This window comes from Myxine glutinosa, chromosome 7 (genome assembly GCF_964187855.1).
Source record: "Myxine glutinosa chromosome 7, kmMyxGlut1.1, whole genome shotgun sequence".
Taxonomy (NCBI): Eukaryota; Metazoa; Chordata; class Myxini; order Myxiniformes; family Myxinidae; genus Myxine; species Myxine glutinosa.
The window spans coordinates 92,235,594-92,307,682 of record NC_136267.1 but is presented as its reverse complement, the minus strand read 5'-3'; the positions used below and the strand labels follow the sequence as shown (position 1 = coordinate 92,307,682).

General features: G+C 43.8%; 1 protein-coding gene and 1 long non-coding RNA gene across 3 annotated transcripts; both read right to left on the bottom strand.

The window, feature by feature from the left end:
• Positions 1-15,489: 15,489 nt before the first annotated feature.
• LOC137431410 (uncharacterized) lies at positions 15,490-40,921 on the bottom strand. Of its 2 annotated transcripts, XM_068122708.2 has the most exons (3): positions 40,892-40,921; positions 32,814-33,007; positions 15,490-21,789 (listed from the first exon to the last, which is right to left on the bottom strand). In XM_068122708.2, the coding sequence occupies exon 3, from the start codon at positions 19,617-19,619 to the stop codon at positions 18,372-18,374; it is 1,248 nt and encodes a 415-aa protein (XP_067978809.2). In that variant the 5' UTR covers positions 19,620-21,789; positions 32,814-33,007; positions 40,892-40,921; the 3' UTR covers positions 15,490-18,371. The 2 variants fall into 2 exon arrangements, with proteins under 2 accessions (XP_067978809.2, XP_078638113.1); XM_078781987.1 differs by lacking the exon at positions 40,892-40,921 and having other exon boundaries at positions 32,814-33,382.
• A 1,861-nt stretch (positions 40,922-42,782) lies between these two features.
• LOC137431412 (uncharacterized) lies at positions 42,783-44,185 on the bottom strand. Its single transcript, XR_010985260.2, has 3 exons — positions 44,126-44,185; positions 43,679-43,722; positions 42,783-43,415 (listed from the first exon to the last, which is right to left on the bottom strand). It is a non-coding gene; the product is annotated as an uncharacterized LOC137431412 (long non-coding RNA).
• Positions 44,186-72,089: the final 27,904 nt, after the last annotated feature.

Below are 72,089 nucleotides of genomic sequence, written 5' to 3'. Positions count from 1 at the left end.
GGTCGCAATTCTGCACCGATCTCCACGAAACGTAACCACCTGGTAGAGATAGTGAAAAGCTCAAAGCCTATTGTTTTTGATATCAAAAGGTCAAAGGTCAAGGTCACATAAAAGTCAATTTTCATCCGATTAACTTGAAATTTGAACAGATATTTGAATGTTGGGTCATTGAATTGGTTCACCAAAGGCTAGAAGCCTATTGTTTTCAGGTCAAAAGGTCAAAGGTCATGGATTTTACAAGTATCATGCTATGTACACACCTCTCTTGTTTGTCTGAGCTCTAGGCAATAATTGTAAACCGTTTGACGGAATGAGTTGAAGATGAGTGATCATCCTAAGATTGTGCCCTTGATGGTTCTAGGTGATACAAAAAAACCTTTTAGGTGTTTAAAAAATAATAGTCATGGGGAGGGGGGGGGGTTGGTTCAGAGTGGCGGCAACGTGTGGGGGAGGGAAGGAACACAATTTTCTCGAAGTAAATGCATATCATATAGCACCCCCTAGTGTAAGCCAATATCACAAGGCATAACACAATGCGCAAGAAGAAAACGCCAAAGATTGCAACCCTCGTCAAGAAACTGCTTCGGTAGAACCGATGCTCTATATCGAACATGATGCATGAAATGAAAATACATAAGAGATCGGAAAAGTTGGGGAATTAACCCGTTACAATTTGATGTTAAAATGTTAGGGCTACATTCTTTGCTTTTTAAATGAAAAATGTTTATCTGCCAAGATCTTTCCTGGGAAAACCACATTTCGAAGCTGGCCTCCAAAGCCAGTCGCTGACTGGGCATCCTCCGTCGTGCGAAGTCCTTCCTTGGCACACCTGAGCTCCTCACCACATACAAGGCTTTCATCCGCAGCTCTATGGAATACTGTTCTCCCCTCTGGGCTGATGCTCCTGCCTCACACCTAGCTCGTCTTCACGCTGTTGAAACCAAAGCTTTCAGAATCATTGGAATCTCCCGTGATGAAGCTAACTCCGAAGGCCTTTCACTCACTCACCACAGGCAGGTTGGTGGTCTTTCTGTCTTCTACCGACTCCTCTCCGGCCTTGCTCCCCCAGCTCTCTCTGTGCTCTGTCCCCCAAATATTCCTACAGGTCGCACAAGATCTGCCAGCAACCCTCTTATGGTTAAACTGCCAAAATCAAGACTCTCTATTCACCTTCACTCTTTCATTCCTCTTTTCTCCCGCCTCTGGAACAAACTCCCTCACTCTCTTCAATCCCAATCCTCCCTCTAGGTCTTTAAAACAGCTGTTCACCACCATCTGTTATCTTCCCCCATCCAAAACCTTGATGTTTTCGACCCCCGTTAATTCACCCCAGATCCACTTTTTTGAAATACCAACTTCTTTCCTGGAAGTCCTAGCTGTGTCCATGTGTTTTATACCTCTCCCTCACCCAAACCCCCTTCACACGCCTACTCCCCCCAAGCCCTCTCCCTCCCACAGATCTCCCGATGTCCCTGCTCTCCATCTTGTCCCCCGCTCCCTTTATCGTATGTTTTATGTGTCAGTTTGTCTTTTCGTGATCAATGTTAGTTAGCTCTTACACGAGCCTCGATCTTTTATACAAAAAAAACAAAAAAAATCTAGGTTACATTACTGGGGATGTATGCCACCGTGACACTTAAAATGCTGTTTCGCACACCATCGGGGTTCGATCCATCGGGGTTTGTAGTCTTGGGAAAGTCAAATCAACGCGTGATTGTCATATTCTTGTAGCTGCTCTCGGATTTCAGCTCGTTAACACCAAAGCCAATTGGAGTTATTGTATTACGGTAGCTTCTTTACTCTTTGATACGTTGATTGAATTTGGATTAGTAGCGATTGTGTAATAGTGGCCAATCCCACAACAATGTGGGAATTAGTTGTGTCTGTAAAGAAGAACAAGAAGAATGATTGTGTAATACAGTCGTTGCCCAAAATATTGGCACCCTTGCACTTAAAAAAAAAAACTAACAATTTTCTCGAAAAATTAGTTGAAAATGACAAAAGTATTTGGTCTCCAAAATTCTTTATTTCACTTTTAATATTACAGAACCTTTGTTTTTGATTCAGAACTTAATATATCCTTTAAATTCCAGTGAAGTGAACATTTATCCTGGTGTGAAGACCAGCTAATATAATTTTTTCAATGATTCTTCACCATTGAGTGATATGGCCAACCAGGTGGAGGTATGCTCTCTACTGAGTGCTGGTCTAGTTCAGGTGTGTTTTAACAAACTCCAGCCGAGCTTTCTTATGTCTCTCTCGCTCTCAGCAGTGGGGTCTTCCTGGGTCTCCTACCATGGAACCCCCTTTCATTGAGTTGGCGATGGATGGTGCAAGTTGAAACTGTTGTACCTTGTGTCTGAAGGTCAGCTTGAATCTGTTTGTCAGTTAATCGAGGTGCTTTTTCCACCATTCAAACAATCCCTTGCTGCAATCTTTGATTAAGTTTTCTCCTGCGGCCACGTCCAGGGAGGATGGCTACAGTGCCATGGGCCTTAAACTTCCTGATAACATTGCGTACGGTGGACACAGGAACATCAAGTTCTCTCGAGATTGACTTGTAGCCTCGAGATTGTCCATGCTTGGCTACAATCTTGTGTCTGACCTCCTCAGACAATTTACTGGCTTTCTTCCTTTTCTCCAGGCTCATTGTGGTACACGCAATGACACAAAAAAGCAGAATGACTCTTTTTCTCTATTCAAACTGGTTGAATGAGTGATTTTTATATTGCAGGCACCTGCAACTCACCACAGGTGAGTTCCATTCCAAAGTAAAGGAGAATCACCTGCTTGAAATCTAATTATTTCGAACAACTTCTAAAAGGTGCCAATAATATTGTCTGGGCCATTTTAGGATTTCTTTTAGGATTCCACATTAGGTGTGGAATAAGCTAAGATTTAGTAATTTTTTCAGCTTTTTTTGTTTTATTCCACTGCAAACCAAAGAAATACAAATGTGGATGCCAAAATATTTTTTTATTTCAACAGTTTTCTGGAAGAAATGGTACATTATTTGAAAAAAGTGCAAGGGTGCCAATATTTTTAACCACGACTGCAGACTGCTCGAGATATCGTGATTCTGTGTCCCACCTTGGTTCAATTGCCGACTGCCCTCCTCCCCCCTTTGGAACCTGTTCTCACCCAGCTGAGTGTTTCCATCCCCTCTTCCATTTGAAGGCCAACGTTTAAATGAGGTTTGCTCAAGAAAGAAATTCGCTGATATTGAGTCCCTCCTCAAGTGGAGTTTCAATGACAACCTCCTCAAGAGGATAACTCAAGAGCATAATTAGTGATTAGAATCTTTTTTTTTTAATACAAGCTCTAACCTAAGGCTCGTTTTGGAGTGCGCACACACGCACACACTGAGCTTGGGGGAAATGACGTCACCACTTGACGGGATACTCTTGGACCAGTGACGTTATAACAATGGCGCCGCTTTTCTCACTCAGGAGGAATTTCCTCCTCCCCATGGATGACAACCAATGGGGATTGTCCGTGCTCTATTCTTTTAAAGGCTGATCGTCAAGTAAGGAAGCAGCACGTACCATTTTAAAAGTATTTGGTATGACTCGGCCAGGGTTTTGAACCGCCGACCTTCCAGACTCAGAGGACGCTCGAACCATTACAACCATAGAATGAGCTATTTATTTAAAAGTTTACAGCTATCGTAAATTTTAATGTAAATACGGCAAAAGAGCTAGATCAGCAACTTGTTTGAGCAAGGTGCAAGGAGTTAACAAGGAGTTAACATATAAAATCAAACTCAGGCGAGTTTGAGGACTTCATTTGGACTTGTCTTGAATAAACGTTACAATAAAAACCCTGCACCTGCACATCCTGCATTTGTGACCCTACCTTTTATATTTTGGTTTTTACACATATCCCCCCCCCCCCCCCTTCGACCTTTCCCTCTGTAGTCCCAAAACCTCCCCGGATCTCACCTGTGGTTTTGTTTGAACGGCCACACCTGACATTACAAAATATATTTTTTCCGAGCCTCGGTCTTTGTGAAATAAATCAATCGAAAAGACGAAAGAAATATTAAATATACGCAACAAACGAATGCAGACGTGTACTAAACGGTGGGAACTTTGAAGACGCTTGAACCTTTGAACTGTTGTGTGCAATGTGACCCGTAACGCACATGCGGGGACTCGTCCGAATGACTTTGTCGCTCGGGGATTGAAAGTATTTCAGAAATGCGTTCAAACAAGTCTTAACACAGAGTCCAAGTGCCAAAGGAGTCCTTTTGTTAAACTTTATATAAGGCAATGTAACGGTTAGGGTTCTCTCAGAATCAACATAAATAGAAGGGGTTTGTCCTTATAAATACACACCTTTTCACTAAGACAAAAGTTTTGTTTTATTTTTCACTTTGGACAGACACACCATGAGGGTTGCCAATGGCCATCACCATCATGATGGATTCATCATTGCGATCTGATGGACATCGGTGGTGTTAGTAGACAGCAATGATGACAAAGGAATAATTTCAGACGTAATAAATACTACAAATCCCAGACACCGACTGTCAGTATGCCCGATGAGGGTACCTTAGTAATCTATCTATAATTCCAGTAATCTCTGTACGTTTGTACGTTTGTTTGTCTGTGACCGCTGTTTCTCGACAACCACGGGTCCGATATACTTTTAACTTGCCAGGTATATTGCTGGGGACCCGAGGATGTGCCTTTTCAAGGTTTCATATTAATCGGACAATTACTTACCGAGCTATGTCCAAAAAACGATTCAACCAATCAGAGAGCAGCGAACGATCGCGTGTGCCGAACGTGGAGGACACACTCTGCCTCGGATGGCACATTTGAGAGCGTATTCATTTATTTCACGTTTGCAAACTATGTTGGCGTTAAACTATGTTTTAAAACTAATAAAACCGAATTTGCGATTCATTCGCTTTCCTGCGCGTTTGTGCACGCGATGGCGATTTCTTTACCAAACTCCGGAAGCCGTTCGCTTTGGACCAAACCATTGCATGTAAATAGAGGGGGGGGATTGTCACCGTACTCGCAAGCCGTTCGCTTTGGACCAAACCATTTCATGTAAATAGAGGGGGGGGGGGATATAATTTTAGATATAGATATAGTACGGGCAATGCCCTAGTTAATATAAAAATGCACCACGAGATGATCATGAACTCTCTTAACGATGGAACTTTAAAAAGACTGACGTGAACTTAATATAGCGCTAACTACCCTGACCCCTCTGCTTTCACCCACCTCTAACACTACATCCTCATATCTCTTATTTCGTGTACATGAATAACAAGCACAGCCATAAGCACCAAGTTTTCAAATTATGGAGGAATGTGTTTCAAATTATGGAGGAGTGTATTTCAAATTATGGAGGAATGTATTTCAAATTATGGAGGAGTGTATTTCAAATTATGGAGGAGAATATTTCAAATTAATGAGGAGTGTATTTCATATTATGGAGGAGTGTATTTTCAAATTATGGATTAGTGTATTTCAAATTATGGAGGAGTGTATTTCAAATTGTCCAGGAGTGTATTGCACATTATGGAGGAGTGTATTTCAAATTGGAGGAGTGTATTTCAAATTAGAGGAGTGTTTTTCAAATTATGGAGGAGTGTATTTAAAATTAGAGGACTGTATTTCAAATTATGGAGGAGTGTATTTCACATTATAGAGGAGTGGATTTCAAATTATGGAGGAGTGGATTTCAAATTATGGAGGAGAGTATTTCAAATTATGGAGGAGTGTATTTCAAATTATCCAGGAGTGTATTTCCCAATATGGAGGAGTGTATTTTCAAATGATGGAGGAGTCTATTTACAAATCATGGAGGAGTGGATTTCAAATTATGGAGGAGTGGATTTCATATGATGGAGGAGTGTATTTGAAATTATCCAGGAGTGTATTTCAAATTATTGAGGAGTGGATTTCAAATTATTGAGGAGAGGAATTGAGGAATTATTTTATGGACCTCAAACATCCGGGGCCTTCGCTCAAACTTGACTGATCTCTCCAAACAGGTTGCTTCTGACAAACCAGATGTGATCTGCTTAACAGAAACTTTCCTCCTTCATGATGTCTCTGATTCCTTGGTATCTCTCCCAGGTTACTCCCTCCTCCGGTATGATAGACCTGAGCCTCGTCCTGGAGGTGGGGTTGCCATCTTTATAAAAAAACTCTCTTCCTCACTCGCCCTGCACTGCCCTCTCTCCACCTCACCCCCAGGAATACCTTTGGCTATGGCTTCCCCTTCGCTCCCACCTTTTGTTCATATGTGTGTTGTACCGTCCACCAAACAGTAATGACTCCATCTACATCTCGCTGTCTGATAATATGGACCAACTTCTATCTACCCATCCCAACTCTCTCTTCCTCATATGTGGTGATTTCAATTGTCACCTTGCCAGTTGGCTGGGTGTGGGTACCTCTCTCACCAGCCATGGCTCTTCAGCAAAGGACTTCTGTGACTCACTGGGACTGACACAATCTGTCAATTTCCCGACCCGGATCTCAATCAACGGAGCATTTTCTCTTCTGGACTTGGTTATGACTAACTTCCCTGAAAATGTCTGCTGCTCTTCTTCTGCTCCAATCGGCTCATCTGATCATGTGCTTGCTAAAGTGGACATCTCTCTGACCATTCTCAGAGAGCCTCCTCAGCGTCGACGAGTCTGGCATTTCACTCAGGCCAACTGGCACGGTCTTCAAGCAGCCATCAATCATCTGGACTGGTCTCCCATCTCCTCCGCCTCTGACATCAACTCATCCTGGGAATTCTTCCAAAGTAAATTGCTCTCTCTCATGCACAGATTTATCCCATCTCGTCTTCAGTTGTCATACCCTAGCTCCCATCCATGGTACATGGAATCTTGTGGTGAGGCTATTGCCCAGAAATAACTTGCTTTCGTCTCCTGGAAAGCAAATCCAACGGAAGGAAATCTCATTTCCTTTCACAAAGCCCGAAACAAGTGTGTGTCCACCCTCAGGAGAGCCAGGAAACAATATCTTTCCGTTCTCAGGACCGAACTCTCTTATCTGTCTCCCTCTTCCAAATCCTGGTGGCATCTGGTCAAATCTGTTTCTGGTGTTTGTTCCCCCTCAATCCCCTCCCTCACCTCAAACGGCCACACGGCTGACTCCGCACGTGAAAAAGCTGAATGCCTCAACTCTGTGTTTGCCTCTAAATCTTGTGTCGCAAACCCATACCTCTCTGTACCCACTGTACCCAGTCGTACCAAGCTGCTCCTGGACTCTGTGTCCTTTCCTCCTGACAAGGTGGAAAAGTTTCTGTCAACCCTCGACTCTGATTCTGCAACTGGACCTGACGGCATCAGCCCACGGGTCCTAAAATCCTGTTCTTCCGCTCTTTCACTCCCTCTCTCTGTTCTCTTCACCCTCTCTTTTGCTCAAGGTCATCTGCCATCTGCTTGGAAATCTGCCAACATCACCGCTTTGCACAAAAAAGGTGCAAAAACAGATCCCAGCAACTACAGACCAATCAGCCTTCTCCCAATTATCAGCAAAGTCATGGAATCCATCATTGCTTCAGATATGAAATCTTTCCTCTTCTCCAATGGCTTGATATCTGATCATCAATTTGGTTTCAGACCTGGTCACTCTACTCTGGACATGCTGCTTCTGCTTTCTCAACAATGGATGGAGGTTCTCAATGCCAAACAGGAAATTAGAGCTGTCTCCCTTGACATATCACGTGCCTTCAATACGGTCTGGCACCCCGCTCTGCTCACCAAAATCTCCTCTTTTGGTATCCATGGAAATCTCCACGCATGGCTGGCGGACTTCCTCTCTAGTCGTAGTCAACGTGTGGCCCTGAATGGGTTTCTCTCATCTCCTCTTCCTGTTCAGGCTGGAGTTCCCCAAGGCAGTGTTCTGGGCCCTGTGCTTTTTCTGGTCTTCATCAATGATCTCTCTGACTCTCTTGAAAATCCCCTCTATCTCTTTGCTGATGATTCTACTCTCTGTCGCTCCATTCTTCATCCCTCAGATCGGCAGTCTGTAACCTCCTCACTCTCTGCAGACCTGGACAAATCACAGACTGGGCAAACAAGTGGAACATGTCTTTCAATCCTGACAAATCTCACACTCTTACGATGTCTCTCCGAAAAGACCGACTGGACAACCCTCCCATCCAATTTCTGAATAATCCTCTCCAAGAAGTTCTGTCACTCAAGATTTTGGGTCTCACTATCTGCCATGATCTTTCCTGGGAAAACCACATTTCAAATCTGGCCTGCAAAGCCAGTTGCCGACTGGGCATCCTCCGTCGTGCGAAGTCCTTCCTTGGCACACCTGAGCTCCTCACCACATACAAGGCTTTCATCCGCAGCTCAATGGAATACTGCTCTCTGCTCTGCTCTCTCCTCTCTCCCCTCTGGGCTGGTGCTCCTGCCTCACACCTAGCTCGTCTTCATGCTGTTGAAACCAAAGCATTCAGAATCATTGGAATCTCCCGCGATGAAGCTAACTCCAAGGGCCTCTCACTCACTCACCACAGGCAGGTTGGTGGTCTTTCCGTCTTCTACCGACTCCTCTCTAACCTTGCCCCCCCAGCTCTCTCTGGGCTCTGTCCCGCAAATATTCCTACAGGTCGCACAAGATCTGCCTGCAACCCTCTTATGGTTAAACTGCCAAAATCAAGAGTCTCTGCTCACCTTCACTCCTTCATTCCTCTTTTCTCCCGCCTCTGGAACAAACTCCCTCACTCTCTTCAATCCCACTCCACCCTCCAGGTCTTTAAAACAGTTGTTCACCACCATCTCTTATCTTCCCCCATCCAAAACCTTGATCTTTTCTACCCCCGCTAATTTCACCCCAATTCCACTTATTTGAAATACCAACTTCTGTCCCGGAAGTCCTTGTGTTTTATACTTCTCCCACCCCCCCCCCCCTCTTCCCACGCCTCCTCCCCCCAAGCCCTCTCCCTCCCACACGTCTCCCTGCTCTCAAATGTTGTGTTTGTGTGCTTCCCCTTCTCTCCCCATCTTGTCTTCCGCTCCCTCTTTTTGTATATTTTGTTTGTCTGGTTGATTTATTTGTAAAGTAAATGTTAGCTCTTTCACGAGCCTCGATTCAGTATACAAAAAAAAAAAAAAAATTAAGGAGGAGAGTATGTTTCAAATTAGGGAGGAGTGCATTTCAAATTATGGAGGAGTGTATTTCAAATTATGGAGGCGAGTATTTCAAATTAAGGAGGAGAGTGTGTTTCATATAATGGAGGAGTGTATTTCACATTATGGAGGAGTGTATTTCAAATTATGGAGGAGTGGGTTTCAAATTATGGAAGAGAATATTTAAAATTATTGAGGAGTGTATGTCATATTATGGAGGAGTGTATTTTCAAATCATTGAGGAGTATATTTCAAATTAAAGGAGTGTATTTCAAAATAGAGGAGTGTTTTTCACATTATGGAGGAGTGTATTAAAAATTAGAGAAGGTTATTTCAAATTATGGAGGAGTGTATTTCACATTATAGTGGAGTGCATTTCAAACTATGGAGGAGTGTATTTCAAATTATGGAGGAATGTATTTCAAATTATGGAGGAGTGTATTTCAAATCATGGAGGAGTGTCTTTCAAATTGTCCAGGAGTGTATTTCAAATTGTCCAGTTGTGTATTTCAAATTAGAGGAGTGTATTTCACATTATGGAGAAGTGTATTTCAAATTAGAGGAGTGTATTTCAAATTATGGAGGAGTGTATTTCACATTATGGAGGAGTGTGTTTCAAATTATGGAGGAGTGTATTTCACATTATAGTGGAGTGCATTTCAAACTATGGAGGAGTGTATTTCAAATTATGGAGGAGTGTATTTCAAATTATGGAGGAGTGTATTTCAAATCATGGAGGAGTGTCTTTCAAATTGTCCAGGAGTGTATTTCAAATTGTCCAGTTGTGTATTTCAAATTAGAGGAGTGTATTTCACATTATGGAGAAGTGTATTTCAAATTAGAGGAGTGTATTTCAAATTATGGAGGAGTGTATTTCACATTATGGAGGAGTGTATTTTCAAATGATGGAGGAGTATATTTAAAAATCATGGAGGAGTGGATTTCAAATTATGGAGGAGTGGATTTCAAATTATCCAGGAGTGTATTTCAAATTAAAGGAGTGTATTGCACCTTATGGAGGAGTGTATTTTCAAATGATGGAGGAGTGTATTTACAAATCATGGAGGAGTGGATTTCAAATTATGAACCGCCTTTTAGAGGCAATTTTTCCCCGCAGAGCGGGGGTTGGCCTTTTTTGGGCACCTTGGTCCCCTTTATGAAGCAATGTTTTATGGCCGGGTGCCCTTCCTGCTGCCAACTCTGTTGGCCGCCTCTTGCGACACACAGGGAATTACCAGTGGACTGGTACTCAAATTGACGACCTCGGAAGGATGACAGTCTAAGTCAACCCCCTGTGCGTTAATTCAGCGATCGACCGGGATTCAAACCCAGGATCCCAAGCCAGCACCCTAACCGCTAAGCCATCACCAGGCTTTGTATTTCAAATTATGGAGGAGTGTATTTCAAATTATGGAAGGGAGTATTTCAAATTATGGAGGAGTGTATTTCAAATTATGGAGGAGTGTATTTCAAATTATGGAGGAGTGTATTTCATATGATGGAGGAGTGTATTTAAAATTATGGAGGAGTGTATTTCAAATTATGGAAGGGAGTATTTCAAATTATGGAGGAGTGTATTTCAAATTAAGGAGTGTATTTTACATTATGGAGGAGTGTATTTCAAATTATGGAGGAGTGTATTTCAAATTATGGAGGAGTGTATTTTACATTATCGAGGAATGTATTTCAAATGATGAGTGAGTGTAGCTGATAGCTGGGTATAGTCATGGTGGTGATGGTGCTTGGAGTCCTCTACATATTTTCTGAAGGGGTGGGTGAGTGGAGGGGGGGGGGGTGTGGGGGGGTGAGGGGGGGTGGGGTGGACGAGGTTTCAAGCTACCGGGGACCTCCTCCTACTTCGTCGAGGTCAATCAGTAAGTACAACATAGCTGTATGTTTAATACCCATATAGATATTATAATAAATATTAACACTGCTTTGATTCCACTCCCTTTTGATATTAATTGTTCCGGATATTAATTTGCAACTGACAAGGTCTTGGTCTAACCCCCGGGTCGCTCTTCGAATGACCTGTAGGCAGAAACAGACTGCATTCCAGAAATGCGTTACAACCCGAGACAGGGTGGGAAAAGCGAAGGTTTCGAGTCATCCTCGATCTGCTTGAGTGGAACCTCGCAGTTGTAGTACAATAAGCTGCACCGGAATATTCTAGGTTTGAGTTAGGTTTATCAGATATATCAGGTGATATTTGGGTTAGATTTGTTGCATACATCAGGTGAGATTTGGGTGACGGTTTTAGGATACCAGAAAAGTATCGACCTGCCAGGTGGGTCGACCAGTTTACGCATTACTTACTGAACTAGAACGACACTCTTCGAGATCACAACGTCGACCGATATGCCACAAGCCACATTATTTCATCATTATACAAACTTGTACCAAGTTTGATTTAAATCCATTCAGCTGTTCTCAAGTATCACATTTGGTTTACATGAACAGAACCATGACCTTTGGCCTTTGACCTCAAAATCTAATCGGTTCATCTTTGCATCAAAATATGTACTTCTACCAAGTTTGGTTAAAATCCTAGCACTGGTTCACAAGTTAGCACAGTAGCAGAATTTTTAGACAAGTTAAGCTGGGTGTCCGGTCTGCCAGCATTCGTTGGTGGACGTTAAGTACACACGGTGTCTTACAGAAAGAGTAGGTGAGCAATCGTCGGCACCATGGACAAATTCCAAATCCTGCACCAACTACTGCTGAGAAGACAATGGCAAACCATCTGTATTTCGACATAAACAATAAATATTTATTTCCTCCCATCACTGTACTTTTGTGAAGCAGTAAATATTTATTTCCTCCTTATCACTGTACTTTTGTGAAACAGTAAATATTTATTTCCTCCTATCACTGTACTTTTGTGAAACAGTAAATATTTATTTCCTCCTATCACTGTACTTTTGTGAAACAGTAAATAATTATTTCCTCCTATCAATGTACTTTTGTGAAACAGTAAATATTTATTTCCTCCTATCACTGTACTTTTGTGAAACAGTAAATATTTATTTCCTCCTATGACTGTACTTTTGTGAAACAGTAAATAATTATTTCCTCCTATCAATGTACTTTTGTGAAACAGTAAATATTTATTTCCTCCTATCACTGTACTTTTGTGAAACAGTAAATATTTATTTCCTCCTATCACTGTACTTTTGTGAAACTAAATATTTATTTCCTCCTTATCACTGTACTTTTGTGAAACAGTAAATATTTATTTCCTCCTATCACTGTACTTTTGTGGAACAGTAAATATTTATTTCCTCCTGTCACTGTACTTTTGTGAAACAGTAAATATTTATTTCCTCCTTATCACTGTACTTTTGTGAAACAGTAAATATTTATTTCCTCCTTATCACTGTACTTTTGTGAAACAGTAAATATTTATTTCCTCCTTATCACTGTACTTTTGTGAAACAGTAAATATTTATTTCCTCCTTATCACTGTACTTTTGTGAAACAGTAAATATTTATTTCCTCCTTATCACTGTACTTTTGTGAAACAGTAAATATTTATTTCCTCCTTATCACTGTACTTTTGTGAAACAGTAAATATTTATTTCCTCCTTATCACTGTACTTTTGTGAAACAGTCAATATTTATTTCCTCCTATCACTGTACTTTTGTGAAACTAAATATTTATTTCCTCCTTATCACTGTACTTTTGTGAAACAGTAAATATTTATTTCCTCCTATCACTGTACTTTTGTGGAACAGTAAATATTTATTTCCTCCTGTCACTGTACTTTTGTGAAACAGTAAATATTTATTTCCTCCTTATCACTGTACTTTTGTGAAACAGTAAATATTTATTTCCTCCTTATCACTGTACTTTTGTGAAACAGTAAATATTTATTTCCTCCTTATCACTGTACTTTTGTGAAACAGTAAATATTTATTTCCTCCTTATCACTGTACTTTTGTGAAACAGTAAATATTTATTTCCTCCTATCACTGTACTTTTGTGAAACTAAATATTTATTTCCTCCTTATCACTGTACTTTTGTGAAACAGTAAATATTTATTTCCTCCTATCACTGTACTTTTGTGAAACTAAATATTTATTTCCTCCTTATCACTGTACTTTTGTGAAACAGTAAATATTTATTTCCTCCTATCACTGTACTTTTGTGGAACAGTAAATATTTATTTCCTCCTGTCACTGTACTTTTGTGAAACAGTAAATATTTATTTCCTCCTTATCACTGTACTTTTGTGAAACAGTAAATATTTATTTCCTCCTTATCACTGTACTTTTGTGAAACAGTAAATATTTATTTCCTCCTTATCACTGTACTTTTGTGAAACAGTAAATATTTATTTCCTCCTATCACTGTACTTTTGTGAAACTAAATATTTATTTCCTCCTTATCACTGTACTTTTGTGAAACAGTAAATATTTATTTCCTCCTATCACTGTACTTTTGTGAAACTAAATATTTATTTCCTCCTTATCACTGTACTTTTGTGAAACAGTAAATATTTATTTCCTCCTATCACTGTACTTTTGTGAAACAGTAAATATTTATTTCCTCCTGTCACCGTACTTTTGTGAAACAGTAAATATTTATTTCCTCCTTTCTCTGTACTTTTGTGAAACAGTAAGTATTTATTTCCTCCTATCATTGTACTTTTGTGAAACAGTAAATATTTATTTCCTCCTATCACTGTACTTTTGTGAAACTAAATATTTATTTCCTCCTTTCACTGTACTTTTGTGAAACAGTAAATATTTATTTCCTCCTTTCACTGTACTTTTGTGAAACAGTAAGTATTTATTTCCTCCTTTCACTGTACTTTTGTGAAACAGTAAATATTTATTTCCTCCTATCAATGTACTTTTGTGAAACAGTAAATATTTATTTCCTCCTTTCACTGTACTTTTGTGAAACAGTAAATATTTATTTCCTCCTATCATTGTACTTTTGTGAAACAGTAAATATTTATTTCCTCCTTTCACTGTACTTTTGTGAAACAGTAAATATTTATTTCCTCTTTCACTGTACTTTGTGAAACAGTAAATATTTATTTCCTCCTATCATTGTACTTTTGTGAAACAGTAAATATTTATTTCCTCCTATCACTGTACTTTTGTGAAACTAAATATTTATTTCCTCTATCATTGTACTTTTGTGAAACAGTAAATATTTATTTCCTCCTTTCACTGTACTTTTGTGAGACAGTAAATATTTATTTCCTCCTATCATTGTAATTTTGTAAAACAGTAAATATTTATTTCCTCTATCATTGTACTTTTGTGAAACTAAATATTTATTTCCTCCTATCACTGTACTTTTGTGAAACAGTAATTATTTATTTCCTCCTATCACTGTACTTTTGTGAAACAGTAAATATTTATTTCCTCCTTATCACTGTACTTTTGTGAAACAGTAAATATTTATTTCCTCCTATCACTGTACTTTTGTGAAACAGTAAATATTTATTTCCTCCTATCACTGTACTTTTGTGAAACAGTAAATATTTATTTCCTCCTTATCACTGTACTTTTGTGAAACAGTAAATATTTATTTCCTCCTATCACTGTACTTTTGTGAAACAGTAAATATTTATCGTTTACGGACCCTGCATTGCCCAGTGCTGTACTCATCCTGTTGGCATTTTGAAGAAATCAAATTTTGTTTTGTTTTTCTATTATTTTTGTGGGGGCCTGATATTGTTCTTCTGAGCGGACCGCCATTTAATCTATAAGATAAACATGTCACGGTCCACCTGTCACGGTCCAGATCATCAATTTACATTGAATTCCTGTTTCTACCAATAAACACTCCAAAAAAATGCCCAATTGAGGTGAAACGTCAACGAACCCGTCGGAGACAGGTAACTCGCTGGTCTCTTATAGTGAAGATAAAGGTGAGGTCTGCGTTGTGTTTATTGGATATAAAAGTGAAGCTCGTTTAGATGTTTGTAGGCTATATAGATATAAGGTGAGGTTTGGTTACCTTTATAAGATATATATGGGATGAGCTTTGTGTTCGTTTTATCCGACATATTGTGTGATGTTTGGTTTAAAGTTAATGTGGGAGACTAGTGTTGGGATAGGGTTGTTTTTTGGAGTAGTTTTGAGTTCAATCATACTACATTAGGTTTTGGGTTGGGTGTGGAATTAGGTTTGGGGCCAAGGTTGAGGTTATGGTTGGAGTTACCTTTAGTGTGAGTTTTAAGGTTGTCTGTTAGATTGCGGGGAGGAGGATGGGGGTGCGGAGGGTTTAGTTTTGGGTTAAGGTTGTGATTAACATTAGGTTTATCTGGCAATGCTGTGTTTCTACCCTAAAGTTATGCACGTTTGACATACCTGGTGTTTACTGGGTCATAAGAAATCAGGACCCGAGTGCATATATGTTGCGGTTTATTCCTCACCGTGAATAACAATACCTCATTAAATTATATCGAGTATGAAGCGCACCAAAGACATTTGCTGTAAGCTAACTGGCAAAGATAACATGATGATGTAGTTTTTATGCCTCCTGAGGGCTTGCTTAGACCTTCAATGAGGCAGTTTCTCTTTTTGGACTCTCTTGGCAGAACAAAGCACTGTTCATGGGATGTTTCATAAGTCGACACCAATTGTAACCTCTCCGGCTCCCCCAAGCTCCACTGAGGTCCAACCTTCTTCGGAAGCTCTCCACACAACTTGAGGATGGGATTATACATGCATATAGAGAGCACTCATCACATCCACACAATGAGAAGTTTTGACGTCAGAATTCAAATCCTGAGATGGCACACACGATACCATTACCAACATGGCTACTCCTACCTGGATATGCACTCGTTCAGCAGTGGTTGCTGTGATTACCATGCCAAGTGGTTTCACAAACCGAATTAACCGTGCAGCCCACACCTGCGTGAAACAAGAGCCATTCAATGTCGCACAAAGGACTTGTCCTTATCGGGGCCTCTCCGGCTCCACGGTGACCCCTCTCTCCGAGACCGAGCGCCCTGGCACGGCATCTTTGTTTTCGAGTGGTAATTGTCACTCAAAATTAGCTTCCATGTCGGCAAAAGGTCGGATCATCAACGAACCCAGTTTGTAAATGGGATTGCCGACAATGATGCGTAGCACGCATAAGTGTCTTAATGGTACACGCACAGTATCTACCACAGGTCAGATAAGTGTACTAATAGTACATCCACAGCACCACATCCACATATCAGATAATAATTGATGGTACGTGCAGAGTAAGTTTACACAAATCAGATAATTGTACTAATGGTACATCCACAGTACCAATGATCAGATAATAATTGATGGTACGTGCAGAGTAAGTCTACAAAGATCATTGCATTCATTGTACATGCAGATTGTGTTGGACAGGTTGGACAAAGGGCCATGTATTTATTGGAGTGAGGTAGCATCGGGGTGAAGTTGGAGTGTTAAAAATAAACAAGTGAAATTGAGAAAAATAAGATAAGGAAGGAAAGAAAGGTAGGAGAGTGGGGAGCATGGAAAGAAGGAAGGTAAGTTTGAGAAGAGAGAGGAGAGAGAGGAGAGAGGAGAGGCAAGTACGGAATATATGGGATGGGAGATCCAAAAAAATTAATACAGTAAATCGCCATTTGTGTGTACATAACAAATACCAGTCATAATGGTATGTGCACGATATGTGCCACTTTAAGTATCGTGTGAAAGTGTTTTAATACAGTGGTTCAGTCTACGTGTATTCTATATGCACAATGGGCGTAAGCATTGGGCCTACTAGTCTACATCTGCTCCATGAAAAGTGTAAAGTATCCATATAGTTACATCTGTGCATTGAAAGAGTAAAATTTTTGTACATGTGCAAACTAACTGTGTCTTTCTCTGTTGTCATGTAATCTCGTAGCCTAATTGCATTCTGTAGTCGGGTAACAGGTTGTGACAGTATATGAATCGGACTTCGACGGCCGACTGAAGCGTGCGGTCGGAATGTTGGCGCGTCTTGATGATGGATCTTAACAATGTATGCTGTAAGAGTAGCGAACGGGCTGTTTATGAGGAAGAAATCCTCTTGCTTTGTGCAAAAGTCATCGTTTATCCCTATGCAGCTGCTACTTTTATTCCCAAAATCCTTGGTGTAACTGTACCCTCAGACAAGCGTTTCTTTGTGCATGGGGGTAAGCTCTTGGGGTGGACACAAAAGCTGCAACCTCTGGGATGCTTTAATGGAATTTAAGGAAAATGCATTACAGACTCTGCAGAGAGGGTCAAAGGGTTAAGGTGGAACTCTTATTTCGTTGGTTTGCTCATAATAGCATGTAGAGATACATTCAAAGTACACCTCCCCCATGCTAAATAAATAAATAACATATCCTCCAGCGCGCGACATTGCTGGAATGCCTTCGGCACCCGGCGACACGGCAGTGCAGCATAGGGAGATGGAATTGGGAGGGAGTGGTGTGCTTTTTCATAAATCTTACTATAATTCACCAAATGTCCGTCTGTCTGTCTGTCTGTCTGTTCGAAGGTACCGTAAAAACTGTTGAACCGATCGCAAAGATATTTTGGGTGGATAATCCTGGGATCTCCAGGAGTAAAATAGGCTATTAGTGGAGTGGCTTATGGAAATGATCGTGACACGCTGGCCCAAAGCACTAAATTTGGCACAGTTATACTTTAGGACCATACAAAACTTTTGAGAGGGGGCTGCCCGATTTTCGAGGTCCAGGTCAAGGTCAGGTCAAGGTCAAAGGTCAAATTATGTGTTTGTCACGTTTTTGCCATATCCAGCTCATAGCTGTCATAGAAACATTATCTCAGTGTCTAAATAATCATTTTTAAGGACAAGGAATCCATTTGTATTATGGAAAATATCCTCAGGTGCTGCCATATTGTATTTCAAGGTCAGGTGAAGGTCAAAGGTCAAATTATGTGTTGGTCATTTTTGCATCGGTGTTTTTGACGTACATCGATACGCTGAGGGAGGATACTGGATTGGCCAGTACAGAGGAGGTCGCGGCCTGCATGACTTATGCTTCACAATTTCCGTGACAGAGACACAGTCCTGTGCATGGCAGTCCTGCGTTCCTGCACGTGCAATTCTTTGAACAAGTGGGTGTCGCCTTACATCCGCACTTGAGTAGTTCTCTACAACTAAGAGCAGCAGCTGACAGGGTTGTCCAGGTTGGACGCCACCCGGTATCTGCTTTGGTCCACCCAAAGCCATCTGGATTTGGTGCAGCAGGATGAGCTACAGACTCTCTCTCCAAATGCTGGCTTGGTACAGGCATCGATTTACATCGTGTGCAGTGCTTGGACAACCATATCATCCACACAATCATGTTTGTCCAGGGTCATGAGTTCCTTTGATGTCTCCATGAATGGATTCCCCATTGTCACTATGGCATCGCACATATCGTTAACCTGTTTCTGGAACGTTTTCTGAATCGAATGTCCCTGGATGTGACTTTGGGAGGGTTGCTCTGACGAGTGATATAATTCGTGAAACTCTGTGAGGATTCTGGCTTGCTCAGGACCTGCCACCATCCATCGTTTCAGGGCAGCTGGATTTTCAGTGAGACCGATGGCTCCACCTGATCCCTTCACTGTTTCGTTATTTTGTTCATGTGCCTGGTCGAGGGGCATGCTCGAGAATTTTCGGCTAGTCTTCATGAACACCCAGTTCTGTTTTAACTCATCTCTGATCTCATTTGGCAGGGCCTTCATATCCCTGATGTGGACCGGTAGCCAGCGAGCATAGTTGGTGTGATCTAGCACGAAAAACCAGGGCGCTAGTGCTTCCAGCACATCTATGTAGAGGGCGAAGTTCCTTTCTCTGTGTGATCGGATAAAGATGAGTACCAACAGTTCAAGCTGCAAGATTTTATCCCAGAATTCAAAAGTTGGACTGTTTCGTATCATTTTTTCTTTCCAGTCTTCAAACGTTTTTTCCTCGTGTGTATTGCACATTGTGTTGAACGCATCACGTTGCAGTTTTGCCAGGGACATTGCAGTCACCTGATGTGCGTGACATGTCCTTGTTAGGTGTGCGACCTTCAGGAAGGAGTCTGCAGTTCCAGCAGTCGCAACACCAGCCTCACTCAGAGCTGCACACCATCCGGATCCCTCCAGGAGGTCTGCAACCATCCTCCATAGTGCCATTTCCGTATGTAGATCCCCCAGAATGATTATATATCGCGACTCGCCAAGAGTTTGTGGCCAATTCCACTGTGCATATTTTGCTAAAGCAAAAATGGGTTGATCCCCAACCATCACTGGTATTTGTCCGGGATTGCGTGTCTGTATCATTAGTTTCAGGACTTCCATCCCATGTTTCACCATGGCCATCGTTACGGCCTTCTCATAGAAGAGGGGCAAGAGAGCACTTATCCCAGGTGGGTCTGTGACATCTGGTTGACGATCAGCGTGATGAGCAGCCCATGTTATGAAGTCGCCTTTCTCAAGGTTGTCTTTTTTGTGAAGTTGCATTTTGTTGTTGTTGTTGTTGTTGTTGTTGTTGTTGCAGTCCCTTCGTGGATTCATTGACTAAATATGTTGGTTATGTGACTAAGACCAAGTTTTTTAGGTTATATATAAGCTGGATATTGCAAAAACATGACAGACACATAATTTGACCTTTGACCTTGACCTGACCTGGGCCTCTAAAATCGGGCAGCCCCCTCTCAAAAGTTTTGTATGGTCCTAAAGTAGAACTGTGCCAAATTTGGTCCTTTGGGCCAGTGTGTCACGATATCACTTAAATTTGGACTTTAGCCACCCCACTATATTTAGTTTTCCCAATTTCAGCTTTGGTCACCAGCATTCTCACGTTTGGACTACCGCATAACATTCGCGTTCACTTAACGTTCATTGTGACGATGTTTTCATTGTGACGATGTTGTTTTCCCGGGTGCCGCATCAACGGCTGCACCGATCGCTGCACCGATCAAACTCGGTGACCTCGGACAAAGACCTTTTATAAGGACATGGGTTGAATCCCTGCTTGAGAGAATTCTAACCCATTTCAACTGAAGGAAACACTTATCGGGAGTACATACGACATAGCGATTGTGAACACGATTATCGATCACGATTCACGATCACGATCACAATGATAATCACGATCATAGTGTATCGATCACTGTGGGACATTTGGTGAATTTTAGCGAGATACTGTTTAGATTTCGATGATTTGCGTGTGATATGATTTAACGGATGTTTATATGAATCGTTTGAAATAAAAAAAGCCTTCAATTTCTGATATTTTGCCTTTTTATTTGGGCCTCCCAATTGAAGCCCGCCCGTGTGGCGGCGGGTACCGTTGCTAGTCATACTAAAATATGGTACGCCATTTTTATCTGTCTGTCTAATGATTTTTTTTACACCAATACATTCTGTCGTTACTTATCCAATCTCAACCAAACTTGACAGGATGACAAAAGGTTACACAATAGAGGTTGTAGCGCATTCATTTGCCCCCGTCCCCAAGGGGGTTTTCTCCCCCCGAGCGAGTTTGCCCGCCGTTGCCGTCAATGGGGTTGCACGTTGAGGTGTATATAAATGTTAAATTGGCTTTATCTTGGCGTATTTCCAAAGAAGATTTATCGTGGCGTTTTTCCAAAGACGCTTTTAATCACAAAATTAATGATAATCGCATATTGTTAATATTATTACCAAACAATATTAATACTAACTAGCAACGGTACCCGCCATACGGCGGGTACCGTTGCTCGTCATATATAATGGCGATACAACAATTTTTACCGCTTTGCTTTGAAGAACAGGAATGAAGGGGGAGGAGCGTGTTAATATGTCTGGTTGAAGGCTTTGGGTAGTGAGGGGGCTTGAACCCAGATTTTATTCTTACAGCCACCATATTGGTGCTCACCGCCACTGCGATGCGAAGCGAAAGACACCTCAGAGCTGTCACATTCACAATCGAAATTTCGTAAGTACTCCCGATACGTGTTTCCTTCATTGTAAAAACTACCAAATAAACAGTTAAAAGGATTTTGATGGACAATGGACACTAAAATAGACACTAAAAATGGACACACATGGACACTGCTAGGACTTCCAGGAAAGAAGTCGGTATTTCAAAAAAGTGGATTTGGGGTGAATTAACGGGGGTAGAAAAGATCAAGGTTTTGGATGGGGGAAGATAAGAGATGGTGGTGAACAGCTGTTTTAAAGACCTGGAGGGAGGAGTGGGATTGAAGAGAGTGAGGGAGTTTGTTCCAGAGGTGGGAGAAAAGAGGAATGAAAGAGTGAAGGTGAATAGAGAGTGGTGAATAGAAAGTCTTGATTTTGGCAGTTCCTTGGACTATGCAAGATAGTCTGGAAAAATGTGGTCCACCTACTGTGTTCTGCCTAGACTCAGCAAGACAGTCACTCACAATGTGTCTGCAACTGAAACCCGCGGCTGATTTTTCTTATTCAATGTCATCTTCACTCGGTGACACTGGCACATCATTGGTTTGCCAACGTTTACAGAGTGAGCCGTTTTTTTACATCATGCATTAGCTCTCTCTAAATATTTGGTGTGGTTGTCCGCATTGCAGGACACGTCTTCCGACGTTTTTTCACAACCATCTGAAGCGAGTCCTTGAGTATCAGGGTGTGGACACAGGCCGATCAGGGCTAATGGTGTCATGGTCCATTCGTTTATAGCCACTGAACAACATGGAAGGTCAAAAGGCACACAACTCAGTTCCTGGGAAAACAACAAATTGAAAATGCATGTGCTTAATTTCCAAACTAATTTGTTCAAAAGTAGGAAGTAAGTTAGGAAGAACAAAATTAGATGCTGTGGTTTATGACAGTTCCACTGTAACACCACAAACGGCACAACGGGCATTCTCAGCACGACAAGGATGACACTCCAGTGTGTGTCCCCGACCCGACCCCCCAAACACTACTGAAACACCTACAACCATAATTCAAATCCTCAATGAACGTTAATCTGTTAAATTAGTGGGGGGTAAGGCAAAAAAGAAGCATGCAGCTCTTTGCACGACTCCCCCAATTATCATTGGTGACCCCGTCAAACAGGCAAGACTCTAAAACCCTTAGGGAGATCTACATTACTAACTGCAAGTGAAAATTACCCAACGATCATCGTGATACATTGGATTATGCGCATGCGCTAGATTGGAGGTCACGTTTTTCGAAGCTGTTCCATGCGCTCACGCTTTCGAAGCTAAGTATTTTTTTCACAATTGTGTTTTTGTCGAGACTGTATCTATCTTTCGGTGTGTGTACCTTTAGCGTGTCTTTCGGAAAATTTTCGGTGTTAATTTTTCGTACATGTATGCACAATCGTCGGTTAATTCGTGTCGCGTATTCTGAGGCCAAGTACTAGTACTAATAGGCTTAGGCTACCGTCTCCGACCTTGTGGTTTTGTTTTCTCTCAGCGATTCGTCGAATGCGCTGCAATTACTTTCATTCTCTGTTTCGTCCCAGTCGTTCACACCATACTTCCTTGTTTAATATCTCTACTCAAAAAAAAAAAACCCCAAAAAAAATATTTCCTTCTCAGTTAAAATTCGTTTATTTGTTGTTCTTATTTGTTCATTCGTTCTTCGTTCACGTTGTTCGTGATCACGCGATCACGTGGTTAGAAATGTTTAATCTCTCCCCTGAAGAACTGTATTCTGTCATATATTATAACACCTTTTTCTTCTTCTCCTATAAAAGGATGCTTTCGTCTTGCTCACCAAATCTATTCATTCCAAAAAAAAATACCATCTCTTACAGTTCCTCTTTTCTACATTCCCGAAACTCTCCAGCCCTCTACCCCTCCTTCAGCGTCCTCAAACGTATTTTTGACTCGAAGGTCTCAAACTCATTTTGCAAAAAATGTTCGTTTCCCATGAATCATACACTTTTCAAAATCCAATCTCACCCCTCCCCTGCAAATCTTCCCCATCCCCCCTTCCCTCCAAAACTTCCCCATCCCCCCTCCCCTTCAAAACTTCCCCATCAACACTCCCCTCCAAATCTTCCCCATTACCCATCTCTTTCAAATATTCCCCCTTGCCCCTCCCCTCCAAATCTTCCACATCACCCATCCCTTTCAAATCTTCCCCCTTGCCCCTCCCCTCCAAATCTTCCCTATCACCCCTTCCCTCCAAAACGTCCCCATCACCCCTCCCCTCCAAAACTTCCCCATCACCCCTCCCCTCCAAATCTACCCCCTTGCTCCTCCCCTCCAAATCTTCCCCATCACCCATCCCTTTCAAATCTCCCCCCTTGCCCCATACCTCCCCTCCCTCCTAAACTCCCCCCACACCCCTCCCCTCCGAGACCCTCCCTCGCTCCTCCCCTCATAGACTCCCCTCTCACCCCTCCTCCTCAAAGCATCCTCCCTGCTTCTTCCCCCTTCCAACTTTCACCTTCATCTCCCCCAGCCTTCTTCCTCGCTCTGCCCCCTCCTCAAATAACACCTCACTGTGCCTCACCCAATCTCCATCAAACCTTTTGTCCGCCCCATTCTTCCCTTTCTCCAAGCTATTCTGAAATCTCTGAAATCTCTGACACACCTTCAACAGCTCTCCCTACCTCTTCCTCCTCTTCCACATCTTACCGTACTCGGTACGGTAAGATACCTCCCCTCCCCCCCTGTTCTGTATCCGATGCTCCCCCTTCCTCTTCAGTAACGGTATGGACCTCAAACATCCAGGGCCTTCGCTCAAACTTGACTGATCTCTCCATACAGGTTGCTTCTGACAAACCAGATGTGATCTGCTTAACATAAACTTTCCTCGTTCATGATGTCTCTGATTCCTTTGTATCTCTCCCAGGTTACTCCGTCCTCAGGTATGATAGACCTGAGCCTCGTCCTGGAGGTGGGGTTGCTATCTTTATAAAAAAATTATCTTCCTCACTCGCCCTCCACTGCCCTCTCTCCACCTCACCCCCAGGAATACCTTTGGCTACGGCTTCCCCTTCGCTCCCACCTTTTGTTCACATGTGTGTTGTACCATCCACCAAACAGTGATGAATCCATCTACATCTCGCTGTCTGATAATATGGACCAACTTCTATCTACCCATCCCAACTCTCTCTTCCTCATATGTGGTGATTTCAATTGTCACCATGCCAGTTGGCTGGGTGTGGGTACCTCTCTCACCAGCCATGGCTATTCAGCAAAGGACTTCTGCGACTCACTGGGACTGACACAATCTGTCAATTTCCCGACCCGGATCTCAGTCAACGGAGCATCTTCTCTTCTGGACTTGGTTATGACTAACTTCCCTGAAAATGTCTGCTGCTCTTCTTCTGCTCCAATCGGCTCATCTGATTATGTGCTTGTTAAAGTGGACATCTCTCTGACCATTCTCAGAGAGCCTCCTCAGCGTCGACGAGTCTGGCATTTCACTCAGGCCAACTGGCACGGTCTTGAAGCAGCCATCAATCATCTGGACTGGTCTCCCATCTCTACCGCCTCTAACATCAACTCATCCTGGGAATTCTTCCAAAGAAAATTGCTCTCTCTCTCATGCACAGATTTATCCCATCTCTTCTTCAGTTGTCATACCCTTCCTCCCGTCCATGGTACACGGAATATTGTGGTGAGGCTGTTGCCCAGAAACAACTTGCTTTCGTCTCCTGGAAAGCAAATCCAACGGAAGGAAATCTCATTTCCTTTCACAAAGGCCGAAACAAGTGTATGTCCACCCTCAGGAGAGCCAGGAAACAATATCTCTCCGTTCTCAAGACCGAACTCTCTTATCTGTCTCCCTCTTCCAAATCCTGGTGGCGTCTGGTCAAATCTGTTTCTGGTCTTTGTTCCCCCTCCATCCCCTCCCTCACCTCAAACGGCTACACGGCTGACTCCGCACGTGAAAAAGCTGAATGCCTCAACTCTGTGTTTGCCTCTAAATCTTGTGTCCCAAACCCATCCCTCTCTGTAGCCACCGTACCCAGTCGTACCCAGCTGCTCCTGGACTCTGTGTCCTTTCCTCCTGACAAGGTGGAAAGTTTCTGTCAACACTCGACTGATTCTGCAACTGGTCCTGACGGCATCAGCCCACGGGTCCTAAAATCATGTTCTTCCGCTCTTTCACTCCCTCTCTGTTCCCTTCACCCTCTCTTTTGCTCAAGGTCATCTGCCATCTGCTTGGAAATCTGCCAACATCACCGCTTTGCACAAAAAAGGTGCAAAAACAGATCCCAGCAACTACAGACCAATCAGCCTTCTCCCAATTATCAGCAAAGTCATGGAATCCATCATTGCTTCAGATATGAAATCTTTCCTCTTCTCCAATGGCTTGATCTCTGACAATCAATTTGGTTTCAGACCTGGTCACTCTACTCTGGACATGCTGCTTCTGCTTTCTCAACAATGGATGGAGGTCCTCAACGCCAAACAGGAAATTAGAGCCGTCTCCCTTGACATTTCACGTGCCTTCGATACGGTCTGGAACCCCGCTCTGCTCACCAAACTCTCCTCCTTTGGTATCCATGAAAATCTCCACGCATGGCTGGTGGACTTCCTCTCTAGTCGTAGTCAACGTGTGGCCCTGAATGGGTTTCTCTCATCTCCTCTTCCTGTTCAGGTTGGAGTTCCCCAAGGCAGTGTTCTGGGCCTTGTGCTTTTTCTGGTCTTCATCAATGATCTCTCTGACTCTCTTGAAAATCCTCTCTATCTCTTTGCTGACGACTCTACTCTCTGTCGCTCCATTCCTCATCCCTCAGATCGGCAGTCTGCAGCCTCCTCACTCTCTGCAGACCTGGACAAAATCACAGACTGGGCAAACAAGTGGAACATGTCTTTCAATCCTGACAAATTTCACACCCTTGCGATGTCTCTCCGAAAACACCGACTGGACAACCCTCCCATCCACTTTCTGAATAATCCTCTCCAAGAAGTTCTGTCACTCAAGCTTTTGGGTCTCACTATCTGCCATGATCTTTCCTGGGAAAACCACATTTCAAATCTGGCCTCCAAAGCCAGTCGCCGACTGGGCATCCTCCGTCGTGCGAAGTCCTTCCTTGGTACACCTGAGCTCCTCACCACTTACAAGGCTTTCATCCACAGCGCTATGGAATACTGCTCTCCCCTCTGGTCTGGTGCTCCTGCCTCACACCTAGCTCGTCTTCACGCTGTTGAAACCAAAGCGTTCAGAATCATTGGAATCTCCTGCGATGAAGCTAACTCCAAGGGCCTTTCACTCACTCACCGCAGGCAGGTTGGTGGTCTTTCTGTCTTCTACCGGCTCCTCTCTGGCCTTGCCCCCCCAGCTCTCTCTGGGCTCTGTCCCCCAAATATTCCTACAGGTTGCACAAGATCTGCCTGCAACCCTCTTCTGGTTAAACTGCCAAAATCAAGACTTTCTGCTCACCTTCACTCCTTCATCCCTCTTTTCTCCCGCCTCTGGAACAAGCTTCCTCACTCTCTTCAATCCCACTCCACCCTCCAGGTCTTTAAAACAGCTGTTCACCACCATCTCTTATCTTCCCCCATCCAAAACCTTGATCTTTTCTACCCCCACTAATTTCACCCAAAATCCTACACTTTCTTTTGAAATACCAACTTGTCCTGGAAGTCCTTGGTCTCCTTGTGTTTTATACCTCTCCCCTCCCCCCCTTCCCACGCCTCCTCCCCCCAAGCCCTCTCCCTCCCACACTTCTCCCTGCTCTCAAATGTTGTGTTTGTGTGCTTCCCCTTCTCTCCCCATCTTGTCTTCCGCTCCCTCTTTTTATATATTTTGTTTGTCTGGTTGATTTGTTTGTGAAATAAATGTTAGCTCTTTCACGAGCCTCGATTCAGTATACCAAAAAAAAAAACCAAAAAAAAAAAACCTCCTGAATGAAGGGTAAACCTCTGAACTCGAAATTTCAAAAGAGAGGTAAAAAGGACACAGACCTAAGTCTGTTCAGCCACATGAAGCAGTCAGAATGTGGGCCCCAAATGAATAACCTAAGCATCTTATCCAGAGAAGACTATTTTACCCTCACCAAGATGCATCACCCTGAAACAGAGCAAAAAGAAAAGTGCTGCCTACCTGAACAACAAGACAACCTATACCCTGGACTAACAAAATAAGCCTAAAAATGCGCAGCTGGAGTACGGAGAAGAAAATCATCCTCAAGGACTGTGTATTCTGCACAAAGCACAAAGGAAATCGTTTTTATGACCAATACAAATAAAAAGATATCTTCCAAAATGAGCATGGCCTTTATCTCTCTTTTTCTGTATACAAAGTCAAGGCTCATGGAAGAGCTACAACACAGACCGGATAAAGACGCAAGAAAACAAAAGGAACAGCAGAAAGAAAATGAGGGAAACACCAACAGCAATGCAAGGACAAAAAGGGATGAGGGACATGGACAAAAAGTGATGCAAATAACGATAAGGGATGGGGAATATGCAGAGGGTGGACACTATGGATACAGGAGCAAACTTTCAGGAAGGAAAAACTGGAAATTTGGACAGTGACCCTGCCTCACACCATGCTCAGCTTCATCGCGGGATATTCCAATAATGGCATCTTGATTTTAATGGCGTTAAGCTGAGCATGTTGTGAGGCAGGGACACCAGTCCAGAGTGGAGAGCCGTATTCCATGAAGCTGCAAATGAAGGCTTTGGAGGGGAAGACAAGAGTTCATCTGTGCCAAGGAAGGACTCGCACGAAGGAAGATGTCCAGTCAGTGACTGGCTTTAGCGGACAACTTTGAAATGTGGCTTGCTCACGAAATATCATGGCTGATAGTGAGACCCAAGAGTTTGAGTGACATATTCAAGAGGATTGCTTTAAAGAAAGTAGGTGGGAGGGTTTCGCAGACGGTCCTTTCGGAGAGAGAGATTGCATTTGAAACTTGCAAGTACACTGGAAAATATGGACTAATGGAAATAATAGAGCGAGCTAGACAGCAAGCAGCCAGCTGCCAAAGAGAAATGACTCCATAAACAATAATAACTAGACCGGCACTCAGGAGAGTGCATATACCTCCACCTGGTTGGCCATATCACTCAATGGTGAAGAATCATTTAAAAATTATACCAGCTGGATACGGATCCGGATCTTCACCAAAATCGAATCTAATCGTTCTTGTCACACAACACAACCGGTCCACCAAGTTTCGTCCAAATCCATCCACAACTTTTTGAGATATCCTGCTATGTATCGTTTTTGGCCCGATCTCCCAATGGTGAAGAATCACTTTAAAAATTCTAGTAGCCGGATCCGAATCTTTACCAAAACCTAATAATTTAGTCATTGTCACATACGCTACATCTCTGCCAAATGTCGTCCGAATCCGTCCAAAACTTTTTGAGATATCCTGCTATGTATCAATTTTGGCCCCATCTCCCAATGGTGAAGAATCACTTTTTAAAAATTATAGTAATCGGATCCGAATCCGGATCTTCACCAAAATGTAATTGTCCTTGTCACATACGCTACATCTCTGCCAAATTTCGTCCGAATCCATCCAAAACTTTTTGAGATATCCTGCTATGTATCGTTTTTAGCCCCATCTCCCAATGGTGAAGAATCACTTAAAAAATTATCGTAATCGGATCCGAATCCGGATCTTCACCAAAATGTAATTGTCCTCGTCACATACGCTACATCTCTGCCAAATTTCGGCCGAATCCAACCACAACTTTTTGACATATTTTCTTCACAAACGGACAGACAAACGGAACAAGCGTTACGCCTAGGTCCCCCGTCGGGGAAGTGATGTGAGTCGACAAAGTGGAACACGCAGAAAACATGCTATGATATGATATTTCGCTCACAAGGGTCAGACATATATATGGTGGCGGCCGTCCTGGATTTTGACGTGGCGACCCACTTTACAATGGCGGTCTTCCTTATGCCGAGGTACACCCACACACCAAATTAGAAGTTGGTACTTCGCTTATTTTTCAAGATATGCAGGTTACACGGTTCAGACATACATGGCATCAGACATACATGGCGGCGGCCATCTTGGATTTTGACGTGGCAACCCAATTTTAAACAGCGTTCTTGCTTGTGCCTAGATACACCCACACACCAGACTATAAGTTGGTACTTCGCTTATTTTTCAAGATATTTCGCTCACAAGGTTCAGACATATATATGGTGGCGGCCATCTTGAATTTTGACGTGGCGACCCAATTTTCAAAAGCCTTCTTCCTTATGCCTAGATACACCTACTCACCAGATTATAAGTTGGTACTTTGCTTATTTTTCAAGATATTCATCTCACAAGTTTCAGACATACATGGCGGCGGCCATCTTGGCTTATGACGTGGCGACCCGATTTTAAACAGCGTTCTTCCTTGTGCCTAGATACACCCACACACCAGATTAGACGTTGGTACTTCGCTTATTTTTCGAGATATTTCGCTCACAAGTTTCAGACATATATATGGTGGCGGCCATCTTGGATTTTGACGTGGCGACCCAATTTTCAACAGCTTTCTTCCTTATGCCGAGATACACCCACACACCAAATTAGAAGTTGGTACTTCGCTTATTTTTCAAGATATGCAGGTTACAAGGTTCAGACATACATGGCGGCGGCCATCTTGGATTTTGACGTGGCGCCACAATTTTCAATAGCGTTCTTCCTTATGCCTAGATACACCCACACACCAAATTAGAAGTTGGTACTTCGCTTATTTTTCAAGATATTCATCTCACAAGGTTCAGACATACATGGCGGCGGCCATCTTGGATTTTGACGTGGCGCCACAATTTTCAATAGCGTTCTTCCTTATGCCTAGATACACCCACATACCAGATTAGAAGTTGGTACTTCGCTTATTTTTCAAGATATGCAGGTTACAAGGTTCAGACATACATGGCATCAGACATACATGGCGGCGGCCATCTTGGATTTTGACGTGGGTTGCACCCACACACCAAATTCGAATGCGGTCCTTCGCTTACGCACGCACGCACGCACGGACGGACGGACGGACGGACACACGGACGGAGGGGAAAGCCATAGTCCCCCTTTCGCTCCGCTGAGCGACGGGGGACTAAAACAGACAGGGGTGAAAACATAACATCTATCCATCCACCTTTGGTGGCGGAGGTAATAATGGAGCAGCTATTTTAAAAAGTACTTCCCATATAAACTTGATGTCAAGAGGCAAACATCAAACATACGTCGATAACTTCTTGAGATATCCTGCTCAAAGACAAACAAGCAGACAGACAGACAAACTGAGCTGAACCCTCCGACCTGCATCTTTCATCCAATAACTGGTCACCTTCATCCAGACTGGTGAAGTTGATATAACATGCTCTCCCTTTATTACCCCTCAATCTTTACAGACAGAATCTTTACAGATGTTTTCCACAGAAAACTCTTCACATGACAAGGCATAATGTTTGAACTCAGTAGGCCGAATTGCTTCCACAGGCCTTCAAAAGTGCCAATGCTTTCTTTGCTCTAGCGAAAGGTAAATGCTTCAAACGTCAGGATGATCAATGAACATTTCATTCATAAAATCCGTTGTTTCAGGGGTTACCACCGATATTAAACAAATGGCTCGAAAAAACAATTATATGCAGTCTGAGGATTTTATATGGGAGTCCCTTTTCAAACGCAGTAGTTCATGAGGGAAATAAGAGTCGACTACAATTTGTGGACCAGTTTCACATGTAAATCAAACCATAAGTAACTAGAACGGGCACTCGGTAGAGCGCATACCTTCGCCGCAGCTACTGTTCTGTACTTGGCATGGGAGTGTAGGGAACAGAACAACAAAAATACGATTTTGACCTTTTCGTGACCTTGACCTTGACCTTTGACCCGATTGCTCCCAAAATCTAATCAAATGTGTCCCGTATAATAACCAATCATCCCACCAAATTTCATGCAATTCGGTTGAATACTTTTTGAGTTATGCGAATAACATACACACACACACACAGACATACAAATAAATACACAGCGATCAAAACATAACCTTCCGCTTTTGCGAAGGTAAACATATGGTTACCTCCAACACCAAAGATGGATGGAGGTTATGTTTTCACTCCTGTCTGTTTGGTACTTGCGAAAATCGACGATTTTTCCAGGATATTGATTGGTCTTGTGCCTTATTACCTTCGCAAAAGCGGAAGGTTATGTTTTGATCGCTGTGTATTTATTTGTATGTCTGTGTGTGTGTGTGTGTGTATGTTATTCGCATAACTCAAAAAGTATTCAACCGAATTGCATGAAATTTGGTGGGATGATTGGTTATTATACGGGACACATTTGATTAGATTTTGGGAGCAATCGGGTCAAAGGTCAAGGTCAAGGTCACGAAAAGGTCAAAATCGTATTTTTACCATAGCGCGGTCAATTTTTATCCAATTGGCATGCAACTAATGCCAAAATGTTCAGAATTCAATGCCCGATCTTGTGATATACGACATGACCCAGTGAAGACATTACCCTTGTTAGCGGTTGGGGGTCAAAGGTCAGGGGGGTCACGACCTTGCAAAATGTGCGTTTTTTGTCATAACTCGGTCAATTCTTATCCGATTTGCATGAAATCAGCACCAAACTGTTCACTGTTCTGTTCCCTACACTCCCATGCCAAGTACAGAACAGTAGCTGCGGCGAAGGTATGCGCTCTACCGAGTGCCCGTTCTAGTTCCATCTGTTTGTCTACATGTATGTTAATCGCCTAGAGGTCACAATTTTAAACCGATCTTTACGAAACTTCACCAAATGGTAGGGTTCGTCATAAGGAAGAAGTCTATTGATTTTGAGGTCAAAAGGTCAATATAGGCCAAAGGTCAACAACTTAAGGTGGAAATGCTAAAATCCTCAATTTTCATTTGATTGCCTTGAAATTTCAAGAGGCTTTTCCTATCAGGTAAATCAATTGAATCACCAATTATTTTTGAGGTCAACATAGGCCAAAAGGTCAACATAGGCCAAATGGTCAACATAGGCCAAATGGTCAACATAGGCCAAAAGGTCAACATAGGCCAAAAGTCAACAAATTTGGTGTCATTTCTAAACTCCTCAATTTTCATCTGATTGAATTTGCATTTCCATTCATTAAATTCAACCACCAATTATTTTTGAGGTCAAAAGGTCAAGATAGGCCAAATTTCTAAAATCGTCAATTTTCTCTGATTGACTTAAAATTTGAACAGGATTTGCATACTGCATCATTGAATTCAACCACCAATAATTTTTGAGGTCAACATATGAGAAAAGGTCAACATAGTCCAAAGGTCAACAACTTATTTAAGGGATTTTAGGGATTTTGCTATGCACGACATGCAGTATTTATTGTTTGTCTGTCGGTCTGTCTGTCTGGTTGCTTGTGAACAGGATAGCTCAAAAAGTTGTGGACGAATTTGGATGAAACTTGGTGGACAGGTTGGGTGTGTGACAAGGAAGAAACGATCCAGTTTTGGGTGAAGATTCAATTCAGGATTCGAATCAGATAATTTTTTTGAAATGATTTTTCACCATTGAGTGTTCGGGCCAAAAACGATATATTTCAAAAACTTGTGGATGGAATCGGACGACACAAGGTGGATGAGTTGGTTGGTGACAAGAACTAGCGATTAGATTTTGGTTCAGGCCAGAATCCTGATCTGGCCTATCAATACGATACAAAACACAAGCTGTTCAGCCTAGCAGAGGTATGCTCTCTACCGAGTGTTGTTCTATTTAAAAAAAAATTATATTGTCAATTGTTTTAATATATTGTATTGCAAATGAAACAACCATTTTTGTAAAGCTCCAAGCGGCTGATGAAATGCATAAAGCTGACGTACCTGGAGGCCCAACAGTAGAGGAGACAAATGCTTTGCATCGAGCATGAAAGCCAAGGAATTGTACAAAGCATCCAGGTGCACCTGGTCATTGTGCAGAGCAGTCAGGTAACCCAGGAGAGAAGTCTCAGGGAGGGCAACGCGCACCCATGAGCGACAGCGGCGCACATGTTGGTCCGTATGTGTGGGTTATGGGCCTATGGCATAACAGAGTCAGCATATATCTGGGGTACGAATGGGAGAAGCTAATCATCACGGAAGAGAATCCGAAATGGACATCCCCCAAAAAAAAAATGAAAAAAAAGGTAACACTCGATACAACGTTTTTTCGTGTTTTCGCAAAGTTTTCGTCTGTTATGATTCTGGATGCGGCATTTAAACTTTGATAACGTCCGATTGGCATGGTTAGGGGTATCCAGGTGAGAGGAAAGCGAAGGCGGAGTTAGCACCAACTATAGTGTATGGCGGTGCAGAAAAGCAAGCAGGCTCGTTCAGCACTCCACAATAACTTCTCCATTTTTGCTGCAAGAATGAGTGCCGGAGACAGACAGAAGTAAAATAAAATGCCGCGTTTGCTCCTAATAGTACTAATGGCCCACGGAGGCGGCGATTGGACCGTTAACTCCTCGAGTTCATAAATTATTCATTCCATGAGAGTTCCAAAGGCCAATTTTTTTATGTGCCTCGGAGCACTAATTTTCAGCTAAAAGCTGTGGCCCGTGAAGCAACAACCATTCGTCTTCCCCATCCTTTGCGTAAGGTGGCACACCAGGCCGGCCCGAGAGCTCAAGCAGACTGCTTATTTAATTGCAATATTTATTTTAAACTGCGCAGAGAGCATGAAACGCGTGTGTTATATACAATTTAATGGCTCGTTTCCTCCAAGATGTCTCAAAGTAAATAGGAAAGGATAATTCTCGCGAGCTATAACATCCAGTACAATTACAGTGAGTTAACCCTTTAGGATAACCATTATGTCGTGACTCATTTCGTTTGGAGCACCTCTCCCGGAGAGTGATGTGCTCCTTATATCTGCATTTTTCGTTTATACCGAGTCGAGGCTCATGGAGGAGCTACAACACTGAACGAATCACGACATAAGACAACGAAACTAGAACGACCTCGGTAGAGAGCATACCTCCGCCAGGCTGAACAGGTTACGTTTTGTGTTCCACTGATAGGCCGGATCTGGATTCGGACCTGAACTGAAATCGAATCCACTCGTTCGTGTCACCTGTCCAACTCTTCCACCAGGTTTCGTCCGATTCCATCCACAAGAATTTGAAATATCATGGTAGGTATCGTTTTTAGCCCGATCACTCAATGGTGAAGAATCACTTAAAAATTCTTGGATCTAGTTCCATATTCGGATCTTCACCAAAATCAAATCAATTCTTCCTTGTCACACACACACAACCTCTCCACCAAGTTTCATCCAAATCCATCCAAAGTTTTTTGAGATATCCTGCTATATATCGTTTTGACCCTGCCCCCATCTCTCAATGGTGAAGAATCACGAAAAAAAATGTATTGGCTCCAGATCTGGTTGCGGATTTTCACCAAAATGTAATCATTTCGTCCTCTTCAGACACCCCACCTCCCCACCAAATTTTGTTCGAATCCGTCCACAAGTTTTTGAGATATCCTGTTCACAGACAGACAATCAAACACACAGGGGTGAAAACAAACACCTTTGGTGGGTTTAGAGAGGGTTAATGGGGGTCAATAAGATCATTGGTGTACATGGGGGGGGGGGGGCAGAGGGCGGGAGGGTTGGGTGATCTGATATGGTGGTAAATCTGAGGGTGATCTAAGATGGTGGTAAACCTGAGGGTGATCTGAGATGGTGGTAAACCTGAGGGTGATCTGAGATGGTGGTAAACCTGAGAGTGATCTGAGATGGTGGTAAATCTGAGGGTGATCTGAGATGGTGGTAAATCTGAGGGTGATCTGAGATGGTGGTAAACCTGAGAGTGATCTGAGATGGTGGTAAACCTGAGGGTGATCTGAGATGGTGGTAAATCTGAGGGTGATCTGAGACGGTGGTAAATCTGAGAGTGATCTGAGATAGTGGTAAATCTGAGGGTGATCTGAGATGGTGGTAAATCTGAGAGTGATCTGAGATGGTGGTAAATCTGAGGGTGATCTGAGATGGTGGTAAATCTGAGGGTGATCTGAGATGGTGGTAAACCTGAGGGTGATCTGAGATGGTGGTAAACCTGAGGGTGATCTGAGATGGTGGTAAATCTGAGAGTGATCTGAGATGGTGGTAAATCTGAGGGTGATCTGAGATGGTGGTAAATCTGAGGGTGATCTGAGATGGTGGTAAACCTGAGGGTGATCTGAGATGGTGGTAAACCTGAGGGTGATCTGAGATGGTGGTAAATCTGAGAGTGATCTGAGATGGTGGTAAATCTGAGGGTGATCTGAGATGCTGGTAAATCTGAGAGTGATCTGAGATGGTGGTAAATCTGAGGGTGATCTGAGATGGTGGTAAACCTGAGGGTGATCTGAGATGGTGGTAAATCTGAGGGTGATCTGAGATGGTGGTAAATCTGAGGGTGATCTGTGATGGTGGTAAATCTGAGGGTGATCTGAGATGGTGGTAAATCTGAGGGTGATCTGAGATGGTGGTAAATCTGAGGGTGATCTGTGATGGTGGTAAATCTGAGGGTGAACTGAGATGGTGGTAAATCTGAGGGTGATCTGAAATGGTTGTAAATCTGAGGGTGATCTGAGATGGTGGTAAATCTGAGGGTGAACTGAGATGGTGGTAAATCTGAGGGTGATCTGAAATGGTTGTAAATCTGAGGGTGATCTGAGATGGTGGTAAATCTGAGGGTGATCTGAGACGGTGGTAAATCTGAGGGTGATCTGAAATGGTGGTAAATCTGAGGGTGATCTGAGATGGTGGTAAATCTGAGGGTGATCTGAGATGGTGGTAAATCTGAGGGTGATCTGAGATGGAGGTAAATCTGAGGGTGATCTGAGATGGTGGTAAACCTGAGGGTGATCTGAGATGGTGGTAAATCTGAGAGTGATCTGAGATGGTGGTAAATCTGAGGGTGATCTGAGATGGTGGTAAACCTGAGGGTGATCTGATATGGTGGTAAACCTGAGGGTGATCTGAGATGGTGGTAAATCTGAGAGTGATCTGAGATGGTGGTAAATCTGAGGGTGATCTGAGATGGAGGTAAATCTGAGGGTGATCTGAGATGGAGGTAAATCTGAGGGTGAACTGAGATGGTGGTAAATCTGAGGGTGAACTGAGATGGTGGTAAATCTGAGGGTGATCTGAAATGGTTGTAAATCTGAGGGTGATCTGAGATGGTGGTAAATCTGAGGGTGATCTGAGACGGTGGTAAATCTGAGGGTGATCTGAAATGGTGGTAAATCTGAGGGTGATCTGAGATGGTGGTAAATCTGAGGGTGCTCTGAGATGGTGGTAAATCTGAGGGTGATCTGTGATGGTGGTAAATCTGAGGGTGATCTGAGATGGTGGTAAATCTGAGGGTGATCTGAGATGGTGGTAAATCTGAGGGTGATCTGAGATGGCCCATATGCATTTAGAATCGAACATGACACAAAGCTACAAAAACGGTTAGATGCAGTTTTGTGGTATGTATCATCACAATTAACTGCTGACAACTTTCTGATACCCACATATGTGCCACATGTGGTGAAGGAACCTGTTTAAACAGGTTCCGAAATGATTCTTTGCTTTATTGATACCTCTGATGCCTCTACGACTCACTCAGGTGTTATCTGATGGCTCGTCTTCCATCCCCATGGAGTGTATTCAAGTTTGCCTATTGTAACCCACGTATTGGAGGAATTACTTTTGGTGTTCCATAACGCTGTGGGTATGTACTTTAGACATCATCAACATCTTATCACTTTGATGTTAAGGGAAAATATTTTGAAAGACTTCTTGACCACAACTGGATATGATCTGACGGTATTCCTTCACCTCTTTTCAAGGTCAATATAGGCCAAAGGTCAATAACTTAAGGTGGAATTTCTAAAATCCTCAATTTTCATTCGATTGACTTGAAATTTCAAGAGGCTTTTCCTATCAGGTAAATCAATTCAATCACCAATTATTTTTAAGGTCATCATGGGCCAAAAAGTCCAACATAGGCCAACATAGGCCAAACAACCTGCTTCGCTATCTTACCATCAAAAACTCGAGAAAGTCTAAGGCTGGAAGTATTAGGATAGCTTCAGAACAACAACATGACGAATATTTAGTCAGAGTTGGATGCATGCTCCTAAAGCAATTATTTTATAGACTAGGCTCATGGATGCTCAGAACAACAGGCGGCAATGGATGAACAGGAAAAAAATTGGGGGCAAAGGAAAAACTGCGGGACAACAAACGGATACACAACTGCACAATCACAGAAGAAGGTTGGGAACAGGTGCTCTGCATATGCAGCAAAGAACAGGAGTGGAAGCAGGAGAGACCATGTGGGGATGGTGAACAGCAGACTTGAAATCATGGAGGGAGGGAAGAAAGAGGTCAAGACAACGGATTCAAGAAGACCATTCGAGATCAGAAAAACAAGTCTTCATTTCAATGGGGATGCAAACAAGGGAAGGATTTATGTAGAATGTGTGGCGACTTGGCCGGGCAAAGGTTCAGAGGAGAGGTGAGAGGTCAGGAGGAGCAAAACCAGAACATAGCCAGTAAACAACCACATGGGCACAACTCTTCCCAATGTGCGTAAGAAAGAGACCCTGAGACTCGGCTTCTTGGTGCGAGATTCCACTGATGATCAATAATATTGTAAATGTTCACAGCAGAGCAAAAAATATTGAAGCAAGTGTTTTGCTATCTCTGTGACATGAAGCAAGGGCAGAATTAGAGTAGGACAGACGAGGATGTTGAACCAGAAAACTCTGTCACATCCTCGCCTGGCACAAAGCAAGCCGGTTGAGCCTCTGCCGTTGCAAGCACATCTGCAATTCTTTGCAATTACCACGAATGTAAATGCACGCGTTTAGAGTGCTCTGTATTTATTGATATGAATGCCGTAATTTTTACTTAACGAGCAAGCAATGCTGTCAGATTTCTTAATGATATTCATTATGCCTTGTTTTGGCTTTCGCCCACTTTATACTCGCGGGATCCTGCACTCGCTTCGTGCACAAAATGTTGCTGCAGGTCCGACGACAAGACATTATTAGTCCACTGCAAGTCATTATTAGTCCACCACAAGACATTATTAGTCGACCACAAGACATTATTAGTCCACCACAAGGCATTATTAGTCCACCACAAGACATTATTAGTCGACCACAAGACATTATTAGTCGACCACAAGACATTATTAGTCCACCACAAGACATTATTAGTCGACCACAAGACATTATTAGTCCACCACAAGACATTATTAGTCCAACAAAAGACATTATTAGTCCACCAAAAGACATTATTAGTCCACCACAAGACATTATTAGTCCACCACAAGTCATTATTAGTCCACCACAAGACATTATAAGTCCACCACAAGACATTATTAGTCCACCACAAGTCATTATTAATCCACCACAAGTCATTATTAGTCCACCACAAGACATTATTAGTCTACCACAAGTCATTATTAGTCCACCACAAGACATTATTAGTCCACCACAAGACATTATTAGTCCACCACAAGACATTATTAGTCCACCACAAGACATTATTAGTCCACCACAAGACATTATTAGTCCACCACAAGACATTATTAGTCTACCACAAGTCATTATTAGTCCACCACAAGACATTATTAGTCCACCACAAGACATTATTAGTCCACCACAAGACATTATTAGTCCACCACAAGTCATTATTAGTCCACCACAAGACATTATAAGTCCACCACAAGACATTATTAGTCTACCACAAGTCATTATTAGTCCACCACAAGTCATTATTAGTCCACCACAAGTCATTATTAGTCCACCAAAAGACATTATTAGTCCACCACAAGTCATTATTAGTCCACCACAAGTCATTATTAGTCCACCACAAGACATTATTAGTCCACCACAAGACATTATAAGTCCACCACTAGACATTATTAGTCCACCACAAGTCATTATTAGTCCACCACAAGTCATTATTAGTCCACCACAAGACATTATTAGTCCACCAGAAGACATTATAAGTCCACCACAAGACATTATGTCTACCACAAGTCATTATTAGTCCACCACAAGACATTATAAGTCCACCACTAGACATTATTAGTCTACCACAAGTCATTATTAGTCTACCACAAGACATTATTAGTCCACCACAAGTCATTATTAGTCCACCACAAGTCATTATTAGTCCACCACAAGTCATTATTAGTCTACCACAAGTCATTATTAGTCCACCACAAGTCATTATTAGTCCACCACAAGACATTATTAGTCCACCACAAGTCATTATTAGTCCACCACAATACATTATTAGTCCACCACAAGACATTATTAGTCCACCACAAGACATTATTAGTCCACCACAAGTCATTATTAGTCCACCATAAGACATTATTAGTCCACCACAAGTCATTATTAGTCCACCACAAGTCATTATTAGTCCACCACAAGTCATTATTAGTCCACGACAAGTCATTATTAGTCCACCACAAGTCATTATTAGTCCACGACGAGACATTATTAGTCCACCACAAGACATTATTAGTCCACCACAAGTCATTATTAGTCCACGACAAGTCATTATTAGTCCACCACAAGTCATTATTAGTCCACGACGAGACATTATTAGTCCACCACAAGTCATTATTAGTCCACCACAAGTCATTATTAGTCCACGACAAGTCATTATTAGTCCACCACAAGTCATTATTAGTCCACGACGAGACATTATTAGTCCACCACAAGTCCCCTCACAAGACATTCCCGTCCTTAATTATACCGTTTATTGCTTAGCCATGAGGCTTTTTCATTGGATGTTTTTTGCAGGGAAATACATAAATCAATAAATATAACTTGCTTTGGACTCTGCCAACACGAAATCTTGTGCCAGCCATGGCAGCACCAGTCCTGAACAGGATTTGCAGGCACTGGGAACACAAAGCAAGAGTCGGAGCCAAGAGAGTTTCCGATCTTTTGTGCAGAGGAGACCATGATGGAGAAAGACGTCGTATCCTGCAGAGATGCTGCCATGGACAAGCCCGCGCAAGCCGCAGGCACGGGCAGGTTGGGAGGATTCTTTAGCCGATGGGCTGTGCGCATCGCACAGGCCGCGCCATTGTTTCCATCACGGGAGTGGGTTGCTGCTCGATGTGATTGAGCCGAGCTGAGTGTGATGAAGCCCAGGTAAACAGGCGGAGCTGGAGGGCCTTCATGCACACGAGCAAAAACAATGCTATCCAGATATTGAACTCTTTTTGTGCCCACCCTTGTTATTAGTCCTATGAGAGGAAGCTTCATAAGCGCATTTTGTTCTCTTTTCTCCCACCTGATTTCTTTGTCGTAGATACTAGGCCGTGAATCTTATATTTAATCGACCAATGGGTTTAAAATTTTGGCTCTTTTTGTTTCTTTGCCCCCAAAGATTTGCCCAAAGCTTGTTGGCATCCATGGGGAGCAGAGTCGGCGTCAGAACAAATCTAATCGGGGGGCATTAGGGTAACCGTGGGGGGGGGGGGGGGCACAAACTGCCGTTCGAGAACTCAATCTATGATGTAAATGCTTGATAATAAGAGTTTGCCGTCAACAGTCAACACACCAACCCAGTTACAATTTAAAAACATGCTGCAAATTCTCTCTCTTACACACACACACATACACACACACACACACACAAACACACACACACACACACACACACACACACACACACACTGCAGTGTGCCCCCACACTGCACAAAATATAGCCTACGTGCAAGCCACGTCTCTGGCTCTCACTCTTTCACTTTCACTCACTGCACTGTGCGCGTCATTGGACCATCATTTGAAATAGACTATTTTTCTCCACTCTTACCGAATAAATGCAGACACCCAAAAATCATTCAACATTTTGCGTAATAATCATGAAAGCCAAGGTTGGCATCATAAAGTGAATTAAACGCATGGCTTACCTTCAGAAGAGTCGCAGGTGGCGAGTGTTGGTGCTGAACCTCCTAAGAATGGTGCACTTCCACTCAGTTGTGCATTTTCGGGTTAAGTCCCTCTCAAACCCGAGCTGAACCAACGGCCTTTCTTTTGTGGAGCATTGCGTGTCTGTGGTCCGAAAATACGTTTCTCAGAGTGGAGAATGAATTCTCGCACATTGCTGTGGAGGCGCAAAATGTTGAGGCATGTTTGAAAGCAGTCAGTACACTGGGCATTCCGATCAGATGTGTGTGGTACTCTGAGAGGATGTGCTGTGTAGCCAATCCCCCTCGATTGGCTGTGATTGTTTTTGTGAGCTGAAAAACTGTTTATCAACTTCGTAATCTGTCTCAATTATAGGCGATCGTGACAGGTCCATAATATGCTTCACAGTCTTTATATCAAGAAATGTATCACTTTCTGGATTCAGTGCAACAAGTGCACCAGCCAAGTGTGAGTTGCGCTCGCTGAATCTGTGATCCATCTCTCCAAGCACTGAATCGATAGTGTTGTGGTGCAGTCTCTGAAGTTCTGTTTTTTTGTCATCATCCCTGTGTCCTGTAGTTCCCATAACGACATACTCATCCATATTCGTGTTTGCTTTGCATCTCCGTTTGGGGATCGCGGGTCTCGGTGATGCGTTGGCAGCCGTGGCCATGTCCCACATGTCCAAACTCCTCGTCAATGAGCATACTACTTCCTCAAATGTGACCTGATGCAAATATGACCAACGGTGTTTTTTTCCTTTTCTTATTTTTGTTTTCATTTCATTTAGCAGAAAGATTTTCACTTTTAATATGATAAATATAATTTAATTAATAAAACGCAAAGTTTGGCGCCAAAGGCTTGGCCTGTGGGTGGGGTGGGGGGGGGGGCACAATAACTCATTTGGGGGGGCATGGCCCGCGAATGCCCCCCATGACGCCGACCCTGATGGGGAGGACGAAATTCCTCCTGATGAAATGCCCCGCTGAGTGCGGTGAGAAAAGCGGCGCCATTGTTAAGACGTCGCTGGTACCCAGTGACGTCATTTCCCCCCAAGCTCAGTGGCTGTGTTCAGTGTTTGTCTTGTCAGTGTGTGTGTGTGTGTGTGTGTATGGCAGTTCCATGAGACTTAGACTATGTAAAAAACAAAAAAAATTCAAAAGGGATTTTTCAATATCTACCTCGGTGAAAAGTAATCAATTTGTCCATTGTGTTATTCCAACTCGAGAGGTCAAATGTTGCAAAATGAGATCTTGTCAAGCGTGTTTATATTGCTCCAATTGGCCAGGCCAAGCGAGATGATAAGGCCGGGCCAGCTCAACTGTGTCAGCGTATATGTAGTGAGTGTCTGTCATCGCTGGCTCTCCCCATCTTGCCTTTCTTATCAAAAGGAAAGTGTCCTGCCAAGTGGCCAAAACCCGATGATATAATGGCAGCCACCCAAAATCAAGCTAGACTGCTCCTGGGCCGAGTCCCGGCAAACAGCACACGGTTCCTGCTGGAGTGGCCACTTGCGGTGAGTTGAATCACGTTCAAACACTCACAAGTGGCCTACATGCGAGGAAGCACTATTGGCCGTTGGAACACAATGCAAAAATGTAGAGTAAGTTAGATAATCCGACTAGAAACTGAAACTTTCACTGAATGACTGTGGGAGGATATAGCACGTCACTTCTCCATACGAAAGTTATGGAAGCACATGGAGACAGGGTTTTGATGGTTCACACAAGGCCCAGTTTGTTGATTGAAGACAAAGAAATGACTGCCCAAGTCTCATGTAAAGCCCATGTGCTCAAAGGTCATGGACTTGTGGCAGCAAACAGCCCTCTGGTCTTCCATCTCCAATGATTCTAGGTACCTGTCGAAATGTAGTTTAACCCCATCTACTGTTTCTGCTGCCACCATCTCTCCAGGAAGACCATTCCATGCATTAACGAATCTCTGAGTGAAAGACCCCTACCTTACTACCCTCTCCTCTTCTTCACTCTCAGGCTGTAGACCATGGTCCTGCCACTGTTGGCATGATAGCCTAGAGGTACGCACCCTCATCTCTGAGTTGTCTAGCCTGGGTCAGAATCTACACCTTTGGCAGTTGGTGGACAATAAAGATCCAAGATCGGTGTTTTTCATGAAGACAAATTACAAATCCAAGTACACTATAAAGCTTGGCCTTACCTGCTATTAAAAGTCGTCGAAAAGGTAACCATCTGAACTCTTTTTTAAAAGTTTTTACTTTTGTGGACCCCGAGTGTGTGGTTACCTATGCAAAACTGAACTGAGGTTACATGTGCAAAACTGGAGCGAGTGCATCCCAGAAGGACGGCTGGGAGATCCATGAAGAGCGCAGATGGTGCCACCACATGTTAAAGATTGGTAGATTGGGATTGGCAGTGTATTGATCGTGGAGACCGTGTACCATCACAGCTTCAATGGCAATGCATAGGTGCGCATCGCGCCACCTGTCTCACCACACATCACCTTCCCTCGCACGGTTACCAACGCCCGCTCCACATTGGAAGCGATTTTCTTGGGGAAGGTGGGATTTGGGGATGGGTACGGGAAAGTGGGTTGGTGGGTGAGGAGGGGTTACAGGAAGAAGATGACACAATAAGGCTAAAAGGTAGCAGCTGATGAAGTGTTCCGGATGTATTATTTTAATGGATCATTCCAGACTTTGAAGTGTTTGGAGACAGAAAATTCAATCCCTTATTGTGTTTGTCAATAATAGAAGGAAAAGGGAGATTTAACATTCTGGAAATTGGAACTTCCACAATTTAACAAATCCTTACCAATTTGACATCATTGTCGATGTCTTCCTCTGCCATTGTCTAACCTGATGCAAAGACAAATTACAAGGGTACATTATAATACATTTGAAATCGAGAGCGACAATCAAATTCAGAAACGTGCTCACTGCTAAGGTACAAGGTAATTTTGGCACAGGTAAAGACCATTTAGACATAATCCTTGTGTACTATGCACATCCCAGCACTCCCACATTTGCAGGTAAAGTACCTCACTGTGGTACCCAGTCTGACACAACAGTCCGCAGTCACATTGACAGCGTCACAATTTTTGGACAAGGTCTTACCGGCAATTCTATGGTTACGGTTTGCAATGTCCCAACAACATAATTCACATCAACAATTGCCTTACATCACTTGGGTCCCCTTTCCACAAATACTGTACACCACTGGAAGCCACTTTCCTGACAAAGATCCTCCTGTTGCTCTCACCAACAAATCACCGATGAGTGCATCGCACACCACCTGGTGGTAAAGAATTGTCATACTTGTCTGATTGAAAAGCTGATCCAAGCAGAGCTGCTTCGCTCTTTGGGGATCATCAGCTAGCAGATACGTACTGAGTGGGTAAGAGCAACAGAATAGTTTCAACTGGTCGATCCAACTTATTCAGTGATAGCCTAGTCAGAAACATGATGAGAGCTGATTGGTTATTCCCTCCAATTACGAGCGAGAGACGTGATTGGGTCTTGTTATTTGCATGTTAACTGCTATTGACGCATGTGGTACACGCCTGGGAGCCTGGGTGGTACGTGTGCGTGTCTGTCTACACTCTACACTGTCACTGATGACTCGCTAAAAAGTGATTAAACCGGTCCGGCGGTTGAGATGGCATGTAGTATTGGGATTCTCATGCATGTGCCACTTGTGAATGTCTGCAGCTGTGGAGGAATGCAGGCATGGTTTGAAACAGCAAGGGCTTACCTAGGGTCGCTTTTCTTGATTGCATTGTGCAGCTTTAAAATAAAAGGTTCACGGTTTACACCATGTGTTGGCTCTTAAAAGAGCTATTTATATTCTTTATAATTAAAAGAAATAACTTCAAAGCAAAAGAAAACAAGAAAAAGAGCAATCGGAGATTGCAAACCCTCGCGAGGATGTATTTCCAGTTGTTTTTTTAAGGCTTTTGTGTTAAAACAAATATGGCGGCCGAACCACGTGACCGATGACGTCATCATTTTTTTCTAAACTAATTTATTCCTAGATTATACTCAAGAAATTTCATCTTGATCAGATGAAGTTTTATACTTGTCGAATTATGACATCATAATGGAGGCACCTATGACATCATCATTAACATATTTTATTCCCCATGTAGAGTTCTTTACAATGAGCCATGTCTCAATTTTTTCTATTCAGCCCGTTCGAAGATATAGAGATGTAACGTTTTTCGGTTTTTCCAAGATGGCGGCCGAACCACGTGGCTGATGACGTCATCATCATTTTTTTCTCCACCAGTTTATGTCGACATGGCGCTCAAGAAATTTCATCTTGATTGGATGAAGTTTTGTACTTGATGAATTATGACGTCATAATAAAGGCACCTATGACATCATCATTAACATTTTTTATTCCCCATGGAGAGTTCTTTACAATGAGCCATGTCTCAATTTTTTCTATTCAGCGCTTTTGGAGATAGAGGTGCAAAGTTTTTCGGTTTTTCCAAGATGGCGGCCGAACCACGTGATCTATGACGTCATAATTATCATTAAAAATTTATACAGGTGGAGTTGAACCTGTGGTGAAAATTTCCTGTCAATCGGACCAACGGTTGCAGAGAAAATCATATTTATTCTGTGCGGACAAACAGACAGACAGACAGACAAACAGACAGACAGACAAACAAACAGACTCAAATGCAATACCCTCTTCTCTGGCAAGGGTAATAAAATAAAGTAGGCCTCAATGTTTCAGGCGGCATGCTCCGCCCATCGACAGGAGGAAGTGGTGAGTGGCGCTGGATGATATGTTATTTATTTATTTATTTGGCATGGGGACAGTGGACTTTGAATGTATCTCAACTTGTTTTTCTTTGTGTTTGTTTGACATCTATGCACTCTTGAAGTACTGGATGGAATGAGTTGAAAAATTGTGGTTATCCTCGGTAAAATAAAAGTACCAATGCCCAATTCTAATACATAATTTCCCTACCTGTCTCTTCATCTGTCTGTCTCTCTGTCTCTGTTCCAGTACGGCCACATCTTTAAAGCTACAAACTCCATACTCAGGGTACAGATAAAACTTTATGCAAGAAGTAACATGGGCTATGGGCTATGTGTGTGTGTGTGGCTACAGAGGCCATTTTGAGGCTGCAAATTGAGGCCCAAGTGTTCAATATAGCAATTTTGGACAAACAGGAAGACCAATTTGTCTCAAATTCAAAAGGTTGGATTTTTTAGTGCAACACAATTAAACTTTGTAAAATCCATGAAACAATTAAAACAAGAAAAAGAGCAATCAGAGATTGCAAACCCTCGCCAGGATGTATTTTCAGTGGTTTTTAAGGCTTTAGTGTTAAAACAAATATGGCGGCCGAACCACGTGACCGATGACGTCATCATTATGTTTTTCCCGAAACTAATTTATTCCTAGATTATGCTCAAGAAATTTCATCTTGATTGGATGAAGTTTTGTAATTGTCGAATTATGACGTCATAATGGAGGCAACTATGACATCATCATTAACATATTTTATTCCCCGTGGAGAGTTCTTTGCAATGAGCCATGTCTCAATTTTTTCTATTCAGCGCTTTCAGAGATATAGAGGTGCAAAGTTTTTCGGTTTTTCCAAGATAGCGGCCGAACCACATGACCGATGACATCATCATTAATTTTTTTCTCCATCAGTTTATGCCCACATGGTGCTCAAGAAATTTCATCTTGATTGGATGAAGTTTTGTACTTGTCGAATTATGACGTCATAATGGAAGCACCTATGACATCATCATTAACGTATTTTATTCCCCATGGAGACTTCTTTACAAGGAGCCATCTCTCAATTTTTTATATTCAGCACTTTCGGAGATATAGAGGTGCAAAGTTTTCCGGTTTTTCCAAGATGGCGGCCGAACCACGTGACCCATGACGTCATAATTATCATCAAAAAAATCTACAGGTGGAGTTGCACCTATGGTGAAAATTTCCTGTCAATCGGACCAAGGGTTGCAGAGAAAATCATATTTATTCTGTGCGGACAAACAGACAGACAGACAGACAAACAAACAAACAGACAAACAAACGGACTGAAATGCAATACCCTCTCCTCTGGCGAGGGTAATGAGAGATTAACTTAAACTTTTCCAGTCACTGGGGACGTGTATCTTTGCTTGCTTTTCCGTCATTGGGGATGGGTACTTTTGCGAGTATAAAACAAGGCCTTGTCTGTATGTCTGTTCCTTATGGATTCCAAAAAGGCTTGGCAGACATCCACCTCATTTTTTCATGCGGTACTCAGGATCAGGTGATATGCATTAAATACCTCCCCTCTCAACACTTGCGAGTGTTCGGAGACGATGACATTTTCGTTTGTGCACGTGTAATAGTGCAAGTGGTTGAACCAGTGACCCCTGCTGGAGAGGCCGGGTGTAGTGCGGGTGGGAAATGATGCTCCCAGACAGAGCGGGCATTGACATGGACTCGTCTTAATAAAATACGCCATACACATCATTGAAGTGGGGGAATTAACCCGTCCATTTTGTTAGTAATACTATACAGTTCCGTAATTTGAAAAGTGCTTTGTGGATGTGTTTGTTTAACTTCTACGCACTCCTGTACCGCTAGACAGAATGTCACATTAATATAATGTCACCTAGTAAGGGAACCAACATTATTATTATTATTATTATGGGTGGATTGAGTTGAAAACTGGTTAGTTTAATCAAGAGGTGCATGGTTGGGTTTTTAGGAGGTAAGAAAAATCATGGTCGTGGGGGTTCAGGGTTGGGGTGAGCAGCACAGCCACGCCCCCAGCCAATGATGCTGCCCAGCAGCCTTGTGCAGCCTATAAAAAGAAGAAGGGTTGGGGAGGACCCCTATTGTCTCTATATGGTGTCTATAGTGTAGCCGGTTGCAGTTCAGACCGCTGCTGAATCCAAAATCTGCGAAATGTCATGGACGTTAGACTGGAGTCAATTTATCGATTACGGAAATTTCGAAATTGAAAAATCTAAGACAAACGCGATCCTACCGACCATTGAGTGGAAGGGCTGCATCGGGTTTTGTGGCAATCGGTTGGTAAATAAGAAACAAGTAGAGATCCGAAGTTTCAGGGGGTAACCCCCCCCCCCACCCCCCCACCCTGGGGAGCCCCCATGATCCAAAAATCGAAAAGCGATTGTGCGAACAACTGTCTTGTATTCATGCATTAAGTTTCATAACAATCAACGAGATGATAAGGGAGGAGTAGCAAAAATAGCAAAAAGTTAACAGACGACCAGAGGGACAGACAGACTTGTATCCGGACATCATGACCCATTTTATAAGGTCATCTCTTTGAGGTCGAGATGACCTAATAAGTCAAATTTTATATAATATTCCAAATGACCTTTTAACATTTGGTCATCTAATAGCCCTAAGCTGACAAGGAATCATCGATATGTATTATACTGTATATACGAGTACAAATATGGCAGAATTGTTGGCCAACCGGAATAACTTCCCCATTTGCGCATTCCCTTCCTTCCCTTTTCTCATATCTCCTTCCAAACTTTTTTCTCCCACCACACTCACATACCCCCCTCTCTCCTATCATCCTCTCAATTTAGCCCCACATCTCTATCGTGCGTAAAAATTGATATCCTAATTAATGTGCAATAAACCCTGAATCGTTACATTCAGTCCATGTTCCTTGGTGTTCAGGCTTTATAACTGGTACTCGCCTTATTTGACCCCAATTGGTGGCAAACTATAGTTAGAGCATCTGCTCCGAGTTGGAGAGGCTGAGGGTTCGTACCCTAGCCGAGTTATACCAAAGCATTCAAATTGGTATGTGGTACTTATTTGCGTTACATCCTTTTTTTTTTAATCGATCGGAGCACGGACAAACAACCATAGGTTGGCATACAGGATTTGTGGGGACCTCCTGCTGCGTTAAAGTTCCTTGTAAGGGAACATATTATTACTACTACTATTATTATGGTATTATGATTATTACAAATGCTGTGAATAATGTAAGAGGTTGTTTTGCAATGTTAACTAAAAGAAGATTACAGCATTTGCATATTGACGCCATTCCTCCAATGAGTCACGTTTTGGACTTGTTTTTCTGCCTTGCAGGGGTTATCAGCGCTTGCTGAGCCAGCAACTCCACATTTCATCAAAATACTGCGATGCTTTGTCAGTTATATTGTCTGCACAACGAAGCCGCTGCCAGAGATGCTTATTGTTTCAATGACGGCATGTTTGCATGACGTCACCATCGACGCGGAATGTGCTTCAGGGCCCTGTGTGCTTGTGGGGAACATAATACGCTATTGTATAAAGCAGATGTAATGGGAGCACAGGAGGGTATATCTATGCATTACAAACACAAACGGGTAGGGGTGTGTAATGAGTGCGGAGAGAAGGACATACATTTTGGAGATGTGCATGTGTATTATAATAGAGTAGCAGTGTAATGGGGAGGGAGAGGGAATGGGGGAAATAGGTAGAGAGGGGGAGATAGGAAGAGGAGGGAGAGAGAAGGAGGAAGAGAGTGGGGGAGAGGGAATGAGGAAAGGGGGAGAGAGGGAGAGATAGGAAGAGGAGGGAGAGGAGGAAGAGAGTGGGGAAGAGGGAATGAGGAAAGGGGGAGAAAGGGGGAGAGAGAGGGGGAGATAGGAAGAGGAGGGAGAGAGAGAGGAAGAGAGTGGGGGTGAGGGAATGGGGAAAGAGGGAGAGAGGGGGAGATAGGAAGAGGGAGAGAGAAGGAGGAAGAGAGTGGGGCAGAGGAAATGGGGAAAAAGGGAGAGAGGGGGAGATAGGAAGAGGAGGGAGAGACAAGGAGGAAGAGAGTGGGGGAGAGGGAATGGGGAAAGAGGGCGAGAGGGAGAGACAGGAAGAGGAGGGAGAGAGAAGGATGAAGAGAGTGGGGGAGAGGGAATGGGGTAAGGGGGAGAGATAGGAGGAGGGGGGGGGGAGAGAGAAGGAGGAGGGAGAGAGTGGGGGAGGAAGGGAGAGTGGGGAAGGGGGCCGGAGGTGGTAAGAGAAGGGGGAGGATAGGGGGGGGGGAAGAGGAGAAGGGGACGGGAGAGAGATGGGAAAGAGAAAGAGAGTGTGGGGAGGAGGATGAGGGGAGAGAGGAGGGAGAGTGAAGGGAGGGGGAAGGAGGAGCCCCGCTCCCCCCCTCTCCCCCCCCCCCACCCCACGGCTGTTGTGTGAAACCCCATTACCTGTGAATGGCGTTCCAGGGCGCATCTCAAAACAAGCTCGTTGTCCCGTCCCTTATTAGTGTTAATGAAGCTTGTTTTTGAGGCAAGTCGAGGCATCGGCGCTTGTTTACCTTTTACCGACATGTCAGGACTGTCAGCTTCTCTCAACACCTGCATTTCACCTTCCTCCCTCGTGTTTCCTTACACCTGTGTTTAACGAAATACGAGACATTATTCAGATCGATACACACAGGGAATCGATTTGATTATACCCGGGACCCCAAATTTTCATTGGTCTTCACCGCCTTGTATCATCCCTGCCTTCTGGACTCGGGGTTTTTTCTTTATTATTATTATTTTTTTTTTTGTATACAGAACCGAGGCTCGTGTAAGAGCTAACACATTGAACATGAAAACATGCACAGACACACTGAACATGCAATGAAAGGGGCAGGAGACAAGAGGGGGAGAGAGGGAAGCACACAAGCACAACAACAGAAGAGAACAGGGACGCCAGTAGATCTGTGTAAGAAGGAGGACTGGAGGAGGAGGGTACAGGGTATAAAGCAAATGAACACTTCTAGGAATTTTAGGAAATAAGTTGGGGATTTAAAGAGGCGAATTTGGGGTGTTTTAACGGGGGTAGAAAAGATCAAGGTTTTGGATGGGGGATGATAAGAGATGGTGGTGAACAGCTGTTTTAAAGACCTGGAAGGAGGAGTGGGATTGAAGAGAGTGTGGGAGTTTGTTCCAGAGGCGGGAGAAAAGAGGAATGAAGGAGTGAAGGTGAGCAGAGAGTCTTGATTTTGGCAGTTTCACCAGAAGAGGGTTGATGGCAGATCTTGTGAGTCCTGAAGGAATATTTGGGGGGCAGAGCACAGAGAGAGCTGGGGGAGCAAGGCTGGAGAAGAGTCGTTAGAAGACAAAAAGACCACCAACCTGCCTGCGGTGAGAGAGAGAAAGGCCCTCAGAATCAGCTTCATTGCAGGAGATACCAATGATTGAGAAGAGAGGAAGTCTGCAAGCCATGCGTGATGGTGTCCATGGATACCTTAGGAGGAGAGTTTGGTGAGCAGAGCGGGGTGCCAGACCTTATCGAAGGCACGTGATATGTCAAGGGAGACAGCTCTGATTTCCTATTTGGCATTAAGGACCTCCATCCATTGTTGAGACAGCAGAAGCAACATGTCCAGAGTAGAATAACCTGGTCTGAATCCAAATTGATGATCCGAGATCAAGCCATTGGAGAAGAGGAAGGATTTGATATCCGAAGCAATGATGGATTCCATGACTTTGCTGATTATTGGGAGCAGGCTGATTGGTCTGTAGTTGCAAGGATCTGTTTTTGCACCTTTTTTGTGTAAAGCGGTAATGTTTGCTGATTTCCAAGCTGATGGCAGATGACCTTGAGCAAAAGAGAGGGTGAAGAGAACAGAGAGAGGGTGAGATAGAGTGGCAGAGCAGGTTATAGGAACCGTGGGCTGATGCCATCTGGTCCAGTTGCAGAATCAGAGTCGAGGATTGACAGGAACTTCTCCACCGTATCAGGAGAGAAGGACACAGAGTCTTGGAGCAGCTGGGTTCGACTGGGTAAGGTGGGTACAGAGAGAGATGGGTTTGGGACACAAGATTTTGATGCAAACACAGAGTTGAGGCATTCAGCTTTGTCACGTGCAGTGTCAGGTGTGTAGCCGTTTGAGGTAAGGGAGAGGATGTAGGGGGAACAAACACCAGAAACAGATATGACCAGATGCCACCAGGATTTTGAGGAGAGAGACAGGTTTGAGAGTTCAGTCTTGAGAGTAGAGAGATAGTGTTTCCTGGCTCTGCCGAGTGTAGACACGGTAGTTTTGAGTCCTTGGAGTCTTTGTGGACGTTTGGTCTTCTCGGTCCTTGAGGTATTTTGGGTCCCCGGGGACATTTGGGCCATCTGTGTATTTTGGGTCCTCTGCAAAGCGGAAATGAAAAGCTGGAATGTCTTGAGTCAATAAGTATTCAACCCCTTTGCTTTGAAACTCAAAATTGAGCTCAGGTGCATCCAATTTCCTTTGATCATCCTTGAGATGTCTCTATAACTTGATTAGAGTCCACCTGTGGCCAAATCAAATGATTGGACATGATTTAGAAAGAAACACACCTTTCTATATAAGGTCCCACAGTTGACGGTGAATGTGAAAGCACAAACTCTACCATTTAGTCCAAGGAACTGTCCATATAACTCTGAGATATTGGTGTGAGGAGGCATATATCTGGTGAAGTGCAAAAAACAATTTCTACAGTGTTGAAAGATCCCAAGAGCACATTGAGCTCCATCATTAGGAAATGAAAAGAATATGGAACTAGCCAGACTCTTCATAGAGCTGGCCGTCTGACCAAACTGAGCAACTGGACAAGAAGGACCTTGGTCAGGGAGGTGACCAATAACCCAATGACCACTCTGACAGAACTACAGAGTTCCTTGGCTGAGATGGGAGAACCTGTCAGAAGGACAGCAGTCTCTGCAGCACTTCACAAATCTAGGCTTTATGGGGGAGTGGCCAGACGGACACCACTCCTGCAATGAAGAATGGGATAAACTCCCCAAATCCAGATGTGCAAAGCTGATACATACACAAGAAGACTCGAAGCTGTAATTGCTGCCAAAGGCGCTTCTAGGGATGACTCGGGGCTGGGGGTGGGGGGGGGGGGAGGGGGGTGGGTGGGGAGGGGGGTGAATACTTATGTAAATTAGATATTTCTGTATTTCATCTTCTATACATATAAAAGAAAGTTTTTGTTTGTTTGTTTTTTGTCTGCACGGGCTAATCTCCTGAACGGTGAAAGATAGGAGGAAACCTCTGAAACAAAAAATGTCGGGACGGGCCCCGGGAAGGTTATAGGCTAGGTGGCGAGGCCGGTCAAGGCCACCTCGGCCAGGCTGGGCCCATTTCGCAATAAATCTTCTTCTTCCTTCAAAATTCTCTTGAAGTACAAATCATGCACTTAAGAGGAATATCTGACTGGTTGAAACACATGCTTTCAAAATTCTCTCTCGCAGGGCCCGACAGAAGAAAGAACAAGGAATCGTTGAGCACGAACTGACACTGGGCTCGCGTCGGACCTATGTACAGAAGATTAAATTCATTCAAAAAGAACCCGGGCAACGCCGGGTGCATTCAACTAGTTTTCAATAAATTTGTAAAGATTTCTGCAACAAAAATTTTACTTTTTCATTATGGGGTATTATGTGAAGATCATTGACAAAAATAATCTCAATTTAATCCATTTTTAATTCAGGCTGTAACATCAAAATATGAAAAAAGTCAAAAAGGGGTGTGAATACTTTCTGAAGGTACTGTAGATATTGGTGACCCATGCCATACTGCACCTATGGACTCTCCCCTAGTCCTAATATTAAAAGTCTGCGTTGAACACGTCGTTTTGGGGTTATACATGTACGCATGCATGTTCCATACCCTTATTTGTCCGTACAGACATCTCTGCATGTTTTTAGAGAATAGTGAATATAGGCCTACAATAGCACGTGCGTTGTGACCTCACAAAGGGAGGTTTTTCTATTACGACTATATTGAAGATACATTTGGAACTATGGCACTCGTGTGGGATTGATCTTCAAATGAGGGTTCATGAGATCTTGCTTGGTGTGAGTCGGGGTATGGACGACTCTGCAGTTACAGTCACAAAACCAATCTCCTCGTCAGTCGTCACCTTACGACGGTGCAAAGGAACTGACCGACAGACGAGTAAAGCTGAATTTGACTTTCAGGATACATAATATTAAGAAATGTACACTCGTGCATATTTTTGTGGATAATATCGTTAGGCATTGTACAGTCACATGAAAAAGTAAGTACACCCCATGTAAAGTTTTGACTTTTTCAACATATTTCAACATACAGCTATTTGATCTTCATTTCAACAATATTGATAGATAAAGTTGAGATAATATAACAAATATCATGAAACATTTACATTTTGTAGTCTATTGTATAATTTAAATAAACATAAAGGCAAATTTCGCATGTGGAAAAAGTAAGTACACCCTTCGCTCTAAAAGGTGGTATTGCCCCCTTTGGCAGAAACAACCTCAAGTAGGCGTTTCTTATAACTGTCGACCAGTCTCTGACATTGAATGGGATAAATTTTTGCCCACTCCTCCATGCAGAATTCTTTCAGCTGTGCGATGTTTGAGGGGATTCTTGCATGCACAGCTCGTTTCAAATCCCCCCCACAACATCTCGATGGGATTTAGATCCGGGCTTTGACTTGGCCATTCCAGAACCCTCCATTTCTTTCTTTTCAGCCATTCCTTGGTGGATTTACTGGTATGTTTAGGGTCATTGTCATGTTGCAAGGTCCACCTTCGGTTGAGCTTCAACTTTCCGACAGATGGCCTCACATTATCCTCAAGCACCCTCTGGTACAATGAAGAATTCATAGTGGATTCTATGATGGTGACCTGCCCAAGCCCTGATGCAGCAAAGCTGCCCCAAACCATAATATTTCCACCACAATGCTTTACAGTTGGTATCAGGTTCTTGTGGTCAAATGCTGTCTTTGGTTTTCGCCAAACATGTCTTGTGGTATTGTGGCAAAATGGCTCTACCTCTGACTCATCTGTCCAGAGCACATTGTTCCAGAAGTGCTGGTCTTTGCCTAGGTGTTCATTCGCAAACTTTAGTCTTGCCCTGATGTTATTTCTGGACAGCAAAGGTTTCCAACTGGCACACCTCCCATGTAGATCAAATTTGTGCAGCCTCTTTCTAATGGTACACTCGTGCACTTTGACATCAACAGTGGCAAGAGCTACCTGTAGGTCCCGTGATGACATTTGGGGTTCTTCGAGACTTTTTTCAGCATCTTGCGGTCTGCTCTCGGGCTGAACTTGCTGGGGCGGCCTGGCCTGAACAAGTTGGCAGTTGTTTGGAATCTTCTCCACTTGTAGATGATCTTCCGGACATTTGGAGATTTTGGTGCAGTATGGCATGTGTCACCAGTCGAATGATCGATTTCAAATTGTTTGGAGATCTTTTTAAATCCCTTTCCGGACTCATAGGCATCTATAACCTTCTTTCTGAAGGCCTCAGAGAGCTCTTTTGATCTTGGCACGGTGACGCCGCACTCTTCAACAACAAAGAGCAAACCAAACTAAATGTCTGAGGTTTAAATAAGACAGGTTCCTCCAAGATCCTCTCTAACGATGTTCTAATCATTTGCACCTGAGCTGGTGCACCTGGTTCTAATTTTAGGTGTTTGAAGTTGTGATAAATGTCGGGGTGCACTTACTTTTTCCACATGCGAAATTTGCATTTACATTTATTTAAATTATACAATGGACTACAAAATGTAAATGTTTCATGATATTTGTTATATTATATCACCTTTATCTATCAATATTTTTGAAATGAAGATCAAATAGCTGTATGTTGAAATATGTTGAAAAAGTCAAAACTTTACATGGGGTGTACTTACTTTTTCACGTGACTGTAGGTTAGGGGGGAATTTGTTGGAGAGGAGGGGTGAAGGGAGGAGGAGATAAATTGAGGAAATTAAAATTGAGGAAACAAGGATGAAAAGATGGGAGAGAAGGGAAAGAATCATTGGAAGGAAATAAGGAGGGAAAGAGGAAGGAATGGAAGGGTGCAATCTCACATATACTGCCCGCACAAAGGGAGGAGGAGGAGGAGGTGGAGGGAGGCGGAGGGAACGGGATGGAAGAGGAGGAGGGAAGAGGAGGAATTCCGCTCTATTTGTACACGTAATACATACGTCAAGTTCCCATAAGGATTATCGATTATATTCTTGATATTGGAGTGCACGATTATCGAGTCTGCTCCATGGAGACATCTAAGAGTATACATCATGGCAATGTTTTGGACAATTAAATATTATTACTCTGCAAGTGCGAAGCAAAAAGCACGGTTAAACAATTAGTTCACTTCTGTCTGTCTGTCCTGTCTACAAATGCAAACTGAGGAACAACTTAATTTCAATTGAACGATTGAGGAACAATTTAATTTCAATTGGATGTTATATTTTAAACACTAATCTGAACATGAGTTGTATGACGAACCTGTAGTTTAGCAGTACTTTGGCTCTGAATTTATCCCGATCGTGCTGCGTGGAGAGGAGTGACATAATGTTTATGCTCTGTCTGTCTGTCTGGCAGTTAAACAAATTTGAAAATCATTCCGAACAGGAAACGTACTGTTTTAAGGCTTGAGTTGAATTTTAAGTTGAGCCTTATCATGGATGATCTTACTATAATGCATTAAATATCCATCCGTCCGTCTGTCCGTCTGTCTGTGTGTCTATCTGTCTGTCTGTTCGAAGGTACCGTAAAAACTGCTGAACCGATCTCAACGATATTTTGGGTGAATAATCCTGGGATCTCCAGGAGTAAAATAGGCTATTTAGTTTTCCCAATTTCAGCTTTAGTCTCCAGCATTCTCAGGTTTGGACTCCCGCATAACATTAGCGTTCGCATAACGTTCATTGTTCTCATTGTGACGATGTTGTTTTCCTGGGTGCCGCACAAACGGCTGCACCGATCGCTGCACGGTGACCTCGGACAAAGACCTTTTATAAGGACACGGGTTGAATCCCTGCTTGAGAGAATTCTAACCCATTTCAACTGAAGGAAACACGTATCGGGAGTACATATGACATAGCGATTGTGAACACGATTAGTTTAATCTCCACATGAGGGAATTCCACATACAGTAGCTATTTGGGCGGTGAATACGCGAACAGATCGCTGTCTCCATCGATCTTGCCATGGCCGTAACAGCTATCGGCTCAAAATCCTTTTAACTGTTGATTTGGAAGTTTTTACAATGAAGGAAACACGTATCGGGAGTACATACAACATAGGGAGGACTAACTACATGCGTTGCCAGCGCATAGGGGAGAGCTTCCATTAAGCTATGAACAAAGGCCTTGTAGGCTGTGAGTAATTGAGATTTATCAAGGAATACATTGGAATGATGGATACTGCTCAGTCTGCTGTTGGCTTTGGAGGCCATTTTTGCAATAATTAATATTCACCCTGGGGTAGACCATGGCTGATGTTGAGGCCTAGAAATGTAAGAGACTGAACCCATTCCAGTGGCTGATCATGGAAGTATAGGGCTAGTATAGGGTACATATCAGTATCAAGCTTAAATCTGTCATGGCGGATCTGAAGAGCGGAATGCTTGGAGAAGTGGTGGGCTACTTCGGCATGGAGGATCAGAAACGTGGACTCCCACACTACCACATCCTGCTGATACTTGCTCCCGCATGACGTTATTTTCCCGGGAGCCGCACAAACGGCTGCACCGATCGAGATTTAACGGATGTTTATATAAATCGTTTAAAAGAAAAAAAGCCTTCAATTTCTGATATTTAGCCTTTTCATTTGGGCCTCCCAATTGAAGCACCGCCCATAGGGCGGGTACCGTTGCTAGTTACTATAATTCACCAAATGTCCGTCTGTCCGTTCCCAGGTAGCGTAAAAACGGCTGAACCGATCGCAACGATATTTTGGGTGTATAATCCTGGGACCCTCTGGAGTAAAATAGGCTATATTGTTTTTCCAATTTGGATTTTTTTTTCCAATTTTCCAATTTTCCAGTTTTTCCAAACATGATGGAATAATATTTACCGATATGAACAGTGATGTAGCTTTTATTGAAATTCTACAAATAGTTTAGATTTTGATGATTTGCGTGTAATATGATTTAACGGATGTTAATATGAATCGTTTAAAATAAAAAAAGCCTTCAATTTCTGATATTTTGCCTTTTCATTTGGGCCTCCAAATTGAAGCCCCGCCCACAGGGCGGGTACCGTTGCTAGTTACAATAATGATGAGAGCTTTAGATTGTGCTAATTCCAGGAGAGACAGACGTGATGCTCAATTGCCAGCGCATAGGGGAGAGCTTCCATTAAGCTATAAACAAAGGCCTTGTAGGCTGTGAGTAATTGAGATTTATCAAGGAATACATTGGAATGATGGATACTGCTCAGTCTGCTGTTGGCTTTGGAGGCCATTTTTGCAATAATTAATATTCACCCTGGGGTAGACCATGGCTGATGTTGAGGCCTAGAAATGTAAGAGACTGAACCCATTCCAGTGGCTGATCATGGAAGTATAGGGCTAGTTTGATAAGCCTTCTGGAGAGACAGGGTGAAACTGTGAGATTTGCCAGAAATGAAACACATCTTCCATTTGTCAGACGAAAATCGAATCAATTCTAGATCAGGAGAGAGTGATGCAGCTGCTGCCTGTATGTCAGTGGGATTAGGAATTGACTTTGTGAGTGGAGGAAGTCAGAAAACCAGGTATGAATGTTGCCTTGTATGCTACAGCCAGCAAGCTTTACAAGCAAAACAGAATGCTATATTGTATCGAATACCTGAGATATGTTCACTGATATAGTCCTGATGTCTTGTTAGATATTTAGCACCTCTGACCATTCCTGAGAAAGGAGCAGCAGCATGGGCATAGTCGAGTAACTGGGAAGTAATCAAAACTTGTGATCAGACTTCAGAGTCTGAAACAGGAAAAACTTGACATTGGCAGCAAAGAAGAATTCCCTGTATTTGTTTGTTAATAGGAAGTAGCCTTACTGACCTATACTTGAGATTTAAAAAAAACCATTCTTGTGAATAGGAGTGATGGAGATGCACTTCCAGGCAGATGTGAGGTGGTCAAAGGAGAGAGACAAGCTGAAGAGTGCAGACAGAGGAGAAGCAAGGACAGCAAAGCAGGATTTGAGAAACTGGGCAATGATGCCATCTGGACCAGTTTTTTATGCCTTTACGTACTTTCTGACTGATTGCAACACATGCTTTCAAAATTCTCTCGCGGGGCCTGACAGAAGAAAGAACAAGGAATCGTTGAGCACTAAGGTGGCCGGAGGCACTATGTTTTCTGGTTGTCCGTCCATCCTTCCAAACGGGCTAAACCTCATTTTTCTGAGCAACCACATGTCCGATTGAGACGAAACTTTCAGGGTAGGAGTGACAGCCATGCATACGGCATAGCCCATCGGGCAGAGCTGTCTAGAACAGTGTTTGTCCGTCTGTATGTATGTATGTCACCTCAAATGTACACCAATCAGAGCTGAGAATCTGGTCACATGACAGGGTGATGTGATTACGTCTGATGTCATTACGGCGTACAACGGCTGATTCCACACTCCGCCATTTTAGTAGGGGAGCCAGCTTAGTTTCATTTACACTATTGAGAATGAAAGGTTTGATGTCCTTATTCTATTCAGAATGCTAGATGGAGAAATAAAATCCATTTATTGTGTGTCACACTCCTGGGGTTCAGAGGGGCGATCACCTTCAAACCCCCAAAATATTGACCTTCAATTACACTTCTGAGAACAAGGCTGAAAATCATTTTGTGGATTCTGTTTTGAGTAGTGTTGACTAAAATGTAGCTCAAGAAAAGAAATTCCCTGGCATTATTACTTAATAGTTAGGCAGTTAAGAGGAAGCATCATTCATTTTTTCAGGAAAGCACCAAATTTGGCACAGATGTAGTATGGACCTATACAATTGTTTTCCTGAGGGGCGCCCAAAAATTCAGAAATTTTGAAATTAAAATTAAATCCTGAGGGCGCCGTGAAAAAGGGGAGAAAACGGGTATTGATTCGAACTGCAGATTCTGATATTGTGGTCTTGGCAATAGCACACCACTTTACCTACCAGTCACACGGTGTGGAGGAACTCTGGATTGCCATTGGCACTGGTAAAAGCTACCGCTACCTTGCCATCCATAAAATTGCCACCGGCCTTGGCCGCAGGAAGTCCGAGTCTTTGCCATTATTTCATGCCTTCACTGGCTGCGACACAGTGTCATTTTTTGCCCAAATTGGGAAAAAGACAGCCTGGAAGGCTTGGGAGGCATACCCCAGCATCACGCAGACCTTTCATGCTCTCGCTTAAAGGCCATCTGTGGACGCTATTACTATGGAACTACAGAGCATAGAAAGATATGTTGCCATCCTCTATGACCGGACTACCGAGATAAAGACAGTGAATGACATGCGCCGACACTTGTTCACGATGAAGGCAAGAACAATTGATCACATTCCCCCAACAGCAGATGCCTTCGAACAACACCTAAAACGTGCATGTTCTCAGGCTGGACACGTATGGAGTCAGGCACTTGTGCCCAACCCAGAACTTCCATCACCAGCTGATTGGGGCTGGATGAAAACAGGGACTTCTTGGACACCAATTTGGACCACAATACCACTGATACAGGAGGCATGTTCAGAGCTTACAAGCTGCCATTGTAAGTCGGCCTGGAAAGGCAACTGTAAATGCTCCAGGGCAAATCTGCCATGCACATCACTGTGTGACTGCGATGGACAGTGCTTGTAGTACTACGCGTCTATGCGAGAGCCTCCACCTTTCAAGTGCCCACAATTTTTTAAGTTAAAACTGCAACTGTGGTAACTTTGATTAATTAATACCATTTCATTGTTAACAGAGACCAATAAAACAATGTGTATCACTTGGAATTGAAATTTTACCTAAAATACTATGAGAGATTCAAGGAAAATGGAAAAAAAGGGCGGTCATGTTGAAATTCAATATGGCGGCCACCAGGGGTTCTGAATTTTTGGGCGCCCCTCAGGAAAACAATTGTATAGGTCCATACTACATCTGTGCCAAATTTGGTGCTTTCCTGAAAAAATGAACGATACGCCCTATTTTTTGGTCTTAACTGCCTAAGTATAAGGCCCCTGGGTAAGGGCCAAAAAGGACCTCAATTACACTTTGGAGAATGAAACTGAAATTCACATAATTAGATCGCCTATTACCACTGATCACAAATTTGCAACTCAAGAAAAAATATTCCCTGGCGTTTTTACTTAAGAAGGGTCTGTAAGGGTCAAAAAGGGTCTCAATTACACTTTTGGGAATGGACCTGAAATTTGTTGAATTGATTGTATCAGCATCATGGATTGATAAAATGTAACTCAAGAAAAGGAATTATCTGGCGTTATTGCTTAAGAAGGCCCCTGGGTAAGGGTCAAAAAGGGTCTCAATTACACTTTTGGGAATGGACCTGAAATTTGTTGAATTGATTGTATCAGCATCATGGATTGATAAAATGTAACTCAAGCAAAGGAATTATCTGGCGTTATTGCTTAAGAAGGCCCCTGGGTAAGGGCCAAAAAGGGTCTCAATTACACTTCGGAGAATGAAACTGAAATTCACATCATATGATCCCCTATTACCACTGATCACAAGTGTGTTACTCAAGAAAAGATATTCACTGGCATTTTTGCTTAAGAAGGTAAGAAGGGTAAGGCTCAAAAGGGGTCTCAATTTTTAAGATTGGACCAGAAAAGAGGTGTCAATTGCATCTTTGAAGAATAACCTGAAATTTTGTTCAGTAAAGCTACCATGAGCAGGGGAATATGTAAATCAGGAATGCAAAAGTGTTTACTCTATTAATGGAAAACAACAGTTCATGTGAGTTTGAATAATGAAGTTTATTATGTAATAAACACCAATATGATTGGATAGGTTACAATCTGAGAAGTGACAATGTCAATCTGAACATACACAAAGTGAGATGAAATCATCAATCCTATGCTATACTGCACTGCTAGGGCAAAAGGCAATAACTGCATTCTGACAGTTTTGAGAAAACCACGATTTTGTGCATAATGAGGACTGGAAAATGTGAAGAAACTGTGTTTTTATGTTCACATGCCTGCATGGGTTCAGTCCCACATAGTAAATAAACCTCTGGAGTACTATGCAGACCTGGCTTATTGCTCTACAGTATAATTCAGTCATCGTCATCATCATCTACATCACTGTCAGTGTCAGAGCTGTCATCGTCAACATCAGTGTCACTGTCAGAATGGTAATTCATGTCCCCATCTTCTTCATCATCTTCATTCAACTCGGCATTTTCTGGGATGACACTTTCTGGCATCTGAGGACATGTAAACCACAGAATACTGTAGGAGTTCTCAAGCAGTTCCCATCCATTTTGAGGTTCCTTTGGCAATAGGTTTTCACTGGCCGCATGCCACATCATTGCGACAAAGTTGCTTCTGTGGATTTTCTGTCTCACAACACCATTTTTGGCCCTTACCCAGGGGCCTTCTTAAGCAATAACGCCAGATAATTCCTTTTCTTGAGTTACATTTTATCAATCCATGATGCTGATACAATCAATTCAACAAATTTCAGGTCCATTCCCAAAAGTGTAATTGCTTGTTTTCTTGTGACGTCATCGGAGCACGCGCGCAGGGCACCCTGGGACACCTCGGCCATTTTGATACCCTCTCGAACAACGTCGTCAGCGGATTCACATTAAATAGTTTTTGTTCACGACCAGTCATGCCAATTTGCGGCGTATTTCGTTGTTCAAACAGGCCAGGCGTTAGGCCAGGAGTTAAGTTTTACAAAACGCCCAAACTTCTACTGAATCAGGGTGAGGAAACAAGAAATTTAAGTGAAGAGAGGCGGCGTTTGTGGAAGGCTGCCATCAATCGCAGTGACATCCAAACAGAATCACAGTGGGATCGCACACCTGTCTGCTCCGAGCATTTTGTTAACAGTAAGTAAGAACATGTTTCATGGAATGCGAAACCTGGAACATAAAAGTATTGAATTTGAAACTGTCCAATAAACTTTCTAAAGTTATGTACTCTTATCAACTCGGTCAAAATGAATCTCGATTTTATCATGTGAAGAACGTGCTATGTATTCGTTGCTTACATGATAAATATAGGTGATGACTTATGGCCATACGCACAAAGCACACATGGCGGCACTCACTTCGCACTGTGTGTCACATGTCTACAAAGTATGCACACATGCATGCACAGCTTAAAACTGCAGTGGTTTTTGAACAAATGGAGGGCACTTAATCAATCAGGTCCATAACATTAACACAAGCAGCTTTAAAAAATACATGTTTGTTTAATATATTGTTACGGACACGACTTAGATGTTATGATGGGCCGAGCGGAATGGCCGCCGTGTTCGCACAGTTTACCCAATTACACTCGAACGTTGGCCGAATCGCGCTACGCTAGATCAATGAAGGAAAGGACACAACGGCTGGGATTAAGGCAACGACACAAGGGGTACAGTTCTCAAGACCTCCGGAGGAGGATATAATATTGGTTATGCAGAGCGGTTAGATTACACGACAAGAGGTAAAGCACAGCAAGATGGACACTTAGACACAGTCTTATCTTAGCCCCGACAGACCACAGACAAACGGGACAAGACTGACTCACACAGGGATTGATGGCAAGGAAGGGCAGGCAGTCGATAGCTCAAGGTGCACCTTGGCTCAGGGGCAGAATCGACCCGGTCCGGTCCAGAGATGCGGGTAGGTATCGTCGCGCTGGAGGTGGCGTCCGTTTCTCTCCAAGCTGAGGCGCATCTGACGTCACCTCCGTCTTCTTGCGCATGTCCAGCGGGGAGTGACACGCCCTCGGCTCGTTAGCTCCGCCCCAGATGGAATCGGTCCGCCGCTTCTTATTGGGTGCGGGGGGTTACCGGGCTCCGCCCTTGACGAGGAGCTGACAGTGAGCCCCTGCGTGGTAACCCCGTCGGAGCACATGTTCAATGGCGGCTAACCAAGCCGGAGTGAGGACGCACACTCCCCGCGCCGCCGCCGCCGCTGTTGTTGTTGTTGGTGTTGTTGTTCCATGAGGAAGAGATGCGGGGAGGTATTGGGAGGTCCTAAACTTACTAATGGTGCCATACAATCACATTCTGGTGCAACGAAGAGTCAGAATTAATGGAAACGAGTCCTTAACTGACATAGACTAAGAATAACTAGCAAGATGTCCTATAGTTGTCTACGTGAGATGCGGTGAACCTGGGCACGACATTTAATGGGGGAAAAAGGGGAAGGTCGGTTCTACAGAGTGTTGTTTACAGAAAATGGGACTAGGGAATGGGGGATTGGGGATAGTTGGGAAGTATTGGGGAAATAGGGGAATATTTACAAGCGGATATGGATGGAGGCCAAATCCCATATCCGCAACATTGCACCCTTCTCTACCTCGGGGCGTCCCGACCCGATAAATTTTTACCTACGTTAGTGTGGCACTCAGATGTAGTTCCCTCTACTATTAACTCAACCCTGAGTGCGACAGTTTTACAGATGTTCACAAATGAGTAAATATGTCCCCCTGCGACGTTGCACCCTTCTCCTCACAGAAACACACCCACAGGATAACCGAATCGCGGAAAGAATCCTCAAACTAAACATACAGCCGGTAAGGAGCATCATTTATACAAGACTACACTGATATTTACACTACGATCCAGGACCTGTTTTTGGAGGAACACATGCAGATGTTATGCATAGAGAGAGAGCACGCATGCCAGCATCGATACACCAACCCACGAGTGCTCTGTGGCCTTACGGCCTTTAATAATGTGCAGAGCACCTCATCCAAGCACCAAAAGCACCACCCCATAACACAGTCAGCACCATCCGGTGCACCAATAAAATGTTCAACGTCACCGGTGGTGTCGCAGCCGGCCGATGTTCTGCCGCTGGTCTTGCCTTCTTGAAGCACTTGGCCTTCTAGCTTCCTTAAAAAATAAAGAAAGGCGCCAACCGCGTCCATTTCTGAATTGTGGCAGTCAGGGGGGCCAACTAAAAGTGGTTCACCTGTATGGCATAGGTGCCACGTTGACCCATAGGTCCATCAACGGGTGGTGCTTGCCCGCAAGAGAACTGCGGTCCATGGTGGGCGGCCACAAAAATTGCGGTCCATATGGTGTATCGATCCAGGCAGCAAGCAGCGAAAGTACAGGCCCACAACTGCGGAGCCAGCACCTCTCTCTCCTCTCTCTCTGCCCCAAAGCCAGATCTTCGGAGGTGGGAGACAAAAGAAGAAGACAAGTGAGTAAGGTGGTAAGGGCGCAAAAGTGCACGCAATACAAGATGATGCACACTGGGGGCACATGGGAACCAGGTGAGACAGGTACGTTCCTACCGTACCCCCCCCCCCCCCACCAGGTAACCTACATTGCCCCTCCCTTACCCCTTACTGTATCCACAAAACACAACACTACCCATAAACATCTACTTTACAAATCAACAAACGTCCCTACTGTCTTCCCCGTTCCTCCCATAAACCAAATTCGTCTTCTCTCCCTCCTAACCAATCAAATTTGCCATTTCCAACTCTCATCACAATTTGCCATCTCCAACTCAACAGCAAAATTTGCCATCACCAATTCATCATCAGTCCCTCCTAAGGAGGGAGAGATGGAATCACCCCAATGTCTCATCCACGTCGTGATGCATCTCACCAATCCACACAGCAATTCTCATTTCCTGCAACACAGAACAAAGAAACACAGGTGTGGAGTCATCATCACCACAGGTAAGTGGCTGCGTATGGTGCGACAGGTTCATCAATCCTAACTATTTCCTAAATGACTTTAACAACTTTACATTACCCGGGGTCTTTCTCCTGCCAAACCATTGGCCCTCTTACACTATGGGTTCTAAAAACCAATTCCCATTGCCCAAACTGTGGTGCTTTTCAATTTGGGGTCTCACTCCCCCGATTCATCTCCCGGTGCCCTCGCACAATTTCTGGGCCGTGACGTGTAGCTCTCCCAGCAGGTCTACCCACCTGCACACCTCCACCACTGTAGTTGCCACCCGAGCTTACCTGCTCCTCACCCTAACCTAACTAACTGGGGAAGGCCCTCTCGCCCTCTCACCCCCTCAGTGCCCTCTCTGGCACGGGCTGCCCGATCCACACCCGGGATCCTCAGGCACCCACTGACACTAACGGCTCCCAGAGCCCACCTGCGGCCTCACCTGGCCGACATCCTCACAGTGGTGGAGTGCCCAACCAACTACACACACTAACAGGCTACACGCCCAGCCATTTCCACAACACTAATGCACCCATCCACAATACCATTCTGCAACCGCACCACAAATGCCAATATCCAACCACAATTTACCTATACCCTCTACCTAACACTTACACTACCAACCCCGGGTACTCGTGAAAGGGGTCCACTCTTCCCCCATCCACACCTTCGCACCATGCACACCACTCCGTACCACTTACTCCATGTATTCCACACCACCTTTACTTGCACACCTGTGCTCTCACACCTGGTGCCACCTGCACCCTTCTCTCCCCAAGCGCATTCGCGCTGATCCACAACACTCACTACTCATACACTGCTCCACACTGCTCCACACACCTGTCCAGTTCTCACACAGCATCATCTCATCTAACTACTCCCCTCTGAAACTTGCGCTTCCCAGTCGTCCCTTTAAACTATTGCGCTCCCTCGTCATTATCATCCACACTAAACTACCTGCCTCCCCACTACAGGTATCAGTCACTAACTAACCTTAACGTTACCTATTGTCATCTCTAGTCCCTATCAATATAACCTAACCCACCTGGGCTAGTTTTCACTGCCATACACCCCATAATCTATTGCGCATTTGCCCAACGTTTGTGAGGGATGACAGAGTTGCCATCCCACCACATCGGGCATCTCCCACTACCAATTTTGCACATCAAATTTCAACAAATCAAAAATTTGCCAATCACTACTCATCATCTGCCAATCATTACTGCCAATCCCTTGCCAATCATCAAATTTAGTTTTTTTCTAATTTTGGGGCCAAAACACTAACCTCATCACACAGTCTACTCACTAATGCCTCTCGGTGCGCCAATTTACTTCTAAAGCTCGGCTTCGTACAGCCAAGCCATGAATGCCGGTTGTTTGGTGCCAGCGGCTGGATACGTCCCGCATTCGGGGCAGGGACGGGGGCTTACCCGGCCCGAGATCCCACGCACCACCTCGGCGTGGAGCCATCCAATGTCCCGATCTCGACCTGCCGGCACGTCTCAATAGAAAGTGGTCGCCATGACGACCCTTCCTATCGGGCTGCCCGCTCCGCCTAGTGGAGCACGGACGCGGCCGTTCAAAGCGAGGCCCAGCGTGGATCGCGTACGGCGGTTCTTTCGAAACCGCCGTGGTTTGGATCCCCGCTGGTCCTTGCGGCACGCGAAGCTGCCCGACGCGCACCGAGGGCCCGATTCGGCTATAAGTCGTTCTAACCTCTAACCCGGTTACCGTCGATGCTTCACCTGGATGCTTACATGCATACGCTACCCCTTTCTTGCTCATACATGCAGCCGTTTCCATGCTCCTCGTCGTACCTTCTCTAACACACCCAGGTACACTCATTCCACTCCCAGCCTTGGTCACACACCTGACCACCGAACACTTTGGCACACATTCGTTGGTCGCACACCTCACCAACACACCTCTTCGCGCCCCTTCCTCGGTCACCTCCTCTGTGACAATCACAGGTGTGCTCTCACTCGCACACCCAACCACGTGCCTCACTACCAATTCCAGCGTGCATTCCCACTCACGCTCTACCATTCCAGGTGTGCATCCTTCCATTCCAGGTGTACATCCTCGCTCACCTGTCACAACCAACTCCTTTTGTCCCACTGTCAGTTGTTCTACTCCCAGCGTCAACTCCTCTATACCACCTTGCAATTTTACAGTCCCCTTTCTCACCTCCTTCTCCATGCGCTCCTTACAGTGCCTCACCTCCTCGCGCACTCCTCCGACCTCCTCACTCACACCTCTTCTGATCTCTTCTCCCATCACTTGCATCTCCTGCCCAGATGCCACCCTCATCTGCTCCATTTCCTCCCTGTGAGCATCCAGTTTGGTTTCTACCTCCATTCTGACCCCCTCTATCTGCTGCCCCATTTGTTTAACTTCCCTTTCCGCTTGGTCCCTCATGTCCCTCAATTTGCCTTCCATACTGTTTTCTAACCCCTCTAACCCCTTTTGTATCCCTTCCATTTGATTCTCTTGAGCGGCCATTCTGTTTTCTACCCCCATTAACCCATGTTTTAATCCCTCACCGGTACCCCTCGCTTCGTCCCTCATTACCCCCATTTGGCCCTCCAATCGCTCACCCTGAGCATCCATCCGGTTCCCCATTTGTCCCATACTGCTTTTCAAACCTCTAATTTGGTCTCCCAATTGCTCACTATTCTTTTCCATAGGGCCGTCATTTGCATCATAAAAAGGTTCAAATCCACCGGTGGCGCTACTACGGTCGCAGGCGCGGTCGCCGTGGCCATGTGCGAGGCACGATTTTGCGCGCCCGTAACCTCGTGCGCGACGACGCTATTTTGCGAGCCTGCCACCTTCACTGCTTCGCTCTCCTCTTGTCCCTCAATTTGGTCCTGGATCGAACCTGCCTCACTCTCCTCTACCGGAACCCAGCCGTCTTGATCTGCCATAGCGCGACTTTCAAAATTCGGGTTTTTATTTTTGTAAAACACAATCAAATTTCGCCGTTATAATTTCGAGCGCGTGAAACGCGCTTCGGGTCCAATCTCACTTCCCGACACCAATTGTTACGGACACGACTTAGATGTTATGATGGGCCGAGCGGAATGGCCACCGTGTTCGCACAGTTTACCCGATTACACTCGAACGTTGGCCGAATCGCGCTACGCTAGATCAATGAAGGAAAGGACACAACGGCTGGGATTAAGGCAACGACACAAGGGGTACAGTTCTCAAGACCTCCGGAGGAGGATATAATATTGGTTATGCAGAGCGGTTAGATTACACGACAAGAGGTAAAGCACAGCAAGATGGACACTTAGACACAGTCTTATCTTAGCCCCGACAGACCACAGACAAACGGGACAAGACTGACTCACACAGGGATTGATGGCAAGGAAGGGCAGGCAGTCGATAGCTCAAGGTGCACCTTGGCTCAGGGGCAGAATCGACCCGGTCCGGTCCAGAGATGCAGGTAGGTATCGTCGCGCTGGAGGTGGCGTCCGTTTCTCTCCAAGCTGAGGCGCATCTGACGTCACCTCCGTCTTCCTGCGCATGTCCAGCGGGGAGTGACACGCCCTCGGCTCGTTAGCTCTGCCCCAGATGGAATCGGTCCGCCGCTTCTTATTGGGTGCGGGGGGTTACCGGGCTCCGCCCTTGACAAGGAGCTGACAGTGAGCCCCTGCGTGGTAACCCCGTCGGAGCACATGTTCAATGGCGGCTAACCAAGCCGGAGTGAGGACGCGCACTCCCCGCGCCGCCGCCGCGCCGCCACCGCTGTTGTTGTTGTTGGTGTTGTTGTTCCATGAGGAAGAGATGCGGGGAGGTATTGGGAGGTCCTAAACTTACTAATGGTGCCATACAATCACATTCTGGTGCAACGAAGAGTCAGAATTAATGGAAACGAGTCCTTAACTGACATAGACTAAGAATAACTAGCAAGATGTCCTATAGTTGTCTACGTGAGATGCGGTGAACCTGGGCACGACATTTAATGGGGGAAAAAGGGGAAGGTCGGTTCTACAGAGTGTTGTTTACAGAAAATGGGACTAGGGAATGGGGGATTGGGGATAGTTGGGAAGTATTGGGGAAATAGGGGAATATTTACAAGCGGATATGGATGGAGGCCAAATCCCATATCCGCAACAATATTAATACCTTGGATCGAATCAAGTGGACGTCATTCAGTTCTTTGTGTAGGATTTGTCGCACCCATCCATCTTGGTACAACCTGTATGCCTCGAGGGATTTATACTTCTTCAACTCATCTTTGGTATAGGCCGATTTGCTGAACAACAGGTAGTTGATCACGTCGATGTGGGTCACCTGAGGCCACTTGCTCACATTCTTCTCAAATTGATCATTTGATAGACCATAAGGGTCACACCCAATGACAGAAATCTTCTCTTTGTAACGAACAAGAACGTCCGGGGGGAGCGTCTCTTGGTAGCCAAGGTTGGCACTCGCACTGCTAGCCATACTCAAGCCTGGATCTACCGTATCCTTACGTACACGCCAAGTCTGTTCTACAGGTAGTTGGTTGCAGGTTGACCCAGTGCCCAGGTGTTCACCAGTTCACTGGTCCACGGCAAACTTAAACCGAATGTTCTGTGTTTGTTGGGCAACAATACGTAATATAAACTAGATGGCACCACACTCCACATGAACGTGACAAAACAAACAAAATTACTTTATAAAACAGACTTTTTGCGATCCGCATTCACCATAAACCAACGCAACAAATCAATATCAGCGCACACGGACAGATTAGCTTGGGTATCAAAATGGCCGCCACACAATGCGAGATGGGTAACTGTGGCGTCAGTGCAAACAAAGGATTGAGACCCTTTTTGACCCTTACAGACCCTTCTTAATAGCTGGGCGGCTTAGCTAAAAAATTCGGATTGATTGTGCCTTTTCCCTTAAAAGCATGAAACTTGGCACATAGCTAGAATACCCGAAAAGAAAGATTTTTAGTCCAGGGGGCATCCCCAATTTCACCCCATATGGCGGCCATCTTGAAATCCAAGATGGCCGTCATACAAGACCTATTTTGATGAATATCTCCATAATTAGAACAGATATCAAAATGGTTGAAGTGCCTATACCTACATTTTTAGGGTCTAGGAATCCAATGGCAACATAAAATATTCAATAGTATATGGCAGCCATCTTGAAATCCAAGATGGCCGCCATAACAGACCTGTTTTGATGAATATCTCCATAATTAGAACAGCTATCTAAATGGTTGCAGTGCCTCCACCTACATTTTTAGGGTCTAGGAATCCAATGGTAACATAAAATATTAAGCAGTATGTGGCGGCCATATGAAAATATTAATTTTGCATAGTATCATGCAAACTGGGAAAGCACATAAATACTCTTACCAGGTTGGCATTCTTCTGTGATTTAAAGCGTCTATGAAAGTAATTATTTTTTTAACGCTGATGCCAATTTTCTGGGTCAATGATCAAATGAAAACGTAGAATATTGGTTAATGTGTGGCATCACAAGATGGCCACCATCTAGGGACCATTTTTATTCACGTAGTATTATGTAATGCATCAGAGTATTGTAAGATATTCAGGCCTAGGTTTTGGTTCAGTGGTCAAGAAATCTCTGAAGCTGCACTTTCGTGACCAAATGCAATTTGTATTTATATTGTTAAGCTCATTTCAGATGCCCTTTGATGAACCTATTTTTGTTTTCTTTTTCTCTCATTTCAGGACAATCATCTGCTTCTGAGGTAACTGTTAGAAGTCATCACCGTGTCCGGCGTTGAGGATGTCAAAGCGGGTGAAACTCATAGACCCTTCACAGCCGCTTGCTGAACGGCATCGGGAGATTCAATGGGAACTGTGCATTTTGTGCCAGGAGTCAACAGCTGAGGATGTTCAGCATCCAAAAAAACGAAAAGGGGAAAAGGGTGAAACAGTGCTTGCTGATATGATGGACTTGCACAAGACACACCCTAAAGTTCTGGATAATTTCCGAGCTGGCATGTTCACGGTACAAAAGACCCAACGCAAATTTTCTTCAATTGCTACAGATCATGCACATGAACAGAACAATGCACGTATCAAGGGAGATGGAGGAGCTGTGGGTCTGCTGGACAATGCCCATGCTCTGCAAAGATGGATGGTTGCAGGTCCAGAGGTCTCAAGGGTGATTGATGAGTTTGAGACTGCACAGGAGCAACATGAAAGCAAAGCGCCATCACTACATCATGATCAGAATAAAAGCACCCAGATGACCTTTGACAAACATGTCAGATCACTTGTATCAGTTATCGAGGAGCTAGGTAATCCATTTCTTGAAGAAACCGCTGACCTTTTGGTCCTTGATGAATCCAGGAAACCTGGATGAATTTTTCCGTCATGAAAATCAATCTTTCCCTCCATCTCTGTCCAAGGATGGGAAGTTTCGACCTGGTACAAAGAGCGACCTTTTGGACTGCTTAGAGGAACTTTCACCATCAAGCACACAGATGCCAGAGGTGACGTGTGTCGTACTTGACGGGGCAGTAATTGTTCAAAAGCTAAAGCCCGATGTTGGCACAGTCAAAACATTTGGCGAATATGCCGAAAAGGTCTTCATCCCATTTGTTTTCTCACAGTACAAATCTGCAACCCGACTTGATCTAGTGTGGGACCGTTACCTACCCGACAGCCTTAAGAGCA

What these genes read in the sequence shown, in the direction of transcription:
- LOC137431410 (XM_068122708.2), bottom strand. Translation starts at nt 19,619, where the DNA reads ATGAATCCACGAAGGGACTGCAACAACAACAACAACAACAACAACAAC.